Source organism: Canis lupus, chromosome X (genome assembly GCF_003254725.2).
Source record: "Canis lupus dingo isolate Sandy chromosome X, ASM325472v2, whole genome shotgun sequence".
NCBI classification, from domain to species: domain Eukaryota; kingdom Metazoa; phylum Chordata; class Mammalia; order Carnivora; family Canidae; genus Canis; species Canis lupus.
In genome coordinates, this window is record NC_064281.1 from 42,402,280 (window position 1) to 42,453,664 (window position 51,385).

At 42.9% G+C, this 51,385-nt stretch overlaps 1 protein-coding gene across 3 annotated transcripts; it reads left to right on the top strand.

Annotated features, from left to right (window-relative positions):
- Positions 1-2,725: 2,725 nt before the first annotated feature.
- LOC125754614 (putative G antigen family E member 3) lies at positions 2,726-18,187 on the top strand. 3 transcript variants are annotated; one of them, XM_049107329.1, is made up of 5 exons: positions 2,726-2,887; positions 12,315-12,406; positions 13,057-13,162; positions 16,350-16,475; positions 18,075-18,187. In XM_049107329.1, exons 2-5 carry the CDS (start codon positions 12,323-12,325, stop codon positions 18,095-18,097), a joined length of 339 nt encoding a protein of 112 aa, XP_048963286.1. In that variant the 5' UTR covers positions 2,726-2,887; positions 12,315-12,322; the 3' UTR covers positions 18,098-18,187. The 3 variants fall into 3 exon arrangements, with proteins under 3 accessions (XP_048963286.1, XP_048963287.1, XP_048963288.1); XM_049107330.1 differs by lacking the exon at positions 2,726-2,887 and adding an exon at positions 9,325-9,463; XM_049107331.1 differs by lacking the exon at positions 2,726-2,887 and adding an exon at positions 9,863-9,995.
- The last annotated feature ends 33,198 nt before the right edge of the window (positions 18,188-51,385 follow it).

Genomic DNA, 51,385 nt, shown 5'->3' on the forward strand with positions numbered 1-51,385 from the left:
TCAGAAGTCCTCCATAATGGCCACTTGTGTACTTTTGGCTAAGTTGTTCCATGTAGTTAGAAATGCACATGAGGGGGATCCCTGGGTGGCTCAGTGGTTTAGTGCCTGCCTTCGGCACAGGGCATGATCCTGGAGTCCCAGGATCGAGTCCCACATTGGACTCCCTGCATGGAGCCTGCTTCTCCCTCTGCCTGTGTCTCTGCCTGTCTCTCTGTCTCTCTTGAATAAATAAATAAAATCTTTTAAAAAAAGAAATGCACATGAGGAGGGAACTGCAGTTTTAAAACATTAAACCAGCCAGGGTCTCAGAAGGGGGGGAGGTGCTCTTATAGTATTTTGATGACTGGGGTCCCATTTCTTGGAGGTTTTTCAGGAACAGCCTGGTTCCAGAAGGAATCAGACCAAAGGCCAGCAGAATTCATACAGGAACAATCCAAGGGCTAACATAGTTCCAGTAGGCACAATTCCTACAGGAAAAGTCTAGTTCCAAATGGAACCCAATAAAAAACCAAACAATACTCTCAGAAAGGACAAAGCTTTAAAAACAGATCCCAAATAATGCCTGGAGAACTCAAAACACCAAGTGAGTAGAACTTGAATCCAGGAGAAAACTTACCCTTAAACTCTAGGGTTGGCAGGGCACCTGGGTGGTTCACTTGTTGAGCATCTGCCTTCAGCTCAGGTCATGATACTGGGGTCCCAGGATTGAGTCCCACATGGGGCTCCCTGCAGGGAGCCTGTTTTTCCCTCTGCCTATATCTCTGCCTCTCTCTCTGTGTCTCTCATGAATAAATGGATAAAATCTAAAAAACAAAAAACAAAAAAACAAAAAAACAAAAAACAAACTCTAGGGTTAGCAAGAAAGCAGTGAGCTCAACTGCTCTGTGGATACCAGCACAGGTTTTGCTCACCAGTCTTGGGGTTGTTGGGGGTCTTCTCTGGATCCCACTTCTGGTCACCAAATAATGTTAACCTTAAAAATAAAACTGTTCATTATTTTATCAGCAAAAATGAGTTTATTTAGGAATAAGAGAGAAGTGCAACTGGGGACATGCGAACTATGGCAAAACCATAGGCAAGTTGGGAGAACAAGGGGGAGCTGAGAGACACAAAGTCCATTGAAATAAACTAGGATTTCCAGATGTAGTGGTTTTTCATTGGCTGAGCTGTGCTGAGAGAGGAGAAAACCTCTCTCCCTCCTGCTGGGATAGTAAAGTAGTATGGACTTAAAGGTATCTTCCTGTTTGGGTCTGCAAATGAGAAATGAGAGGGTGAGAGTTCCCTCTCTGACCTCCTGTTTCCATCTTAGTGAGGTTTCCCTTTTTTATTTTTTTTTTTTGAGGTTTCCCTTTTTTTAAATGTGCACACAGCCTTTTCTGCATTGGTGTCCATTGATCATCTTCTCATGTGAGTTGAGAATTTTTCTTGGTTCTTCATATTCTGAGTAATTTGAACTATGTTCTGGACATTTTGAATATTATATTATGAGACTCTTGGTCTTATGTAAATCCTATGGAATACATTTTGATTTCTGTTTCATCAGGCATTCTCTCTACACAGGCAGGCACAATAGCCCTTGTCCTTGTGGCTGGGCCAGGACAAAGGAAGAAGTTGGGCCTCAGAGGGGAGGGGATCAGATGAAGATGGGGCAAGTCTCAGGAGCATGATTTGAGGTATCTGGGTCCTGGAGGCACCAGAAAATGCCAGCAAAAGGCAGATTTGGGAATCCTAATTAGGTTTCAGATAAAAGGGTGGGAAGCCCGTTCCCTCACAAGTGGACACATGCTCAGTGATGCAAGTCCTCCCATTGGTCATTGGTATGGGGCATGGGCATTGCAAATCTCATGGTGAGTTATGCTGATTCCACCTTACCCTGTGGATTCTTTCTTTCTGCCTGAAACTCAATCTGTATGTCCCCTGATAATCCTCCCAGCAGTTTAAGTGTGAGTGGGAGTGAGGAGGGAGCCAGTGAGTTTCAGACAGGTAGGTCTGTGTGTTTCCTGGACTTTGAGAAGAAATTTCCTCAAGGTTGTCATACTTCTCTTCACAGGTGCAGCAGCCACCGTGGCCTTTGATATAATTGCAGGCTGGGACAAAGGAGGATCATGGACTTCAAGGGGGTGGATACACAAAGATGGCACAAATATAGGGGCATTATTTGAGGTATCTCGGTCCTAGAGGGCAGAGGAACTGCTGACAGAGGGTAGATTCAAGAATCCTCAATGGGGCTTGGATGAAGGAGTGGGGAAGCCCCCATACACCTGGCACACAGGATGCACTGCACCTGCCCAGTGCCACAATCACTTTCCCATTGGCCATTGGTGTGGGATATGTGGACGTATTCTGGTGCAGAGCTGTGCAGCTTAGGTCTCACAAACTGGATTTTTTCCCTGGTGTCTGAGACTCAACTGGTAGGTCCCCAGATGAGTCCCCCTGGGAATTTAAATGTGAAGAAAAGGCCAACAGGCTTTGGGTGGGTAGGGGTGGTGTGGTTTCTGGCCTCCAAGGAGGAAGGTCCTCAAGGTTGTCGTCCTTTTGTCTGGGTGTGTCACCAAAATGGCGGTTGTCTGTCCTGGTGGGTTAGGGACAAGGGAGTATGGTGGGGTTGTGGGGGTAGGGGGTGAGATACAGATGGGGCATCTTGCGGGGGTGATTTGAGATATCTGGGTCCTGGAGGCCCCAGGAACTGCCGACCGAGGGCCGATTTAGAATGCCTGTGGGGGGGGGAGGAGCAAGATGGCGGAAGAGTAGGGTGTCCAAATCACCTGTCCCCACCAAACTACCTAGAAAACCTTCAAATTATCCTGAAAATCTATGAATTCGGCCTGAGATTTAAAGAGAGACCAGCTGGAATGCTACAGTGAGAAGAGTTCGCACATCTATCAAGGTAGGAAGACGGGGAAAAAGAAATAAAGGAACAAAGGCCTCCAAGGGGGAGGGGCCCCGCGAGGAGCCGGGCTGAGGCCGGGGCGAGTGTCCCCAGGACAGGAGAGCCCCGTCCCGGAGACGCAGGAGCTGCACCGACCTTCCCGGGCGGAAAGGGGCTCGCAGGGAGTTGGAGCAGGACCCAGGAGGGAGGGGATGCCCTCGGGCTCCCTGGGACAGTAACAGCAACTGCGCGCCCAGGAGAGTGCGCCGAGCTCCCTAAGGGCTGCAGCGCACACGGCGGGACCCGGAGCAGCTCGGAGGGGCTCGGGCGGGGGCTCCGCGGAGGGGGCTGCGGGGCGGGAGCAGCTCGGGGGGGCTCGGGGGCGGCTCCGCGGAGGGGGCTGCGCGGCCCCGGGAGCAGCTCGGAGGGGCTCGGGCAGAGGAAGAGGCTCCGTGCGGAGGGGGCTGCGCGGTTCCAGGAGCAGCTCGGAGGGGCTTGGGCGGCGGCTCCACGGAGGGGGCTGCGCGGCCCGGGAGCGCGAATCCAACAGCGCAGGCTCCGGAGCACAGGGCGCCGGGACACAGCCCAGGATCCCGCCTCCCCCGGGACAGGCAGAGGCCGGGAGGGCCCAGGACAGCAAGGACGCTCCTGCCCCAGCTGAGCAGATCAGCGGCCCCGCCCCCGGAGCCTCCAGGCCCTGCAGACGGAGTTCCTGCCGGAGCTGAATCCAGGTTTCCAGAGCTGCCCCGCCACTGGGGCTGTTCCTCCTGCGGCCTCACGGGGTAAACAACCCCCACCGAGCCCTGCAACAGGCAGGGGCACAGCAGCTCCCCCAACTGCTAACACCTGAAAATCAGCACAACAGGCCCCTCCCCCAGAACACCAGCTAGACTGACAACTTCCAGGAGAAGCCAAGGGACTTAAAGTACACAGAATCAGAAGATACTCCCCCGTGGTTCTCTTTTGTTTGTTTGTTTTGTTTTGTTTTGCTTTTTGATTTGTTTCCTTCCCCCACCCCCTTTTTTTCTCCTTTCTTTTTCTTTCTCTTTTTCTTCTTTTTTTTTTCGTTTTTTTTTCTTTTTCTTCCCTTTTTTTTTCTCTTTCTCTTTTCTTTCCTTCTTTCTCTCCTCTCTTTTTCTCTTTTTCCCAATACAACTTGCTTTTGGCCACTCTGCACTGAGCAAAATGACTAGAAGGAAAACCTCACCTCAAAAGAAAGAATCAGAAACAGTCCTCTCTCCCACAGAGTTACAAAATCTGGATTACAATTCAATGTCAGAAAGCCAATTCAGAAGCACTATTATACAGCTACTGGTGGCTCTAGAAAAAAGTATAAAGGACTCAAGAGACTTCATGACTGCAGAATTTAGAGCTAATCAGGCAGAAATTAAAAATCAATTGAATGAGATGCAATCCAAACTAGAAGTCCTAACGACGAGGGTTAACGAGGTGGAAGAACGAGTGAGTGACCTAGAAGACAAGTTGATAGCAAAGAGGGAAACTGAGGAAAAAAGAGACAAACAATTAAAAGACCATGAAGATAGATTAAGGGAAATAAACGACAGCCTGAGGAAGAAAAACCTACGTTTAATTGGGGTTCCCGAGGGCGCCGAAAGGGACAGAGGGCCAGAATATGTATTTGAACAAATTCTAGCTGAAAACTTTCCTAATCTGGGAAGGGAAACAGGCATTCAGATCCAGGAAATAGAGAGATCCCCCCCTAAAATCAATAAAAACCGTTCAACACCTCGACATTTAATTGTGAAGCTTGCAAATTCCAAAGATAAAGAGAAGATCCTTAAAGCAGCAAGAGACAAGAAATCCCTGACTTTTATGGGGAGGAGTATTAGGGTAACAGCAGACCTCTCCACAGAGACCTGGCAGGCCAGAAAGGGCTGGCAGGATATATTCAGGGTCCTAAATGAGAAGAACATGCAACCAAGAATACTTTATCCAGCAAGGCTCTCATTCAAAATGGAAGGAGAGATAAAGAGCTTCCAAGACAGGCAGCAACTAAAAGAATATGTGACCTCCAAACCAGCTCTGCAAGAAATTTTAAGGGGGCCTCTTAAAATTCCCCTTTAAGAAGTTGTTCAGTGGAACAGTCCACAAAAACAAAGACTGAATAGATATCATGATGACACTAAACTCATATCTCTCAATAGTAACTCTGAATGTGAACGGGCTTAATGACCCCATCAAAAGGCGCAGGGTTTCAGACTGGATAAAAAAGCAGGACCCATCTATTTGCTGTCTACAAGAGACTCATTTTAGACAGAAGGACACCTACAGCCTGAAAATAAAAGGTTGGAGAACCATTTACCATTCGAATGGTCCTCAAAAGAAAGCAGGGGTAGCCATCCTTATATCAGATAAACTAAAATTTACCCCAAAGACTGTAGTGAGAGATGAAGAGGGACACTATATCATACTTAAAGGATCTATTCAACAAGAGGACTTAACAATCCTCAATATATATGCTCCGAATGTGGGAGCTGCCAAATATATAAATCAATTATTAACCAAAGTGAAGAAATACTTAGATAATACACTTATACTTGGTGACTTCAATCTAGCTCTTTCTTTTTTTTTTTTTTTTTTTTTTTTATTTATTTATGATAGTCACACAGAGAGAGAGAGAGGCAGAGACACAGGCAGAGGGAGAAGCAGGCTCCATGCACCGAGAGCCCGATGTGGGATTCGATCCAGGGTCTCCAGGATCGCGCCCTGGGCCAAAGGCAGGCGCCAAACCGCTGCGCCACCCAGGGATCCCCCAATCTAGCTCTTTCTATACTCGATAGGTCTTCTAAGCAAAACATCTCCAAAGAAACGAGAGCTTTAAATGATACACTGGACCAGATGGATTTCACAGATATCTACAGAACTTTACATCCAAACTCAACTGAATACACATTCTTCTCAAGCGCACATGGAACTTTCTCCAGAATAGACCACATATTGGGTCACAAATCGGGTCTGAACCGATACCAAAAGATTGGGATTGTCCCCTGCATATTCTCGGACCATAATGCCTTGAAATTAGAACTAAATCACAACAAGAAGTTTGGAAGGACCTCAAACACATGGAGGTTAAGGACCATCCTGCTAAAAGATAAAAGGGTCAACCAGGAAATTAAGGAAGAATTAAAAAGATTCATGGAAACTAATGAGAATGAAGATACAACCGTTCAAAATCTTTGGGATGCAGCAAAAGCAGTCCTAAGGGGGAAATACATCGCAATACAAGCATCCATTCAAAAACTGGAAAGAACTCAAATACAAAAGCTAACCTTACACATAAAGGAGCTAGAGAAAAAACAGCAAATAGATCCTACACCCAAGAGAAGAAGGGAGTTAATAAAGATTCGAGCAGAACTCAACGAAATCGAGACCAGAAGAACTGTGGAACAGATCAACAGAACCAGGAGTTGGTTCTTTGAAAGAATTAATAAGATAGATAAACCATTAGCCAGCCTTATTAAAAAGAAGAGAGAGAAGACTCAAATTAATAAAATCATGAATGAGAAAGGAGAGATCACTACCAACACCAAGGAAATACAAACGATTTTAAAAACATATTATGAACAGCTATACGCCAATAAATTAGGCAATCTAGAAGAAATGGGCGCATTCCTGGAAAGCCACAAACTACCAAAACTGGAACAGGAAGAAATAGAAAACCTGAACAGGCCAATAACCAGGAAAGGGAGGAAATTGAAGCAGTCATCAAAAACCTCCCAAGACACAAGAGTCCAGGGCCAGATGGCTTCCCAGGAGAATTTTATCAAACGTTTAAAGAAGAAATCATACCTATTCTCCTAAAGCTGTTTGGAAAGATAGAAAGAGATGGAGTACTTCCAAATTCGTTCTATGAAGCCAGCATCACCTTAATTCCAAAGCCAGACAAAGACCCCGCCAAAAAGGAGAATTACAGACCAATATTCCTGATGAACATGGATGCAAAAATTCTCAACAAGATACTGGCCAATAGGATCCAACAGTACATTAAGAAAATTATTCACCATGACCAAGTAGGATTTATCCCTGGGACACAAGGCTGGTTCAACACCCGTAAAACAATCAATGTGATTCATCATATCAGCAAGAGAAAAACCAAGAGCCATATGATCCTCTCATTGGATGCAGAGAAAGCATTTGACAAAATACAGCATCCATTCCTGATCAAAACTCTTCAGAGTGTAGGGATAGAGGGAACATTCCTCGACATCTTTAAAGCCATCTATGAAAAGCCCACAGCAAATATCATTCTCAATGGGGAAGCACTGGGAGCCTTTCCCCTAAGATCAGGAACAAGACAAGGATGTCCACTCTCACCACTGCTATTCAACATAGTACTGGAAGTCCTAGCCTCAGCAATCAGACAACAAAAAGACATTAAAGGCATTCAAATTGGCAAAGAAGAAGTCAAACTCTCCCTCTTCGCCGATGACATGATACTCTACATAGAAAACCCAAAAGTCTCCACCCCAAGATTGCTAGAACTCATACAGCAATTCGGTAGCGTGGCAGGATACAAAATCAATGCCCAGAAGTCAGTGGCATTTCTATACACTAACAATGAGACTGAAGAAAGAGAAATTAAGGAGTCAATCCCATTTACAATTGCACCCAAAAGCATAAGATACCTAGGAATAAACCTCACCAAAGATGTAAAGGATCTATACCCTCAAAACTATAGAACACTTCTGAAAGAAATTGAGGAAGACACAAAGAGATGGAAAAATATTCCATGCTCATGGATTGGCAGAATTAATATTGTGAAAATGTCAATGTTACCCAGGGCAATATACACGTTTAATGCAATCCCTATCAAAATACCATGGACTTTCTTCAGAGAGTTAGAACAAATTATTTTAAGATTTGTGTGGATTCAGAAAAGACCCCGAATAGCCAGGGGAATTTTAAAAAAGAAAACCATATCTGGGGGCATCACAATGCCAGATTTCAGGTTGTACTACAAAGCTGTGGTCATCAAGACAGTGTGGTACTGGCACAAAAACAGACACATAGATCAGTGGAACAGAATAGAGAATCCAGAAGTGGACCCTGAACTTTATGGGCAACTAATATTCGATAAAGGAGGAAAGACTATCCATTGGAAGAAAGACAGTCTCTTCAATAAATGGTGCTGGGAAAATTGGACATCCACATGCAGAAGAATGAAACTAGACCACTCTCTTTCACCATACACAAAGATAAACTCAAAATGGATGAAAGATCTAAATGTGAGACAAGATTCCATCAAAATCCTAGAGAAGAACACAGGCAACACCCTTTTTGAACTCGGCCATAGTAACTTCTTGCAAGATACATCCACGAAGGCAAAAGAAACAAAAGCAAAAATGAACTATTGGGACTTCATCAAGATAAGAAGCTTTTGCACAGCAAAGGATACAGTCAACAAAACTCAAAGACAACCTACAGAATGGGAGAAGATATTTGCAAATGACATATCAGATAAAGGGCTAGTTTCCAAGATCTATAAAGAACTTATTAAACTCAACACCAAAGAAACAAACAATCCAATCATGAAATGGGCAAAAGACATGAACAGAAATCTCACAGAGGAAGACATAGACATGGCCAACATGCATATGAGAAAATGCTCTGCATCACTTGCCATCAGGGAAATACAAATCAAAACTACAATGAGATACCACCTCACACCAGTGAGAATGGGGAAAATTAACAAGGCAGGAAACAACAAATGTTGGAGAGGATGCGGAGAAAAGGGAACCCTCTTACACTGTTGGTGGGAATGTGAACTGGTGCAGCCACTGTGGAAAACTGTGTGGAGGTTCCTCAAAGAGTTAAAAATATACCTGCCCTACGACCCAGCAATTGCACTGTTGGGGATTTACCCCAAAGATACAAATGCAATGAAACGCCGGGACACCTGCACCCCGATGTTTCTAGCAGCAATGGCCACGATAGCCAAACTGTGGAAGGAGCCTCGGTGTCCAACGAAAGATGAATGGATAAAGAAGATGTGGTTTATGTATACAATGGAATATTACTCAGCTATTAGAAATGACAAATACCCACCATTTGCTTCGACGTGGATGGAACTGGAGGGTATTATGCTGAGTGAAGTAAGTCAGTCGGAGAAGGACAAACATTATATGTTCTCATTCATTTGGGGAATATAAATAATAGTGAAAGGGAATATAAGGGAAGAGAGAAGAAATGTGTGGGAAATATCAGAAAGGGAGACAGAACATAAAGACTCCTAACTCTGGGAAACGAACTAGGGGTGGTAGAAGGGGAGGAGGGCGGGGGGTGGGAGTGAATGGGTGACGGGCACTGGGTGTTATTCTGTATGTTAGTAAATTGAACACCAATAAAAAAAAATAAATAAAAAAAAATAAAATAAAATTGACAGGAGAAAAAAAAAAATAGAATGCCTGTGGGGCCCCGGATGAAGGGGGGGGGAAGCCCGCACCAGGCACACGTGGGGCGCAGTGCGCCTGCGCAGTAGCAGGGGCTTTCTAATCTGCCATTTGCGTGGGGTGTGGAGCTGTGCGGGTTACGTCTTTCCGTCTCGATTCTCCCTTGGAGTCTGAAAGTCAACTGGTAGGTCCCCAGATGAGTCCTCCCGGGAATTTAAATGTGAAGAAGAGGCCAACAGGCTTTGGGTGGGTAGGGGTGGTGTGGTTTCTGGCCTCCAAGGAGGAAGGTCTTCAAGGTTGTTGTCCTTTTGTCTGGGTGTGTCACCAAAATGGCGGTTGTCTGGCCTGGTGGGTTTGGGACAAGGGAGGATGGTGGGTTGTGGGGGCAGGGGGTGAGATACAGATGGGGCATCTTGCGGGGGTGATTTGAGATATCTGGGTCCTGGAGGCCCCAGGAACTGCCGACCGAGGGCCGATTTAGAATGCCTGTGGGGCCCCGGATGAAGGAGGGGGGGAAGCCCGCACCAGGCACACGCGGGGCACAGTGCGCCTGCGCAGTAGCAGGGGCTTTGTAATCTGCCATTTGTGTGGGGTGCGGAGGTGTGCGGGTTGCTCTTTCCGTCTCGATTCTCCCTTGGTGTCTGAAAGTCAACTGGAAGCCCCCAGATGAGTCCTCCCGGGAATTTAAATGTGAAGAAAAGGCCAACAGGCTTTGGGTGGGTAGGGGTGGTGTGGTTTCTGGCCTCCAAGGAGGAAGGTCCTCAAGGTTGTCGTCCTTTTGTCTGGGTGTGTCACCAAAATGGCGGTTGTCTGTCCTGGTGGGTTAGGGACAAGGGAGGATGGTGGGTTGTGGGGGTAGGAGGTGAGATACAGATGGGGCATCTTGCGGGGGTGATTTAAGATATCTGGGTCCTGGAGGCCCCAGGAACTGCCGACCGAGGGCCGATTTAGATTGCCTGGTTGGGCCCCGCTGGAGGAGGGGGGAAGCTCCACCCTCGTGGCACTGTGAGACTCAGTGGGCATGCCCACTGCTGAGCTCTTTACCACAGGCTACTTGCATGGGGTTGTGCAATGCGTTCTGGGTGTGAAGCTTTGTGGGTTGCATCCTGCTATTTTTATTCTTTCTCCCTGTTTGAGACTCAATTGATAGGTCCTCAGAATAGTCTTTCCAGGAATTTAAGCGTGAATGAATAATATGAGGGGGCAGCCAGCGGGCAAGTAAGGATGTTGTGCTCTTCTGGCCCCTGAAGAAGAAGGTCCCCACTATCATCTTTTTTACAATGGTGTTGGGGTTTTCATGGCCTTTGATGTCATGGCGGGGTGGGACAGGAGATGATGGTAAGCTTCAGAATGGAGGGGTTTAGATGAAGATAGGGCTAGTCCTGGGGCCATTATTTGAGGCATTCAGGTCCTGGAGGCATCAGGAACTGCTGACAGAAGGAAAATTTAGGAAACTTAAGTGAGGCCTGGGCAAAGGGGTGGGGGAAGCAGTGTGCATGCCCAGTGCTGCTGCATCTTCCCCCATAGGTATGGGGTATGTGCCACGAATTCTGGGTACTGAGCCTGTGTGTGGGTCTTGCCTTACTCTCTGGATTCTTTCTTTTTTTTTTTTTTTTTTTTTTTTTTTGCATTTAAAAAATAAACTTTATTTTATTTTATTTTATTTTTTTATTTATTTATTTATTTTTTTTATTCTTTTTTTTTTTTTAATTGGTGTTCAATTTACTAACATACAGAATAACACCCAGTGCCCGTCACCCATTCACTCCCACCCCCCGCCCTCCTCCCCTTCTACCACCCCTAGTTCGTTTCCCAGAGTTAGCAGTCTTTACGTTCTGTCTCCCTTTCTGATATTTCCCACACATTTCTTCTCCCTTCCCTTATTTTCCCTTTCACTATTATTTATATTCCCCAAATGAATGAGAACATATAATGTTTGTCCTTCTCCGACTGACTTACTTCACTCAGCATAATACCCTCCAGTTCCATCCACGTTGAAGCAAATGGTGGGTATTTGTCATTTCTAATAGCTGAGTAATATTCCATTGTATACATAAACCACATGAATGGATAAAGAAGATGTGGTTTATGGATTCTTTCTCACTGAGACTCAATTGGTAGGTCTACAGATCAGTTTTTCTAGCAGTGTAAGTGTGAGGAGGGAACCAGTAGATTTTTTTTTGTTGGGGAGGGGAGTCAGGGCAGTGTGGATCCTGGCCCCTGAGGAGGAAAGTCCTTGAGGTTGTCTTCTCACAGGCGTCACAGCTACCATGGCCCTTGATGTAGTGGCAGGGCAGGACAAGGGAGGAGGGTAAGCTGGGGACAGATAGGGATAGGGTGAAGATGAGGCTAGTCTTGGGGGCATTATTGGAGGTATTGGAGTCCTGGAGGCAGAAGAAACTGCCAACAGGGCACAGATTCCAGAGTCCTGCGAGTCTGAGGGGCACTGGGCAAGTTCAGTAGTGGTAAAGAAAAGCCCTAGAAATGGGGAATGTTGTGGGGTTGTAACTGCATCCCTGAAACTTGTAGTGAATCCAACAGAGGACCAAGAGAGAGCATGCCACATGGAGTCTTTATTGCAGGCACCAGACTCTGCAGTTCTAGTGGAAAAATAACTATAGACAACATGTAAATAATGAATGTGGTTAAGTATTCCAATAAAAGTTTATTGGAGGTATGGAAAGATAAGGCTTAGTAAATTAGAGTGTACCAGCAGTAGTAGTTACTCAAGTCTTAATTCTCTTGTGGTATTTTCTTAACTGGCTCCAAGATGGTGAGTCAAGTTGTGAAACCGTATTCCTTTAGAAATGTGTTCTTGTCTTTTCATGTGCCTTATTTAATTTTTCTGTCAGTTTGGCCATGACATAAATAGCTGCCTTTGCAAGCAGCCAGATTCGGTGTGATTGGAGAGCATGTACAATAAAATTACCTTTAGACTTACTTTAAAAATATTGAAAAAAAAAACACGTCACCATTTGGTCAAATATAACTATACTCTCAAGTGCATTTTCTAGATCTCAGTATTCTGTTTTCAGCTTGAAATATGAATTGGCAAGTAAGGTCAACATTCAGGCCTAGAGCAAGACGAGATGATGAAAAATATTTGAAGCCGTTTGGGCCTGTGGTTGTAAGTACTTGAACATTTGATGTTATTAGTACAGATTTATTTTTGTGAAAATGTTAAACTAGTATGGATACACTAATAAGGATTTTTCATGCTGATATGGAGCAATTATCCAGGAGCATTACATTCTGATGCTTTCTGGGTGGATGCTGTTATGTTCCTGGGAAATATATCCAATGACTTTCTATTCATGCTTATTAACAACAGATTGCACGCATCCATCCCAACATAGATTAAAATAATTTCTAAAGCTTTTGCAGGTAACTCTTTTCTTAGTAGCCTGTGGGAAGAGTAATTTTATTAAGAATAAGTATATTGAGTAGTATTGGGAAATGTCTTTAGATTGTTGTTATTGTCATTGAATCATTTTATGAATTCCTTTTTTAATGTGGCCTTTTCTCTACATTTAGATGTGGAGAGTCTGTCCTGCCAGCCCTTGGGTCTTTTTCCTGGGTTATTTATGCTTACATGGGTATTATCTAGGTATATATGGGAGATGAAATGCATGCAGAATCCTCCTCCTCTGCTATCTTCCCCAGAAGCGAAATGTCTTTAGATTTGTGATCAAATATATCTTAAGTGTTCTATATGTTTGTGTTATTGATGTGTGTTAACACAGCTTTTTATTTGCGTACACACACGCATACCCCTAGGCCCAACAGCCCAGTGCTGAGCAACAAGGAGAGGAGCCACCAACTGAGCGTCAAGATGTTATACCTGATCAAGAGAAAAGAGATGAAGGAGCACCTGTAGCTCAAGGTGAAGGAAAAGGGAAGAAGAATTACCCTCTTGGGAGTGTGTGTGTGTTCGTGTGTGTGCATCTGTGTACTTCATGTATCATGATAGCAGAAGGGAAGAAGACAGCAATAGAAAGGAATCTCAAACATTGCCTGGAAATTGGCTGGAAAAGTGAAGATAATAGAATGTGCAAACTAGGGCAGTTCCTCACTATAGTAAGTTTCCCCTATTTTACAAATAAAATTGAGGCTCAAGAATTGTGTTTATCAAAGAACATTTGTTTTTTTTTAATTTTTTAAAAATTTATTTATGATAGTCACACAGAGAGAGAGAAAGAGGCAGAGACACAGGCAGAGGGAGAAGCAGGCTCCATGCACCGGGGGCCCAATGCAGGACTCGATCCCAGGTCTCCAGGATCGTGCCCTGGGCCAAAGGCAGGCGCCAAACCACTGCGCCACCCAGGGATCCCTATCAAAGAACATTTGGCTATTGAAAACAAAATTTGTGTTTTTTTTAAATAGCAGTTTTTAAAAGATTTTATTCATTTATTCATGAGAGACACAGAGAGAGAGAGAGGCAGAGACACAGGCAGAGGGAGAAGCAGGCTCCATGCAGGGAGCCCAACCTGGGACTCGATCTGGGGACTCCAGGATCAGCCTAGGGTGAAGGCGGCGCCAAACCGCTGAGCCACTTGGGCCGCCCTTTGTGTTTGTTTTTAAAGTGGCTCTTAAAAGGGGGTTGCATTCTTTATGGTTAGAAAAACCAAAAGATTAATTATCCTGAGATTAGTATGAGACAAATTACTTTTCCCAAATATATTCTGTTCCCAGTACAGAATATTTTGAAGCAAGATATTTACATAGTCCACTGTTAAAGGTTTCTAGAAAATGACTGAGTCATGTCCATTCATTTCTTTCCACCCTACTGTCTTTATAATCACGGTAAGTTAGTATACATACTGTATTTCACAAATAATTTTGTTCTTTTGGTTCTTTTTTGTGTATAGGATTCACCTATGGAACATTACACATAGGACCTATGGGCTTAAATATAACTTTATTTTAACAAAATAAGTTTTTGGTTGCCCCAATAGGGGATGGGTGTCCCTTCTATAAGATTTGTCAGAAGTCTGCAAATGAACTCAGCTAATTCTTCAGAAAATTACATTTTAATTGTAATTTAAATCCTATCTGTGGTGTAGACCTCAGACTTCTTTTTTTTAAAAAGATTTTATTTATTTATTCATGAGAGAGAGAGAGAGAAGCAGAGACACAGGCAGGGGGAGAAGCAGGCCCCATGCAGGGAACCCAATGTGGGACTCGATCCCAGGTCTCCAGAATCACGCCCAGTGCTGAAGGTGGCACTAAACCACTGAGCCACCTGGGCTGCCTGGACCTCAGACTTCTTAAGAGTGTTTGCTCACTGCTCTTAGGACACTATGGCAAAATACAGGAATTCTATGTGTATTTTGATTTCTCCTTAGATTGTCATTTAAAATAAAAGTTTCATAATACAGGAAAACAAGTACAGAAAGTCCAATCCTAGTTGCTACTAACATTGCACAAAAGCCCTTCCTTACTGAACTGTATGCTTAAAAATGGCTAAGGTCGTGTATTTTATGCATTTTATTTTATTTTTTTTTTTATTTTTTATTTTATGCATTTTAAACCACAATTGAAAGTGAAGTAAAATGAAGTAACTACTGTCTTCTGAAATAGGAGGTCCTATATTCTTTGAATATCCAAACCACTACATTTACAGAAAAGTTGTAAGAGTAGTACAATTATATGTACAAATATACATTTATATTCCTATAAAATTTTCACTTGGATTCACTGATTGTTAATAGTTTTTACCACTTTGGTTTCATATCCTCTTCCTTTTTTTAAATATACACACACTTATTGATATGTTTATTAGTACTAATGTTCAGTCCTTTACATCAAGTTCAACTATTATGACCCTTTACTCTGAATACTTTAGTGTGAATATATTCTGAGAACAAAGAAAAAGTTATTCTCTGGGCTAACTGCTGTACAGAAATTTGACAGTGGGAAAATGCAATCATTTAATATACAGTGTATATTCAAATTTTCTCAGTTGTCCTGGTAATTTCCTTTATGTAATTTTCTTTGATCTAGAGTCTGATCCAGGGTCATGCATTTGCATTTAGTTGCTTTGAAAGATTTATTTAGGGCAGCCTGGGTGGCTCAGTGGTTTAGCGCCGCCTTCGGCCCAGGGTGTGATCCTGGAGACCTGGGATCGAGTCCCGAGTCAGGCTTCCTGCATGGAGCCTGCTTCTCCCTCTGCCTGTGTCTCTGCCTCTCTCTCTTTCTCTGTATGTCTCTCATGAATAAATAGAATCTTTTTTTAAAAAAAATAAAAGATTTATTTATTTGGGGGGGGAAGAAGGAGGGGCTGAAGGAAAGGATGTCAGGCAGACTCCCCACTGAGCCTGATGCCCGTGTACACATGGGGCTGATCTGCCCTCAGATCATGACCTGAGCTGAAATAAGAGTTGAATGTTTAACTGAGCCACTCGGTCACCCCACATTTAGTTTCTTTTAAATACAGAATGGTTCTGTACTTTTAAAAAGATTTTATTTATTCATTAGAAAAAGAGAGAGCATAAGCAGGGGGAGGAGCAGACTCCCCACTGAGCAGGGAGCCCTTTGTGGTCTCAATCTCAGGACCCTGGGATCATGACCTGAGCCGAAGACAGATGCTTAACTGACTGAGCCACCCAGGCACCCCAGTTCTGCACAGTTTTGATGAAGACAGTAGTTGGTTTGCAGAATGTTTATCAGTTTTGAGCCTTAAGACTTTTTTTCCCCTTCAATATTTATTGGTCTCTACTCATGCCAGGTAACATGCTGAGTATTGAGAGACATAATTTCGGTCTTAAACTCAAAATTTAGTCAGAGAGATTCAAGTCACTGGCAAGTATAATTACAAGTACAGTATAGATAAGTACAAAGGGGACACCTGAATTGTCTGAGGGCCATCTTGAAAAAGGAAGAGGGTAATAAACCCCTGTTTTACTAGTTTCTTAAAACAGACACCAGAAATAATGCTCTTGTGATTCTTACCCCTTTTATTAGCACACTAGCCTAAGGCTTTTATTTTCTAACACTGAGGGAATGAATATTATTTCCTTACTCCTATCTCATGTTTTACTTCTTAAATTGATTCCTTTTTTATTTTCAAGGGCCTGCCCTGGAACCAAATCAGGAGGAACTGACTCTTCCCAAGACTGAGCGTGAGCATGGAGATGGTCCTGATGTCAAAGGGAAGAGACTCGCAGACCTAGAGCCCCTTAAGATGCTGGAAGCAGGTATTTGATCCATTCAGCATGCAAATTGTAGGGTGTCTGTTTTCCACAATGTTGTATTTTTAATAATATAGAGGTAATAATATTGCCACTTCAGTAGCCGAGTTCACATATAAAAAATTATTTGAAATGTAGTTCAGACCCCAAATGGCTGATTTATAGACTAAATTACAAAATAGGAGAACATTTTACTTTTTTAAAGATTTTGTCAGCACAAGCGGGGGAGGGGTAGAGAGAGGGAGAAGCAGACTCCCTGTTGAGCAAGGAGCTGGCCGAGGGGCTTGATCCCAGGCCCCTGAGATCATAACCTGAGCTGAAGGCAGATGCTTTTAACCAACTGAGCCACCCAGGTGCCCCCCACCGCCAAGGAGAGATTCTTTTTTTTTTTAAGATTTTATTTAATCATGAGAGACAAGAGGGAGGCAGAGACACAGGCAGAGGGAGAAGCCAGCTCCACACAGGGAGCCCGATGTGGGACTCCATCCGAGGTCTCCAGGATCACGCCCGGTCAAAGGCGGCACCAAACCGCTAAGCCACTGGGGCTGCCCCCAAGGAGAGATTCTTAATAAAAGACTGGTATGAATCGTTAGGAAAAAGAAAAATAATCCAACTAACACATAAACAAAAGAGATTGCTCTTTTAGAAAATATTTATGGAGCATCCACTAGTTTACGTAATTTTGAAGAAAATAGACAAAAGCCAAGTATACACAATAAAGAATATGAACAAGACAATAACAGATATTGCATATATATTTGGCTTTCCAATTTCTTTTTTTTCTCCATCCTTTCGTCGTCCTACCTCCCCTTTTGCTTTGCCAAACTGAGAAATCGTACTGTATATTCCTCACAATTTGATATCTTGATGGTAATGACTTAAAACTGGTGTGATCCTAGATTGTGTGCAAACTGGCACACTTTTTAAGCATATAAAGAGGCACTACTCATAATTTTAGCAGGCGTTATGTATGGGTGAAAACAGGGACAGATGGTCACCCTATTTTTAAAACAACCACATAAGGGATAAACTAGCTTAAAGCACAGTTTTGCATTTTCCACAATACAGTCAAAACAAATATGATAGAAGGCATTTTATTTATTTCACTTAAGCAATTCCAAGCATGGCATTGCCATTTCAGATATCCTATATTCTGAATGTTTTCTTAAGTCAAACATTTAATTGATAACTTTTAAAAAGTATTCTATAAGTTTCTTTTGTTTCTTAGGTTTCTTGTTGGATTCTTAACTGCATAAGAAACTTTTGCTTTCTATTCAAAACTACCTGAGTTAATGCATCAGGTTTAATCTCTTCTGAAGCTGAACTGTCCCTTTTAAAAAAAAATTATTTTTTCATGAGAGACAGAGAGGCAGAGACACACGCAGAGGGAGAAGCAGGCTCCACGCAGGGAGCCTGATGTGGGACTCGATCCCAGGTCTCCAGGATCATGCCCTAGGCTGAAGGCGGCACTAAAGCACTGAGCCACCCAGGCTGCCCATGAACTGTCCCTTTCTTTGTGCCATTAGAAAATGTCACTTGTGTGCCTTTAGTGTTGTCTGAATAAAGTTCTAAGTGATGTTCCTAACTATTCTGTGTCTCTCATAGGCGAAGGGAAACCCCAGAATTGAACGAAGACAAGCTGAAACCATGTAGACTGTTCTTGTGTTCAAAATTTGTTAAAATTATCTCAATAAAGTTTTGCAGTTTTGTTCAAAGAAGTCTTGCACATCTTTTGTTAAAGTTATTCCTAGGAATTTGATGTTACTGAAAATTGTACTTTTTTGAAATTTTGTTTTTCTAAGTTTATTTTTAAAATTCCAGTATAGCTAACATATACAGTGTTCTATTAATTTCAGGTATATGATTTAGTGGTTCAACACTGTGGAACATAGTATGGAGGTTCCTAAAAAAATTAAAATTAGGATTACCTTATGATCCAGTAATTCTACTACTGGGTATTTGCCCAAAGAAAATGAGACAGATATTTTGTATATTGCTCTTTCTGTCCAGCACCTTTGCTAAATATGCTTATTAATGCCATAAGTTTATCTTTCAATCCTTTTGTTTTCAAAATACATAATCATAATCATCTTTGAATAATAAGTTTTGTTCTTGCCATTTTATTTTATTTTTTCTTCTGCTATTTTAAACATTACATCTTTTATTTCCTTCTCTAATTTTATGGCACTGGGCAGACCTCACCCAGTACAATGTTGAATAGAACTAGTGACCAGGGACATCCTTGTGTTCTCCATGATTTGAAATGGAAAATTAACATTTTACCACTGTACATTTTTTTGTGAATACCCTTTATCAGAGTAAAGCCCCTTCTATTCCTAATTTGCTGGTAGTGTTCATCTTGAATATATGTTGAATGACAGCAAACACATAGGGCTTTTATTGAGAAGATCATAAGATTTTTTTCCTGTTAATGTGGTGGACTACATTGGCAAGTTTCTGTGTTTAAGCCAACTTTGCATTCCTAGGGTAAGCAACTTGATCATGAGTGATCTATGTTCTAATGATTTGTTCAGGATTTTTATGTATGTCTTCATGAGTGATACTAGACTATTTTGAAATTTTTATGTACTTTTTGTTGGACTTTGGTATCAAGGCTATGCTAGCTTCATGAAATTCATCAGGATGTAAAGCGTATTTTTCGATTTTCTGCAACTCCAATGCTGTGTCATTTAGGGCTTGTCTTCTTATGTTCAGCTGTTTCTGGATTGCTCTTCAATTTTTAAAAAAATTTTATTTATTAGGGAGAGGGAGTGAGCACAAGTAGGGTGATGGGCAGAGGAAGAAGCAGACTTCTTTCTGAGCAGGGAACCCGATGTGAGGCTTGATCCCAGGACCCTGAGATCATGACCTGAACTGAAGTCAGATGCTTAGCGGGCTGAGTCACCCAGGTGCTCTTGCTCCTCTATTTTAAGGTCAGACCCTACATAAAGGGCAGTGACTGAAGGGGCTGCTCCAGGTTCCTATATCTTCAAACTTTGTAACATGCCCAGATTCCTTGCAGGAAAACCTGTAATGATGGCTCTCACTCTGAAAGCTACCTGCTTACGTTTTTATGCTGATCTTAATTTATATACAAAAAGTTAAAATTCTTGGCTTTTTAAAAAAGAGTTTATTTATTCATGACAGGCAGTGACATAAGTAGAGGGAGAAGCAGGCTCCCCGCAGGGAGCCTGATACAGAACTCAATCCCCGACTGGGATCACGCCCTGAGCCGAAAGCAGATGCTCAACCACTGAGCCACCTAGGCGTCCCAAAATTCGTGGCTTTTAACTTGCCTGCATAATTTTGGTCTGTGTGTAAATGGCTGACCAACGCAGGGTCATTATTGGAGGGGGCATTATTGGAGCTCGTACAGTTAGAACAACAGCTCCATTTACTGAGTTCTTTAGTAACAAGAATAACTCACATTTATAGGGTGTGTATTATCGGTTTGTCACTTCTCTGTACTAGATTCTGTACATTTATGATGTCATAAAATCCTTACAAGGAAGGTAAGCCATAGTTATCACAAAATTGACCATCTCTGACTTTTGTAAGAAGCAGATTTGGGGATTCTAAATTCAAAGCCCTTGATCTTTCCTCAGAGTAAAAGCTTCTGAAAGTGATTTGGAAGAACTGATGGAGTATATGGATAACTGTAGTTACAATCTTCTATTTATGTAAATATTTTATACATGCACACATAATTTGACTTAAAAGGCTTTGTTCTTTTCTTGAAGAGTTTCCTAATGTGTGCCAAACAGACCTCATGGGGTGTCCTGGATGAAATCATGAGTAAGAAACATTTAAAATAACATAATTATCTTGTGCTACAGAAAAATGTAACGAGCACTAAAGCCATTTGGGATAGTTGTTTATGGGGAGACAGAGAAAAGAACTTAACGCCACAGCCTCATGGTAAATTATTACATATCCTGCAAACATATCTGTTCTTTAAAACTGTTCATGGATTGGAGAGAGCAGGCACAAATCTCTTTCCAACAAAATCTCCCATTTGCCTAATCGATCTCACTCAGAATCCTCCTTCACTGCCTGATTTCAACCTTACACCCCTACAAATGATAGCAAGTTACATCTCTGAGGCCCCATTTGTATTGTCACACCTCGTAACACAGTTCTGAAAAGAAACCTAAAACAGTTCTGAGAACAATACCCTACCTTAGAATCTATACTGTTTAGGGAATGGCAAGGTAATACAGAAAACAATTAAGTCTCCCTCTTAAAGAAGTTTAAAAATGCTTCCTGATCCTAAAGGACTGAAAATCCAAGATTCAAATACAAAGAGACTAAATGTAGGGGATCCAAATTGGCTATAAAATATGTGATGGGGTCACCCAGTTGTAAAGTTGGCTGAAAAACCTAGGGCCTCAGTAGAAGAAAAGGAACCAGGGGAGCTGGCTGAGGCAAGATAACTTGGATCCTACCTATTCTGTCTCCTTATGGGCTATGCCATGAAATAGGCATGGGTTTCGGACCTGGCTCTGGTGCACACTGATGGTGCCAAAGGCATTTCTATCCTTTGAACATCCTTTAGGTCTGTTTTCTCATTTCTAAAATATGAATTGCAATGATTGCTGTGATGAATAAGAGAACATATAGATACATATGGTGCTTGCTCTGGGGGGCATCACACTGGTCGGCCAGACAAAAACAAAAGCAGTTGAAGTGCAAAGGGGAAACAGGGAAGGGGGACCCAGGAAACAATAGCGTGGGACGGCCAGGAAGCAGGAGGAAAACCAGTAGCAGAGACTCACTGTTGCAGTGAAAGTGGCCAACAGGATTCCCATGTCTGCTGGTCACTGGATTTGCATATGTGATCCTGATGATAGGCTGGGTGACATCTCACTTCAACACTGAACCCTCAAATAAGCAGATGGGTCTCACACTTAAAAAGATAATCAAGGATGCCTGGGTGGCTCAGTGGTTAAACGTCTGCCTTCGGCTCAGGGTGTGATCCTGGAGTCCTGGGATCAAGTCCCACATCAGGACCCTTGCATGGAGCCAGCTTCTCCCTCTGCCTGTGTCTCTCATGAATAAATAAAGTCTTTAAAAAAAAACAAAGATAATCAGACCACTGTTTTGTTTATCCAAAAGATATTTATGGAGAGCCTGGTCTGGTCATTTACCCTTTTGTGTATGGGAAGACTTTAGTGAATTCGCCAATGCAGCCACTGGATGAGGGTTGATCTGATAAAGTAGCAGTGACAAAAGACAGACTGTTGGGAGAAAAACATACAAATTTATTTAGTAAGTTTTACATGACCCGAGGAGGTAATTAAACCTGAGCATTTTTATACTAGGTTTGATGAAGAGTGGAAAGTCATGGGAAAATGTGATCGGACAAGAATAGGTATGAACCGAGTGTAGTGAGCCAGGAGAAACAGCAGGGCCTGTTCATTCAGATTCCTCCTAGTAGTTAGTGTTTTTGTGTCTTTGGAGAGAAGGATTCCCTTTTTCTCTGGGTGTAGAGAGGGCATCTTCTACATGAGGGTCTTATGACCTGTTTCAGGGAAAGGTCAAGAAAATCCTGCCTGCAGTTTCTCAAATTCCTACAGCTAAAATATTCAATAGGCCAAGGTGCCATATTTTGGGGTAGTGTGTTCTGAACCACATCATTGGCTATACTTAATTAGGTGAGAAGCATGTGTCATCATCATGACTCAAACCAAAACCCAAAAAAACTTTTGAGCACTTGGCTGGGAATCAGGCTCCTCACTCAGGGATAGGCAGGCTCTGAGGCATAGGAATGATTCATACGGGACAAGTTCGACCAACCATCCACAAGATAATGACAGAACAAATTTGATGACAGCCATGCAGGGGAAAGCCAGAAGGTGCTCAGAACACAGAGGAGAAAGAGTCCTGTAACCCAAGTGATCAGGAATGGCTTCTTCCAGGGGATCATGTGTATGCCCTAGGTGCTGCTTTACTATAAACACATTTCAATCTTTTATTATCCCTCTTTCGTTTTAATTTTATTTTTTCCTCTTTCATTTTTAAAAAAGATTTTATTTATTTTAGAGAAAGAGTGAGCAAGCAAGCAGGGGGAAGAGCAGAGGGAAGGGAGAGGGAGATAATGTCCAGCAGACTCCACGCTGAGCACAGAGCCTGATGTGGGGCTCAATCCCACAACCCTGAAATCATGACCTGAGCTGAAACCAAGAGTCAGATACTTAACCGACTGAACCACCCAGGCGCTCCTTAGCCCTCTTTCATTTATAAAAATTTTACTGCTCAATTATCCTCATTCTATAGATGAAGTGATTAAAGATAAGTGTCTTATTCAAGGTACAGTTTTCAACCCCAGTCTCTTTGAACCCCTGTGTACTTCTCATCTCTTTGCTTTTAGTATTGTCTTCTGTCTTAACTCACTCACCACCAATACTTTTCCTGGCTCTTCTTGTCCTATAAGTTTTTTTTCTTTAATTCATCTGGAGTTTATTTCATTTTATTTTACAGCATTAGCGCCAAACTGCCCAAATAGTTTTCAAAGTGACTGGGCAATTTTGCATTCCCACTGGCAGTGCTTGAGGGTTCTACTTGTTCCACATCCTTATGAACACTTGGGGTGGTCAATCTTTGTAATTTTAGCCATTCTAAAAGGTGTGTAGTGGGATCTTTTTGGAATTTTGATTTGCTCAACATGTTGAGTATATTTTCATGTGTTAATTTGCATCCATGCATATTCTTGACTGTTCAAATTTTCTGTACATGTTTTATTGGGTTGTTTGTGATCTTTTTTTTTTTTTAATTTTTATTTATTTGTGACAGTCACAGAGAGAGAGAGAGAATGAGGCAGAGACACAGGCAGAGGGAGAAGCAGGCTCCATGCACCGGGAGCCTGACGTGGGATTCGATCCCGGGTCTCCAGGATCGCGCCCTGGGCCAAAGGCAGGCGCCAAACCGCTGCGCCACCCAGGGATCCCTGTTTGTGATCTTTTTTGATGTAGGAAAAGACAGGATTGAAGCCAATGGCCAAGAAAGAATTCTTGAGACATCTTTGGTGCAAAAAGGTGATTTTATTAAAGCACGGGGACAGGACTCGTGGGCAGAGAGAGCTGTGCTGGGGTCATGAGGAGTGGCTCATTATAAACTTTCAAGTTGGAAGGGGGTTAGGGATAGTGTAAATCTCTAAGGAATTTCAGAAGCAAGGTTTCCAGGATGTTGAGGGGGCTAGCTATTGTTGGGAAAAGGTCATTTATTACCCTCTAATAAAACCTGAGTCATGAGACCCTTCAGATGTATATGGGTGGACCATATGCTTGGGATGATTGCCAACATGTATCTTGGGGTGTTTAAAGATAAAGGAAATTTCTAAAGGAATTTTTATATGTTTAAGTAGACTTATAGCATCCTGGAGGGTCTGGCTAAGATTGCCTTTTGCTCCTAGCAAAGAATTAACATTGAGGCAGTTGAATCCCTAGAGGAATGTCACTGTTTTAAGAACTTGTCAAAGGGCTGTAGGTAGTAAGGAAGTTTAATATTTTTTCTTCTGCCTTTGTTTCCTACATCATTTTTGTTTAGGGTTTCTTTCTTTTCTGAAGTTTTACAGTAATATGCTTTTGTCTATGTTTTTATTCATTTGTGTTGGATACCCATGCCCTTCATTTTTAAAGGATCATTGTTGCATTATTTTTTTAAATAATTTTTTTTTATTTTTTTAAATAATTTTCTCTGCTTTTTACTCTGTTCTCAGTATCTGGAAATTTTCTTAATCTTTTAAAAAATTTTTAAAGATTTTATTTATTTATTCATGAGAGACACACACACACACAGAGGCAGAGATACAGGCAGAGAGAGAAGCAGGCTCCATGTAGGGAGCCCGATGTGGGACTTGATCCTGGGACCCCAGGATCACGCCCTGAGCCGAAGGCAGGTGCTCAACCGCTGAGCCACCCAGGTGTCCCCTGGAAATTTTCTTAAGCTAATCCTAAATTATCTTTACTAAGACTTTATTTTTTAATTTTTTGTAAAGATTTTATTTTTTAGGAGATCTCTCTACCCAACACAGGCCTTGGACTTACAACCTCAAGATCAAGAGCCACATGCTCTACTGACTGAGCCAGCCAGGTGCCCCTAAGACTTTACTTTTTATTGTTTCAGATCTTTTATCTGTGCAAACTTTATGGAAGATTTGCTCAACTCTTTTTTTTTTTTTTTGTCTTCCATATTGAATGCTCTTAATTAGCTACTGGATTTCCAAGAGATACTTAAAAATCTACTTTTCTTCACTTCAATAACGATGTTTAAAAGGTAAAAAAGCAAAAAGAATCTACTTTTCTACTTTTTTAAAATTAGTGAATGTTTAAAATATAAACATAAGTTTATCTGATTCAGTTCCTCTTGTTGAGTTCTGATACCAATATTATAGGAACTTCCTACAAAATACTGGAAACTCACCTTTCCTTTCCCAGTGGAAGGGTTTGCAGAACACTGGCATTGTATGTTGCCCATAGCCTTACAAGCCCTGGCATTCCCAAGCCTTGACAATAACCTAAATGTTTTTGAAAAGGAAAAAAGATGGCTCATGGGGATCAGGAATTCTTAGGTGGTAGTACAGGAGCATTTTCTTCGAGGTGAGCTAAGCTAAACATGGGGCAAGCTGAAAGACAGGAAAAACTGGATGATATCTAATCTGTTTCCCCGAGTCTCCTGATGACTGTTTTGATTCAGAAATTTGGGGGAAGGAGGCACTCAAAGGGAAAACGGAAAGTGTGGGCAAGGAGACAGGTGGGGAGATTTTTTTCTTAGAGTAAGATTAATCCCTGATATCTGGTCTGTTTAGACAGCAGTCTATCCATTAAAGGTGGGAAATCTTTTTTTTTAATTGCTCAGGTTTTGGATCACAGCCTTTTACCAGGAGCTGTGTGCCTGGGTCAGAAGTCATAATGAAGATTGGTCAACTCCCTCCACCTGGGCACCTTGTAGAAGAGATATTTACCTAGGCTGCTGGGATCATAGTCTCAGGCAAGGTAAGTAATTGCACAAATTGCTCTGTGTCACAGGGACAAAGACCTCAGGAGGACCAGAGACTACTAGATGTGTCTGCTGAGCATCAAGAGACTGAGAAGCCTGTGATGAATTCCAAAAAGAGGTATCTTCCCCTCCAGGTTGCTTGGCTCAGGCCTGTTAGGGTCATGGGCACCTGCAATTCCAGGACAGGCAGGATGAATATTTGCAGCAGTTGTGTGTAAAGGGCCCCCTCCTTCACTGAAACAGGCCACCAGTTAGTTTTAATTTTTTTAATTTTTCAGATATTATTTATTTATTTGAGTGTGAGTGAGAGAGAGAGCAGGAGCAGGGGGAGGGGGAGGGACAGAGGCAGAGAGAGAAGCAGACTCCCCTCTGAGCAGGGAGCCTGATGTGGGGCTCAATGTGGGGCTCGATCCCAGGACTCTGGGATCATGAGCTGAAGGCAGATGCCTAACCCATTGAGCCATCCAGGTGCCCCACTGCTTAGTTTCTTAAATTAGCTTATTTATTTTAAAATTGTGGCATAATACATATATAGCATAAATTTTACCACTTTAGTGATTTTTAGGCATACAGTTCTGGGGCATTGAGTACATTTATATTGTACAGTACAGTACATTTACACTGTCCATTTCCAGAACTCTCTTTAGTTTGTAAAACCAAAACCCTATACCCATCAAACACTAACTCCCCTATTTCCCCCTCTATGTCTCTTTCATTTGTGATATTGGCAATTTGTCTTCTCTTTGTGTTTTGCTTGTTTGTATCTTTGGTCAGTCTGGCTAGAGTTTTGTCAACTTTATTGATCTTTCCAAGGAACTAGCTTTTGGTTTCACTGATTTTTTTCTATTGTTATTCTGTTTTTTCTTTTTCTTAAGATTTTATTTATTTATTAGAGAGAGAGAGAGACAGACAGACAGAGGAGAAGCAGGCTCCATGCAGGGAGCCTGATGTGGGACTTGATCCCAGGACTCCAGGATCATGCCCTGGGCCAAAGGCAGGCGCCAAACCGCTGAGCCACCCAGGGATGCCCTGTTTTTTTTATTTTTCTTGATTTAATTTCTTGTTTTTACTATTTCCTTCCCTCAGCTTGCTTTAGGTTAGTCTGCCTTTCTCTGATTTCATAACGTAGAAGCTTAGATCATTAATAGGAGGCCTTGATGGGGCTCAGGACATGCTACTCCAAAATATGGCACCTTGGCACGCTGAATATTTTAAGGTGAAGGTGTTTGAGAAAACAGCAGAAGCAGGAAGGTCACTCTGACCTTTCCCCCCTTGAAACAGGTCATAAGACTCTCATGTGAGAGGTGCCCTCCCTATACCTAGAGGAAAGGAGAATCCTTATCCTTTTTTTTTAAGATTTTATTTATTTATTCAGAGAGATACATAGAGAGAGAGGCAGAGACACAGGCAGAGGGAGAAGCAGGCTCCATGCAGGAGCCTGACGTGGGACTCAATCCAGGGTCTCCAGGATCATGCCCTGGGCTGCAGGCAGCGCTAAACCACTGCGCCACCGGGGTTGCCCAGAATCCTTATCTTTGAAGACAAAGGGATCCTGAGAAGAATCTGAAAGAACAGGCCTTGTTAAATTTCCCCCAGTTTCCTACACTTACCCATATTCCTTGACCTACCATATTCCTCCACGGCTGTCTACTCTTCAAACCTAGCACAAAAAACTCAGGTCTGTTTCTTGGGTCTTCATTTCCTTATGAAGTCTTCCATGTCATGTAAAACCTATATTAAATAAATTTGTATGCTTTTGTCCTATTAATCTGTCTTTGTCCGATTAATTTCCAGATCCATCTAGGGTCCCTAAGAGGGTCAAAGAAAACTTTTTCCTCTACTACAACTTTCCTTTTTGAATGTAAGTATTCAATGCCCCAAGTTTTCCTCTAAGCACTGCTTTAACCGCATAGCACAAATTCTGTTATGTTATCAGTTTCATTTAATTAAAAATATTTTATTTTGGGAGGGGTGCCTGGGTGGCTCAGTTGGCTAAGTGGCTGCCTTCGGCTCAGGTCATGATCTTGGGGTCCTAAGATCGAGCCCCTCATGGAGCTTCCTGCTAAGCAAGGAGTCTGCTCCCCTTTCCCTTTGCTCTTCCCTACCCCTCCCTGCTTGTGGTCTCTGCTTTCTGTCTCAAAGATAGATAGATAGATAGATAGATAGATAGATAGATAGATAGATAGATAGATAAAATCTTACCGTTTAAAAAAAGATGTTATTTATTTGAGAGATAGAGAGAGAGAGAGAGAGCGAGCATGGGGCAAGGGGCAGAGGGAGAGGGACCCTGGGATCATGACCTAAACCGAAGGCAGACACTTAACTGACTGAGCCACCCAGGCACCCCAAAAATATTTTCTAATTTGCTTGGTGACTTACTCTTTGATGCACCCATAGGTTATATATATGCGTGTTTACTTTTCAAACATTTGGGGAATATGCTATGTATTTTTCTGTCACTGATTTCTAGTTTAGCTCCATTATGGCCAGAGAACATACAGTGCATTATTTGTTCTTTTAAATTTGTTAAAATTTTGTTGTGACCCAGATTATGGTCATATGGAGACAGAATCTCTTGCTTCCTCCTTTCACTTATCAAGGTTCTTGGGATTGCACTGGGGACACCCAAATAATTTCTCCATTTGGCTGCTTAATTTAATCACACCTGCAAGTGCCTTTGGCCATGGAAGGTGACATATTCACAGGTTCTGGGGATTAGGATGTGAGCATCTCTGGCGCGGTGGGGGAGGGGTGGTGGTGTCATTATTCTGTGTACCATACCTCCTTTCCCTCCTCTAAACCCTTGTGATGACTGCTATTGTCCCCACATTGGTCCACAGAGGTGAACATATTTGGTCTATCTCAGAGCAGCAAGGTCCATCTCACAAAGGAGGAAAGTACAACAGTCAATGACCACTGGGAATAATAATAACAATACTGACAGTGTTGATGATAATAGTTACCATTTACCCTAGGCTTGCCATGCACCACTCTGCGTGGATTATAGGTGCCACCACCCTCATCTTACAAGTGAAACTCTGAGGCCTACATAGGTTATATGATTTGCCCAATGTCATGCAGATGGGAAGTAGTGGAAGAGTCAGGGTTATAAACCAGGATTTCTCCATTATTCATGTGTTTAAATCACTGTATCAAGTTACGACCATGACTCCTGGAGAGTCAGGGGAAGCTTCCTTAAAGTGGATTCTTTATGAATCTAGAACTGTTAGGATGGGTTTTAGGCTCTGTTAGTGGCCAAACCACTATGATGACTGAACCAACAGAGAAGCGATTTGACTCCACTTCTCTTTTTGTGTCTCTGACTCTCTCTCTCTTTCTTTCCCTTCCTTCTCTCCCTCCTTTTTCATCCCTTTCCCATTCATGTGGGTGTTGCTCATACACACACACACACACACACACACACAGATACCCACAGACACACACACAGAATGTGTGATGTCTTATATTCGTGGTTTAATCTATATAACTCAGGGCTTATGTATCCACATTATTTAGGAGATTATGACCCTTCAACACACATGGGAGATGCCTCACACAAAGCTCCACAGCTAGTGTAGAAATGTCCACAGCCTTGTCCATCCCACCCCCATTAAAGTGGCCTCAGTTGTTGAGGGTAAGTAGGAGACAGCCAGGGAGTGTGATGGTTTCCTGTGGACATCTGGGGTGGGGCATGAGCAGTACAGTGTGCATAGTGGAGATTCTGGACCAGGACTTCTGGACCCCTTAACATATCTGTTCCCAGATCACCACATGTCAGCCACCAGGTGTCCCCTTCTCCCCTATGAGTCTCTTTAGCCCACTCCCCCAGCCATAGTCACAGGGCCTTGGTTGGGTACACTACGTCTCTCCCATTTTCACTCTGTCAACCAGCACCCCAACCCTGCCTCAGAGCAGGCTTTTCCTGCTTCCTGCAAGTGCACCAGGTCTGATGTATAAATTAAAGCTTTTTCCTGCCACCACACAGGGGTCTGTCATAATGTCCCTGTTGGGGAGGAACTGAATATTCTCCAGGATACAGGTGAAACTCCAGCCCCAGACTGGGAGTCCAGAGCAATTCCCCAGGACTGAGGTAAACTGAAGGTTTTCTGAGAGAAGGAGCTGTGGTGAGTGTCCCATCAGAATGTGGGATGACACTGTGCAGGGCTGGGTCTGTGAGCACGGAGAAGGGACCCTGGGAGGCCCTGGGGCAGCATGACCAGAGGAGTGCCCCAGTGGCTGTTCTTATGTTAGCCTCTGGCCAGCTGTGCCCCAAGGTAGCTGGACACCCCAAGTCTACTACCTGCTTTGTTTGGGACTGAGTGTCCTCACTGGTAACAGGGGTGACAGAGTTTTTTTTTCAAGGGGCCTAGTGAAGATTGAGTGAGATGGCACCTAAGAAGTACTTGGGATCAGCCATAAAAAGAGGGAAACCCTGCCAATTGCAACAACGTGGGTGGCCCCTGAGGACTTTATGGTAAGTGAAATAAGTCTGAAAGAGAAAGACCAATACTATATGATCTCACTTATATGTGGATTCTTGTTTTTTTTAAGATTTTATTTATTTATTCATGAGAGACACAGAGAGAGGCAGAGACATAGGCAGAGGGAGAAGCAGGCTCCACATGGGGAGCCTGATGCAGGACTTGATCCCAGGACCCCAGGATCATGACCTGAGCTGAAGGCAGATGCTCAACCAGAGGCACCCAGGTGCCCATTTATATGTGGATTCTTAAAAAAAAAAACAGCAAATTCATAGAAACAGAGAACAAACTGGTGGTTGCCAGAGGTGAGGGGCTGGGGAATGGGTGAAGGGGTCAAAAGTACAGATTTCCAGTTATAGGATAAATATGTTCTGGGGGGATCTAATGTACAGCATAATGTACATACTAGTTAACACTACTGTACTGTGTATTTGAAAGTTGTTAAGAGATGAGATCTTAAAAGTTCTCATCTCATCACAAGAAAAAAAATTGTTACTACGTGATGTTAACAAAATGTATTATGGTGATCATTTAGCAATATATACATATATCAAATTGTTATGTTGGAGACACCTTAAACTTCTATGATATTATATGCCAAATATATCTCAGTAAAGCTGGGGAAAAAAGAAGTGCTTAGGATACTGCCAATCAAATAGGTCTAGGATTACCTAAAACAAAGTTATTTTTTAAAGTATACATTTAAAGTTTTCATAATTTTTAAAAAGATTTTACTTATTTATCTGAGAGTGAAAGAGAACAGGGTGGTGGGGGGGGGTGGTAGGGGCAGAGGGAAAGGGAGAAGCAGATTCCCCACTGAGCAGGAAGCTGGACATGGGGTTTGACCCATCCCAGGACCCTGGGATCATGACCTGAGCTGAAGGCAGATGCTTAACCGAATGAGCCACCCAGGAGCCCCATATTTTTTTTTAAGTAGGCTCCATGCCTAACATGGGGCTTGAACTCACAACCCTGAGATTGAGAGTCACATGCTGTACCAACTGAGCCAGCCAAGTGCCCCTTCAAGGTGTGTGTGTGTGTGTTTGTTTATCATATCTCATCGAATCTCAGATGCTATAGATTGTTTGTTACACTATTATTTCAGGTAACACTTAAGAAAGAAAAGGTGCTGCTCATTAAACTATGACCCAATGCCTTCTCATCTCAGTTACTGTAAGATGCAGCCCTGATTTTTGGTACCCTGAAATGTGAAAAAGGGCATTTTAGACTTGATAAAATATGGTATTTTCCATATTCAAAAAAGAACAAAAGTGATTTGAAACTTATAGAAAATTTGAGAGGACTGTATTAGTCTGAATGGGGTCCTGGCCCTTCAGCCTCTCCCAGCTGCCAAGAAGGATCTTCCTGGGGTCAGGTACACAGAGGCTCTCTCCCCATGGTGCCCACACTGAGGGCACTCTGGATGCCTGCTTCAAGATGGAAGCAGGAAGGGGTTAGCCACCAATTGAGAATCTGCTCAGGGATACCCACACAATATCAGGTGCATCCTGACTGCTGGAAATCTGGCAGTCCCAAAGGCATCATGCAAACCCTCAGATGTCACACAGTCTAATGCAGGAGGCTGACACATCTGTACAAGCACAACAAAAAGAACTGGAAAGGCACCACAATATGTGGTTATGAGAATGGAACTCTGGATCCAGATGGCTGTAGATTGAATCCTGGGCTCCATGATTTCCCAGCTGTGTGACCTCTGGCAGGTTGCTAAACCTCTCTGTTTCTCAGGGACCTCATTTGTAAAACAGAGAAAACACTATCTATCTCATTAGGTTGTTGTAAGGAGTATCACATGAGTTAATATTTATAAGGAATTTAGAACAAGTCCTGACATATAATAAATGCTCAATAAATGCTTGCTAGGGGCAGCCCCGGTGGCCCAGCGGTTTAGCGCCACCTTCAGCCCAGCGCTTGATCCTGGAGACCTGGGATAGAGTCCCACGTCAGGCTCCCTGCATGGAGCCTGCTTCGCCCTCTGCCTGTGTCTCTGCCTCTCTCTCTCTCTCTCTCTCATGAATAAATAAATAAATAAAATATTAAAAAAATAAAAATAAATGCTTGCTAGTGAAAAAACCCCAAAGCATTGGATTACAAATACAGCCCATGGAAATTCAAGAAGCAAAATGGGAAGAAGACATAATGGCCTCCTCACATGTAAAGCGAAGCTGATAATAGCACTACCCTCCAAAATTATTGTACTTATTTCTTTACATCTTTCTTAAAGTGTGGTCCTATGGCTAGGTCCTCATCCTTTAGGAGGAAACCTGTCCCCTCCTCCATTCTGGATGGAACTCCTGTTAATGTGGTCCCCAGCTTCAAGATTTCCCTGTGGCTTCCAAGGGTCCCTTCTCAAACTGGCATGGAACCCAGTTCCGTGCCATGCAAAGGCCAGCTGAATATCAGAAATGCACCCAGGGTCCTGTGAAGGTGGCCCCAAGGAGGCTTGACTACGGGTCGTATGCATACTAAATCATGTCCAGGTCTGGTGTAACATGAACCCCAGTCATTAATTTTATTTACTCCACAAATAATTTGCTATAAATGGCCATTTAGAGTTTTTTTTTCCTCCCAGTAGTTTGTTCATACCAACCTTGTGCATTTGCGTGTTTCTTTAGCACACGATCTTACAAGTAGAATTGCTGAGTCAAAGGAGTTACTCATTCAACAAACACCTAAAGAGTGCCTAGTAAGTGATGGACACTGCTCTAGGTGCTGGGAGCCATCAAAGACCTAAAAAAATAACACGTTCCTGCTTTGGTGGAGCTGACATTCCAGTGGAGAGTTTTCAGTTTTTATCTCGACAGGTGTTGCCACAATGCAGTCCAATTACCAACATCCTCAGCCCACTTCAGGAGTGGGAGCTTTGAGGCAGGTGTATGGATTCCTTGGCCTTTGCTTTCCGCAAGACCTTCAAGGCCTGGGACGGTCCATTTGGGGACGTCCGAGTGCAGTGTGCGTGTGTGTAGGGAGACGGGGATGGAAGGGTCCATTTGGGACTGGGGGGAGGAGGAGGAAGAGAAATGGTTCACAGGGTATTTGCATAGAGGCTTCCTTGATCAGACCACTAGGGGGACTACAAGAGGTAGGGATGAATAGTCCAAGCTAGAACCGTTCTCCCAGGCTATAGCTTTTTTTTTTTTTTTCAGATGAATAGTTTATTTATTTAAAAAAATTTTTTTATTGGAGTTCAATTTGCCAAAATATAGCATAACACCCAGTGCTCATCTCATTAAGTGTCCCCCTCAGTGCCCGTCACCCAGTCATATACCCTTTCAGGAGGTAGAGATGAACAGTCAGCTCTGGGAGGTACCACTGAGGTAGGGAGCGTCTATTCTGGAACAAACCACTGTGTGGGCTGGGAAGGCTCTAAGGGCTGCTACCACTCCCGTGCAAGAGGATTGCGCACAAACTCCCGATGGAGGCAGGAGTGGCACCACCGTGACCATCCGCAGCCCCCATTCATTCTCCCGGTTCCCGTCAGAGTCCCAGGTAAGCGCACCCATTACAGGACTGAGAACTCGGCTTTTCCCAGATTTCCGTCGCAGCTTGTGGGGCTCTGCCCTTCTTGGTTCTTTGTCTTGCGCATGCGGGGCCAAGCAATTGGATCCAAGGAGAAGGGGGCGGGCCCCCAGGCTAATCTTGGGATCTGATTGGTCAATGCGAGCGCTCACCAATCCCGAGTTTAGCTTGAGACCAGAAGGAGCCCCGCCCCGGTCGCGCACCGAGCTCCGATTGGCCACTGGCTGGGCAGGCGCGGTGGTTGCTTGGCTAGAGGGGCTGTGGCGCGGTGGAGGCGGGCGTGGGGGGGGCGTGGCTTTCGTGATGGCGGGCAAGTTTGAATCCTGTCTCCGTACATCCTTATGTTAACTTGTCAAAAGGGCTGAAGATGGTACTCCTGTAGCGAAATTCAGAAATCACTGGCTCGTAGCCATGCTCTGCCTCTTAGTGCATCGGTGTTGGGGGCTGACCTCGTGAGTTCCCCATTCATCCTAAACTCCGTCACAAGCCCAGCAGGTGCCCGTCTCCTCGCAGTCATTCTTGCAGCGCATCCATTCATTCATTCTTTCCACCGCTAAAATCGCATCATCGGATTTGGGATTTAGGGAAATTTCATAGAAGTCACTTTATGAAGTAGAAATCCTGCCTGGTGGACTTCCCCTGACCCAGGATCACAGAGCAGGGCTCCTCAGATGAGCCCAGTCTCCCTGCAGTTGGTGCTTTTGCGATTAGATATTTTCCCATGTGGGTTTTCTTTTTGCTGTTAATTCCAGAAATGCGTTAAGGACCTGGAACCAGATTTATCTTGAAACCATACTGCAAACTAGTTTTAAAACGCAACATTGATCTTTATCTAAAGGCGACAACAAACACATGTGTTCACAACATTACATTTCCAACATTTCCTCTTGTGATGCATAATAAAGTGGGGGAAGCTACATAGTCAAAAAGTAAAAGTAAACGTGAAAGTATGGGAAAAAAGCAAAACTCTAAAAGTGAACGCAACCATACACAAATGAACCACTCCTGATTAGATTGGTATCTCACGCAGAGTATTTTTCCTGATAACTTTCCCTGGCTGTGTGTGTGTTAAAAGATTTTATTTATTTGTTCGTGAGAGACACAGAGAGAGAGGTAGAAATATAAGCAGAGGGAGAAGCAGGCTCCCTGCGGGTAGCCTGATGCAGGACTCGATCCCAGGACCCCGGGATCATGCCCTGAGCCACAGGCAGTAGCTCAACCACTGAGTCACCCAGGTGTCCCCCTGGCTGTGTTAATATGGGTCATCTCACAGAGGAAGGGCTCCATCTGCCCAGCCTTTGGTATTTAATTTTGTTTTCTTTCTGTCAAGATTTCTGAATGCTTCTTGTTTGTTTTGATCAGGATGCTGTCGTTTTGCTTGAAGCCAATTTCTCTAGGACAAGGACAGACTGAAAAAATAGTCTGTTGACATTAGTAACTTGTCTGAAATTGCCTTGGAGTACAAGAGTCATAACTCGAAGAACTTGGTAAGAAGGTAGCTGGAGCAGACTCACTCTCCTCTGAGGTCCCCTCACCATTCCAGCTCCTGCAGTAGCTCAGGTCACTGCAGCTGCTGAGGGCCATAACCCTCGTGTGGTGCTTGTTAGTAGCTCTTTCTTGGAATTCCACCCTTAGAATTTCTATATCAGAATGACTGCTGAAAAGCCATTATTTGTGTAACTGCCTCTATTTATGACTGTTGGCCCTATTGGCTCTAACATTATACTCCTCTTCTGGAGAATGCATAGGAGCAGGACTGTTTACATTGCTATTAGCAGCTGTTAATAGCTGCTTAGACAAACCCAGAAGCCAAAAACCAACATATCCTGCTGGGATTTTGACTGGATTGTGGTGAATTTATAGACCAGTCTGAGTAGAATTGATATCTTATCTTCTGATCTATAAACAAGGTATACCTGGCCATTTTATGCCTTTAATTTTTCTCAGCAATGTTTTGTAGTTGTCTGTGTATAGGTCTTACACATCTTTTGTCAGTTATTCCTAAGTGTTTCATATTTTTTATGCTACTCTGTGTGGAATTGTTTTCTTTTTCTTTTTTTTATTTTTTTTTATTTTTTTTTTTTATTGGTGTTCAATTTACTAACATACAGAATAACACCCAGTGCCCGTCACCCATTCACTCCCACCCCCCGCCCTCCTCCCCTTCTACCACCCCTAGTTCGTTTCCCAGAGTTAGCAGTCTTTATGTTCTGTCTCCCTTTCTGATATTTCCCACACATTTCTTCTCCCTTCCCTTATTTTCCCTTTCACTATTATTTATATTCCCCAAATGAATGAGAACATATAATGTTTGTCCTTCTCCGACTGACTTACTTCACTCAGCATAATACCCTCCAGTTCCATCCACGTTGAAGCAAATGGTGGGTATTTGTCATTTCTAATAGCTGAGTAATATTCCATTGTATACATAAACCACATCTTCTTTATCCATTCATCTTTCGTTGGACACCGAGGCTCCTTCCACAGTTTGGCTATCGTGGCCATTGCTGCTAGAAACATCGGGGTGCAGGTGTCCCAGCGTTTCATTGCATTTGTATCTTTGGGGTAAATCCCCAACAGTGCAATTGCTGGGTCGTAGGGCAGGTATATTTTTAACTGTTTGAGGAACCTCCACACAGTTTTCCACAGTGGCTGCACCAGTTCACATTCCCACCAACAGTGTAAGAGGGTTCCCTTTTCTCCACATCCTCTCCAACATTTGTTGTTTCCTGCCTTGTTAATTTTTCCCATTCTCACTGGTGTGAGGTGGTATCTCATTGTGGTTTTGATTTGTATTTCCCTGATGGCAAGTGATGCAGAGCATTTTCTCATGTGCATGTTGGCCATGTCTATGTCTTCTTCTGTGAGATTTCTGTTCATGTCTTTTGCCCATTTCATGATTGGATTGTTTGTTTCTTTGGTGTTGAGTTTAATAAGTTCTTTATAGATCTTGGAAACTAGCCCTTTATCTGATATGTCATTTGCAAATATCTTCTCCCATTCTGTAGGTTGTCTTTGAGTTTTGTTGACTGTATCCTTTGCTGTGCAAAAGCTTCTTATCTTGATGAAGTCCCAATAGTTCATTTTTGCTTTTGTTTCTTTTGCCTTCGTGGATGTATCTTGCAAGAAGTTACTATGGCCGAGTTCAAAAAGGGTGTTGCCTGTGTTCTTCTCTAGGATTTTGATGGAATCTTGTCTCACATTTAGATCTTTCATCCATTTTGAGTTTATCTTTGTGTATGGTGAAAGAGAGTGGTCTAGTTTCATTCTTCTGCATGTGGATGTCCAATTTTCCCAGCACCATTTATTGAAGAGACTGTCTTTCTTCCAATGGATAGTCTTCCCTCCTTTATCGAATATTAGTTGCCCATAAAGTTCAGGGTCCACTTCTGGATTCTCTATTCTGTTCCACTGATCTATGCGTCTGTTTTTGTGCCAGTACCACACTGTCTTGATGACCACAGCTTTGTAGTACAACCTGAAATCTGGCATTGTGATGCCCCCAGATATGGTTTTCTTTTTTAAAATTCCCCTGGCTATTCGGGGTCTTTTCTGATTCCACACAAATCTTAAAATAATTTGTTCTAACTCTCTGAAGAAAGTCCATGGTATTTTGATAGGGATTGCATTAAACGTGTATATTGCCCTGGGTAACATTGACATTTTCACAATATTAATTCTGCCAATCCATGAGCATGGAATATTTTTCCATCTCTTTGTGTCTTCCTCAATTTCTTTCAGAAGTGTTCTATAGTTTTGAGGGTATAGATCCTTTACATCTTTGGTGAGGTTTATTCCTAGGTATCTTATGCTTTTGGGTGCAATTGTAAATGGGATTGACTCCTTAATTTCTCTTTCTTCAGTCTCATTGTTAGTGTATAGAAATGCCACTGACTTCTGGGCATTGATTTTGTATCCTGCCACGCTACCGAATTGCTGTATGAGTTCTAGCAATCTTGGGGTGGAGACTTTTGGGTTTTCTATGTAGAGTATCATGTCATCGGCGAAGAGGGAGAGTTTGACTTCTTCTTTGCCAATTTGAATGCCTTTAATGTCTTTTTGTTGTCTGATTGCTGAGGCTAGGACTTCCAGTACTATGTTGAATAGCAGTGGTGAGAGTGGACATCCCTGTCTTGTTCCTGATCTTAGGGGAAAGGCTCCCAGTGCTTCCCCATTGAGAATGATATTTGCTGTGGGCTTTTCATAGATGGCTTTTAAGATGTCGAGGAATGTTCCCTCTATCCCTACACTCTGAAGAGTTTTGATCAGGAATGGATGCTGTATTTTGTCAAATGCTTTCTCTGCATCCAATGAGAGGATCATATGGTTCTTGGTTTTTCTCTTGCTGATATGATGAATCACATTGATTGTTTTACGGGTGTTGAACCAGCCTTGTGTCCCAGGGATAAATCCTACTTGGTCATGGTGAATAATTTTCTTAATGTACTGTTGGATCCTATTGGCCAGTATCTTGTTGAGAATTTTTGCATCCATGTTCATCAGGGATATTGGTCTGTAATTCTCCTTTTTGGCGGGGTCTTTGTCTGGCTTTGGAATTAAGGTGATGCTGGCTTCATAGAACGAATTTGGAAGTACTCCATCTCTTTCTATCTTTCCAAACAGCTTTAGGAGAATAGGTATGATTTCTTCTTTAAACGTTTGATAAAATTCTCCTGGGAAGCCATCTGGCCCTGGACTCTTGTGTCTTGGGAGGTTTTTGATGACTGCTTCAATTTCCTCCCTGGTTATTGGCCTGTTCAGGTTTTCTATTTCTTCCTGTTCCAGTTTTGGTAGTTTGTGGCTTTCCAGGAATGCGTCCATTTCTTCTAGATTGCCTAATTTATTGGCGTATAGCTGTTCATAATATGTTTTTAAAATCGTTTGTATTTCCTTGGTGTTGGTAGTGATCTCTCCTTTCTCATTCATGATTTTATTAATTTGAGTCTTCTCTCTCTTCTTTTTAATAAGGCTGGCTAATGGTTTATCTATCTTATTAATTCTTTCAAAGAACCAACTCCTGGTTCTGTTGATCTGTTCCACAGTTCTTCTGGTCTCGATTTCGTTGAGTTCTGCTCGAATCTTTATTAGCTCCCTTCTTCTCTTGGGTGTAGGATCTATTTGCTGTTTTTTCTCTAGCTCCTTTATGTGTAAGGTTAGCTTTTGTATTTGAGTTCTTTCCAGTTTTTGAATGGATGCTTGTATTGCGATGTATTTCCCCCTTAGGACTGCTTTTGCTGCATCCCAAAGATTTTGAACGGTTGTATCTTCATTCTCATTAGTTTCCATGAATCTTTTTAATTCTTCCTTAATTTCCTGGTTGACCCTTTTATCTTTTAGCAGGATGGTCCTTAACCTCCATGTGTTTGAGGTCCTTCCAAACTTCTTGTTGTGATTTAGTTCTAATTTCAAGGCATTATGGTCCGAGAATATGCAGGGGACAATCCCAATCTTTTGGTATCGGTTCAGACCCGATTTGTGACCCAATATGTGGTCTATTCTGGAGAAAGTTCCATGTGCGCTTGAGAAGAATGTGTATTCAGTTGAGTTTGGATGTAAAGTTCTGTAGATATCTGTGAAATCCATCTGGTCCAGTGTATCATTTAAAGCTCTCGTTTCTTTGGAGATGTTTTGCTTAGAAGACCTATCAAGTATAGAAAGAGCTAGATTGAAGTCACCAAGTATAAGTGTATTATTATCTAAGTATTTCTTCACTTTGGTTAATAATTGATTTATATATTTGGCAGCTCCCACATTCGGAGCATATATATTGAGGATTGTTAAGTCCTCTTGTTGAATAGATCCTTTAAGTATGATATAGTGTCCCTCTTCATCTCTCACTACAGTCTTTGGGGTAAATTTTAGTTTATCTGATATAAGGATGGCTACCCCTGCTTTCTTTTGAGGACCATTCGAATGGTAAATGGTTCTCCAACCTTTTATTTTCAGGCTGTAGGTGTCCTTCTGTCTAAAATGAGTCTCTTGTAGACAGCAAATAGATGGGTCCTGCTTTTTTATCCAGTCTGAAACCCTGCGCCTTTTGATGGGGTCATTAAGCCCGTTCACATTCAGAGTTACTATTGAGAGATATGAGTTTAGTGTCATCATGATATCTATTCAGTCTTTGTTTTTGTGGACTGTTCCACTGAACTTCTTCTTAAAGGGGAATTTTAAGAGGCCCCCTTAAAATTTCTTGCAGAGCTGGTTTGGAGGTCACATATTCTTTTAGTTGCTGCCTGTCTTGGAAGCTCTTTATCTCTCCTTCCATTTTGAATGAGAGCCTTGCTGGATAAAGTATTCTTGGTTGCATGTTCTTTTCATTTAGGACCCTGAATATATCCTGCCAGCCCTTTCTGGCCTGCCAGGTCTCTGTGGAGAGGTCTGCTGTTACCCTAATACTCCTCCCCATAAAAGTCAGGGATTTCTTGTCTCTTGCTGCTTTAAGGATCTTCTCCTTATCTTTGGAATTTGCAAGCTTCACAATTAAATGTCGAGGTGTTGAACGGTTTTTATTGATTTTAGGGGGGGATCTCTCTATTTCCTGGATCTGAATGCCTGTTTCCCTTCCCAGATTAGGAAAGTTTTCAGCTAGAATTTGTTCAAATACATATTCTGGCCCTCTGTCCCTTTCGGCGCCCTCGGGAACCCCAATTAAACGTAGGTTTTTCTTCCTCAGGCTGTCGTTTATTTCCCTTAATCTATCTTCATGGTCTTTTAATTGTTTGTCTCTTTTTTCCTCAGTTTCCCTCTTTGCTGTCAACTTGTCTTCTAGGTCACTCACTCGTTCTTCCACCTCGTTAACCCTCGTCGTTAGGACTTCTAGTTTGGATTGCATCTCATTCAATTGGTTTTTAATTTCTGCCTGATTAGCTCTAAATTCTGCAGTCATGAAGTCTCTTGAGTCCTTTATACTTTTTTCTAGAGCCACCAGTAGCTGTATAATAGTGCTTCTGAATTGGCTTTCTGACATTGAATTGTAATCCAGATTTTGTAACTCTGTGGGAGAGAGGACTGTTTCTGATTCTTTCTTTTGAGGTGAGGTTTTCCTTCTAGTCATTTTGCTCAGTGCAGAGTGGCCAAAAGCAAGTTGTATTGGGAAAAAGAGAAAAAGAGAGGAGAGAAAGAAGGAAAGAAAAGAGAAAGAGAAAAAAAAAGGGAAGAAAAAGAAAAAAAAACGAAAAAAAAAGAAAAAAAAAAAAAAGAAGAAAAAGAGAAAGAAAAAGAAAGGAGAAAAAAAGGGGGTGGGGGAAGGAAACAAATCAAAAAGCAAAACAAAACAAAAACAAAAACAAAAACAAAAACAAAAACAAACAAACAAAAAAAAGAACCACCGGGGAGTATCTTCTGATTCTGTGTTCTTTAAGTCCCTTGGCTTCTCCTGGAAGTTGTCAGTCTAGCTGGTGTTCTGGGGGAGGGGCCTGTTGTGCTGATTTTCAGGTGTTAGCAGTTGGGGGAGCTGCTGTGCCCCTGCCTGGTGCAGGGCTCGGTGGGGGTTGTTTACCCCGTGAGGCCGCAGGAGGAACAGCCCCAGTGGCGGGGCAGCTCTGGAAACCTGGAGTCAGCTCCGGCAGGAACTCCGTCTGCAGGGCCTGGAGGCTCCGGGCGGGGCCGCTGCTCTGCTCAGCTCGGGGCAGGAGCGTCCTTGCTGTCCTGGGCCCTCCCGGCCTCTGCCTGTCCCGGGGGAGGCTGGATCCTGGGCTGTGTCCCGGCGCCCTGTGCTCCGGAGCCTGCGCTGGTGGATTCGCGCTCCCGGGCCGCGCAACCCCCTCCGCGGAGCCGCCCCCGAGCCCCTCCGAGCTGCTCCTGGAACCGCGCAGCCCCCACCGCACGGAGCCTCTTCTTCTGCCCGAGCCCCTCCGAGCTGCTCCCGGGGCCCCGCAGCCCCCTCCGCGGAGCCGCCGCCCGAGCCCCTTCAGCTGCTCCGGGTCCCGCCGGGTCCCGCCGTGCGCGCTGCAGCCCTTAGGGAGCTCGGCGCACTCTCCTGGGCGCGCAGTTGCTGTTACTGTCCCAGGGAGCCCGAGGGCATCCCCGCCCTCCTGGGTCCTGCTCCAACTCCCCGCGAGCCCCTTTCCGCCCGGGAAGGTCGGTGCAGCTCCTGCGTCTCCGGGACGGGGCTCTCCTGTCCTGGGGACACTCGCCCCGGCCTCAGCCCGGCTCCTCGCGGGGCCCCTCCCCCTTGGAGGCCTTTGTTCCTTTATTTCTTTTTCCCCGTCTTCCTACCTTGATAGATGCGCGAACTCTTCTCACTGTAGCATTCCAGCTGGTCTCTCTTTGAATCTCAGGCCGAATTCATAGATTTTCAGGATAATTTGAAGGTTTTCTAGGTAGTTTGGTGGAGACAGGTGATTTGGAGACCCTACTCCTCCGCCATCTTGCTCCTCCCTTTTTCTTTTTTTTTAAATTTTTATTTATTTATGATAGTCACACACACAGAGAGAGAGGCAGAGACACAGGCAGAGGGAGAAGCAGGCTCCATGCGCCAGGAGCCCAACGTGGGATTCGATCCCGGGTCTCCAGGATCCCGCCCTGGGCCAAAGGCAGGCGCTAAACCGCTGCACCACCCAGGGATCCCTTCTTTTTCTTTTTTTTCAATGATTTTATTTATTTATCCATGAGAGACACACAGAGAGAGAGAGAGGTAGAGACACAGGCAAAGGGAGAAGCAGGCTCCAATGCAGGGAGCCCAAAGTCAGACTCGATCCTGGTCTCCAGGATCACGCCCTGGGCCGAAGGCGGCGCTAAACCACTGAGCCACCCGGGCTGCCCTGGAATTGTTTTCTTAATTTCATTTTCAGATTTGCTAAAATTTTGTTTAGAATTTTTCTTTTCATTAGCTTTTTAAATAGCTTCCATTGTATTTTCTACATGGATGATCATATAGGTGATAGTAATAACTTTTTACATGTTATTTTACAATGTGAGTGCCTTTTCTTTCTTTTTCTTACCTGACTTCAGTGGCTATGACTTCCAGTACAGTATTAAGTGGCGAAAGTGGAAATCTCTGTCTTGTTTCTGATGTCAGGGAGAAAGCATTCAGTCTTTCACCAGTATGATGGTAGCTGTGATTTTCCATAGATGCCTATTATCAGGTTGAGGAATTTTTGTTCTATACTTTGTTTGCTGAGAGTTTTTATCATGAATCAGTGTTGAAGTTTTTAAAATGCTTTTTTCTACCTCTGCTGAAATTATCATTTTTTAAATTTGTTAACATGGTGAAATAACATTGGTTTTCAAATGTTAAACCAGTCCTGTATCCCTGAAATAAACCTTAGCTTTTATGATGTAGTATCTTTGTAATATATAGTTGTATTTGATGTGATAACATTTCATTTAAAATTTTGTGTCTGTTGGGGATCCCTGGGTGGCTCAGCGGTTTAGCGCCACCTTCGGCCCAGGGCGTGATCCTGGAGACCCAGGAGAGAGTCCCATGTCGGGCTCCCTGCATGGAGCCTGCTTCGCCCTCTGCCTGTGTCTCTGCCTCTCTCTCTCTCTCTCTCTCTTTCTCTCTCTCTCTCTCGCTCTCACTCTCTCTCTGTGTCTCTCATGAATAAATAAATACATCTTAAAAAAGATAGAACATTAGGTGTCCTTAAAAAATTTGTGTCTATGATCACAAAAACATTGATCTGTAGTTTTCAAATGTCTTTGACTTTTGTATCAGGGTATAATGCCATACTCATAGGATGAGTTGGGAACTATTTTCTCCTCTTCAGTTTTATATGGAAGAATTTGTGTACAATTGGTATTTTCCCCCTTAAGCATTTGGTAGAATTTGCCAGTGAAGCCATCCAGTTATCTGTTCTTTTTTAAAAGATTGTATTATTTTTAATTCATCCCTACATCCAGCGTGCGGCTTGAACTCATGACCCAGGGATCAAGAGTCATACACTCTTCTGACTGAGCCAGCCAGGCACCCCTCCCCTTAAGCGCTTGGTGGAATTCACCAGTGAAGCTATTTAGCTATCTATTTCTTTTTGAGTGAGCTTGGGTGATTTTTCTTTCCATGAAGTTCTCCATTTCATCTAAAGTGTCAGATTTACTGGTGTAAAGTTGTTAATGTTTCCTTAATTATCCTTCCAGTATCTGTAGAACCAGTAGTGATATGACCTCTCTCACTTCTGATACCGGTCATTTGTGCTGCTCTATCTGGCAATTCATTGTTGACTCTTGCCTCATGCCTGACTTGCCCCAAAGAAGGGGGTCCATGGCCAGTCCTGTAAACGTGCCTGTGGATTAGCTCTAGAGTCACCCTGATCATCTGTTTCTCCCTGATCGTCTTGGCACTTGGGAATATGAATGTAACAACCTACTCTTCTTATGCTTCCTAAAACTCTTTTTTTTTTTTTTTTTTTTTTTTGCTTCCTAAAACTCTAAACTCCATCTTTTCATCCCAGCTAGAGTATGGGCTTTCTTAGAGCAGGAAAAAGGATTGACATCTCCTCTTTTTTTTTCCACCCCTCTTGGTACAGTGTGATCCAGACCTGGGTACACAGTAAGTACACGATGCATAAGTGAGGATTGATCGTTCCCTCCTATAATAAACATTTGTTTTTTAAAAAAATACATTTTATTTATTTATTTGCCAGAGAAAGAGCACAAACAAGGGGAGCAGGAGAGGGAGAAGCAGACTCCCCGCTGGGCAGGGAGCTGATGTGGGCCCAATCCCAGGACCCTGGGATCATGACCGGAGCCGAAGGCAGATTCTTAGCCAGCTGAGCCACCGAGGCGCCCCAAACATTTGTTTGTTTGTTTTTTGACATGACTCTATTAATGTCCAAGTTGCAGCTTTTCCCCTCAATAAAAAGCCCCCTGTTTCAGAGCAGTTGCAATTATTCATGAACACTATTATGAAGTGTGACTTGATTTAACTGAAGTCATCCTGGTTGCTGAGTGAGAATCACAGAGTTAAAGAGAATTTCAGAGATGACAATATTTCCCCTGAGGTGGGTTGGATACATGGTACAGGGCACAGAACCAGACTTTACAAGCTTTATGTAAGTCCAGGTTGAGGAACTTAAAAATTCAGCTTCCTTCCTGAATATTTGAACTGGGCATTAGATTTTGTTCTAGCCTTCACAGATAGTCTCTGAGAAAATGAGTTTTTCTGAGGAAATGAGAAGAGACCTATGTGAAATCTGCTCTTGGCTGTTAGGGACCCTCTGATGAATCCTCAGGCTGGGGGCTGGGCTGCTATCATGGAACCTACAGTAAAGCAAGAACTACTGGTTCCAATGGCTTCTTACCAAAGCCTGCCTTAAGACATTTGAAGGAGGTGGGGTGCTGGCACGTGAAAGAAAAAAGCTTTTGTGCAGGTTAGAGCAAATCTTGTCTGTGTCCTGAAGCCACAGTCCCTCATTAATAATAGTAAGAACTAGCTCTTAATGAGCACCTGGGCTCCGTTACATTAGCTAATTCATTTCATCATCACAGCAACATTTTTAGGCATGTACCATTATTTTCCCATTTTACAGAAAGAAAAACTGAGGCAAGAAAGGCTAGGTTACTGGCCCCCAAAGTTACACAGCTCATAAATGGCTTGGAACCCAAGTTCCTAAGCCCCACCCTGTGATACCTCTCAAGGGTCACATTACATGAAATATTTGCCTGGTATCACCTGCCCACTCTGTAGCATAGCCTGAGTGTTAAAACCTTAACAGAAGGTTAAGGTCTAAAACCTTAGCAGAAGTGACCATGGGATTCCAACTCTGATGTGTTCTGCTGCAAATCACATTACTGGTTCATTTGCAGAGTCAGGACTATAACGCCGCCTTTCTGACTGGGGGTGGGGTGGGGATAGCATGTAGAGAATAACACAAAGGCCCTATAAAAGGCCCCAGCTGTTCAAAAACCTCTCTTTTCTATCTCCAATGAATTACTCTTTGTATGAAAACCTTTCTCCCTAAAGATCATAATTGAAGAAGAAATGTGGTGCCAGATTGATTCCCCAGCTGTCTGTGGTCAGCTTGTTGAACAGTGTGGGACACAGAACAGGGCAGGTTGGATAGGGTAAGGGTAATGGGGAGGTTTTGGAAGGAAAGACAGGAGGCAGTGAGCAGGGCACTGGGTATGGAGCAGGACTAGTGAAGAGGGAGAGGAAATCTGATAAAAGAGGAGAGTCCCCAAAGGAGGACAGATAAGAGGCCCCCAATACTTGTTTCCTCCATCATCTGAGCCTGATCTTAGGAAGCCCAGGAGTGCCCAGGACTCCAGTAAACAGCTGGGGAGTAGTGCCATATGGCATCAAACCCAGCTGTGGAATGAAACAACAAAACCATCCTGTTCCTTTGTGAAGGAATTTCAGGCATCATCAGCTGGTGGCTTGGGGTTTTGGCAAAGAGCATGACAAGTTGGAGCTGGTCTCTGGAGTTTCCTTGGGATCTCACAAACTCCATAGTCAGAAAAGCTCATTCTGCTGGATGCCCGAAAGTCTCACTATTCTCAACACCAGAAGTAGCAACAACATGGACTGTATTCTGATTTTATTTGCTGCTGTTTGCAGCTGCAGCTGCATTTCATACTGTTGTGAGTATGAACTGGGTAATGTGCATTTCAGTGACATTTGTTAGCAACAGCAACATTAGGACATCAGCTCTGGCAATGTTGTAGGTCCTCTTCCACTTCATGAGTTGCTTGGGGAGGAGGGTTTTTGTCCTCAGACTGAGGGATCACAGACCAACATGCCATTTACAGGCATTCATGTCCAGATGCAGAGGGAAAGGCACCATCCTACCTGACCTCATCTGTATGGGGCTGCCCTTGAGACCCTGTGCCTGGGCCCCAGCCTGAGTTCTGGCTGAACCCCACACAAATATAGAGACCACAGCTGGGAGTAGGGCCCCTCAAACTCTCCATCTTCACATGGAACCCTCTGTAGCAGAGTTGAGAACTATATATTTGCCAGAACTTCAGTGGCTTTGGTACTGTCATCATCTGAGACCACTTGTTCCCGCTGTTTCTCAACCTCCTGAATGAAATCTGTGGAATATCTGTGGAAGTTCAATTTTAAGACACCTGGTCTGTTATCTAGGTGATGTAAGTGAGAGATGACCTTGCAGGTGTGCCTTGGATACTGTGGTTTCAGTGATAACCTTTGTTCTGTTCAGTTACCCATTGCATCCGGTTCTTCACAACCCTCTTGTAGTGCCTTGATTACTGGGGATCTGAGGGCAGGGTACAAAGTAGACTGGAGGGGAAGGAGCTTGGAAACAGATTTGGGCTTCAGACGAGAACAATGTGAACCTATTGAACCAGCAGAAAGGGAAGTTATCCCAAGCCTCAACACAAGGTTTTCTTCAGTTTTATTAATTTCTTCAGTTTTATTAATGTCTACTAGATTTCACTCTTGCCATGTAAATACAGATTAGATGTTTTTTTCAGTTATGATAAAGTTTAGAACAATGTATTTTTAGGACATTATCTTGCTTTACCATTCCTATAACTTGCAAGTTTAACTTCCATTTGGAAACTGTATAATGCTCTTTGAAAATATATATTGTGAGCTTAAATTTTCTTCTACCACTTGACATTCCATAAATGGCATATATTTAAAGTATAGGTGATTTGATGAGTTTTGGCATATGTGAACACGTGAAACCATCTCCACGATCAAGATAGTGAGCATATGCATCACCCCCAACAGTTTACTCATGTTCCTTTGGAATTCCTCCCTCCCATCCTTTCCTCTTACCATCCCCTCCCCATGCAACCCCTGTCTGCTTTCTGTTTGTATTTCCTAGAATTTTATATAAATGGAATCATATGGTATATATTCTTTCTCATCTGGCTTCATTCACTCAGTATAATTATTTTTAGATTTATCCATGCTGTTGCTGTGATGTGCTAATTCCATAGCTCTACTGGCAAGTCTCAAGTTTCCAATTTTACACTCTCGTTCCTTTGGCTAAGGACTCTGATAACATTTATAATACACACATCCTCGGAAAAGGTAAAATTTAGACATTATCAACCATCCAGGTGAAGATCTTGTCAGAAGTGTTTTTTGGAGAATTGGTTTTGTTAGAAGTGTGATGGGGTAAAGTGAAAAGAGTAAGACTTCTAGGCATATGAGAAGTGTTCCTGAGAGAAACCAATAAAGCAGGGAAAGGAGGCTCTGACTCTTGAAAAGAAATGTTTCCACCCTCTCAACATTGTATGTATCTGTGAAGCACAATAGAGTGAAGTGCAATAAATAAAACAAGGTGTGCCCTGGGGCACCTGGGTGACTCAGTCAGTTAGGCATCTGCCTTCAGCTCTGGTCATGATATCAGGGTCCTGGAATTGAGCCCCACATCAGGCTCCCTGATTAGCGGGGAGTCTGCTTCTACCTCTGCCCCTCCCCCTGCTCATGCTCTCTCTCTTTCTCTCAAATAAATAAAATCTTTAAAAAGCCAACAAACATGGGATCCCTGGGTGGCTCAGCGGTTTGGCGCCTGCCTTTGGCCCAGGGCGTGATCCTGGAGTCCTGGGATCAAGTCCCACGTCGGGCTCCTGGCATGGAGTCTGCTTCTCCCTCCTCCTATGTCTCTGCCTCTTTCTCTCTCTCTCTCTGTGTCTATCATAAAAATAAATAAATAAATAAATCTTTAAAAAAAAAGCCGACAAACAAAGGAAAAAGCAAGGTGTACCTGTAGAGCGCTGGCTCTGTTTTTCATGAAAACTTGGTGCAAATTCAGATCTCTTCTTTAAATTTTAAATAAGGTCTAATTTTCAAAATGCAGTAGTTTCAAAATGTGATCTAAGGTAATGGAATCAAATGTGATCTAGTGTAATGAAAGATCTTTGAGAACCTGGGTGTATTAGCTTTCTGTGTATAGTGTAAATACCCCCACTCTGCTGTTGGAGGCCAACAGTTCCACTAGGACTTGTTGGCAAAGAGTGCTACACCGTTTCAATGAAACAATGTATGTTTGTTTTAACTGAACTAAAATAAATCACAAGATCCCCTAGGTTTATAATGCATCTTTTGTATAAATATATATTTTCTAGACTATAAAATAGGGATGTTTCTTTACATTCTAAATTAGGTACTTTAGTTAGAATGTTAAGATATTAAGATTTTGTATAACCATCACTATCTTGAAAAACTGTTGCATAGCTATTTTCAAGAGCTCTGACTGTAATCCTGAAGTGGTTTCTAACCATTAGGAGAGGGAGGAGCTGATCACTGCTATAAACATGAATTAATGCATCCTAGTGGCCACTTTACCTCTGAGAGGCCAGTTACAAAAGGTGTGAACCAACTCCTGAGTTGTATGGAGGTGAAGGTGGGTAACAAATGCCACAAAAGAGCAACAACAACAAAGCTCAATGCGAGTATTGGAAACAATAATTTTTATTTTATTTTGTTTTAAATATCTTATTTATTCATTAGAGACACACAGAGAAAGGCAGTGACATAGGCAGAAGGCGAAGCAGGCTCCTTGTGGGGAGCCTGATGCAGGACTTGATCCCAGGACCCCAGGATCACGACCCGAGCCAAAGGCAGACGCTCAACCACTGAGCCACCCAGGTATTACAGTCATTTTTTGTTTTAAAGCACTTATACCCTTGATCAGTGTGTCTCAGCCAAGGCTCTATTGACATTTTGGGCATAATTTTTCTTTGATCTGGGGCTTGTCCTGTGCCTTGTAGGATGTTCAGTAGCATCCTTGATCTCTATCCACTAGATGCCAGTAGCACCTCCCTTGGTTGTGACAACCAAAAATGTTGCTGAATATCGCCTGGGGGACCAAATCATCCATTTGCTCTCCACTGAGAACCACTGCCCTAGAGTAAAAGGTTCTAAAATTTTAAATTTGAAAATAAAAAAGCTTTATTGAGATGTAATTCACATACCACACAATTCACCTTTTGAGAAGTGGTTTTTAAGTGTATTTACAAGGTCATGCAACCATTACCGCAATCTAATTTTAGACCAATTTTGTACTCCCTAAAAGAAACCTTATGCCCATTCGAAGTCAGCCCTTATTCCCCACCACCCTAAGCAACCACTAATCTACTTTCTGTCTCTCTGGATTTGCTGGTTCTGGAGATTTCATAGAAATGGAATCATACAATTTGTGATTTTTGTGACTGGTTTCTCTCATGTAGCATAATGCTTTCAAAGTTCACCCACTTTTTAGCATGTATTAGTACTTCATTCCTTTTTCAGGCTGAATAATTCTCCATTGCATGGATAAACCACATTTTGTTTATCCATTCATCAGTTGCTGGACATTTGATGTGCATTTACTTTTTGGCTATTGTTATTTTTTTACTATATTTTATTTATATTCAAGTTAGTTAACATATAGTGTATTATTAGTTTCAGGAGTAGAATTTAGTGATTCATCAGTTATATATAGCACCCAGTGCTTATTACATCAAATGCCCTCCTTAATGCTCATCACCTAGTTATCCCATCCCCCCACCCACCTCCCCTCCAGCAACCCTCAGTTTGTCTCCTATAGTTAAGAGTCTCTTATGGTTTGCCTCCCCCTGTTTTTTTTTAAGATTTTATTTATTTGTTCATGAGAGACACACAGAGAGAGGCAGAGACATAGGCAGAGGGAGAAGCAGGCTTCCTGTGGGGAGCCTGATGCAGGACTCAATCCCAGGACCCCAGGATCATGACCTGAGGCAAAGGCAGATAGATGCTCAACCACTGAGCCACCTAAGTGCCCCCCCCTCTGTTTTTTTTAAGATTTTATTTATTTATTCATGAGAGACACACAGAGAGAGGCAGAGACACAAGCAGAGGGAGAAGCAGGCTCCCTGCAGGGAGACTGATGCAGGACTCAATCCCAGGACCCTGGGATTATGACCTGAGCCAAAGGCAGACACTCAACCCCTGAGCCACCCAGGCGCCCCTGCCTCTCTGTTTTTATTTTATTTTTTCCTTCCCTTCCCCTATGATCATCATGTTTGCTTCTTAAATTACACATATGAATGAAATCATATGGTATTTATCTTCCTCTAACTTAACTTCCCTTAGCATAATACATTCTAGTTCTATCCACATCATTGCAAATGGTAAGATTTCATTCTTTTTGATGAGTAATATTCCAGTGTGTGTGTGTGTGTGTGTATTCCATTATATATAGATATATAATGGTAGTATATGTAATGATATATATATTATATATATATTATATGTATATATTATATGTAATGACATATAATGGATCTTCTTTATCCATTCATCAGTCAGTGGACATCTGGGCTCCTTCCATATTTTAGCTATTGTGGACATTGCTGCTATAAATATTGGGGTGCATGTGCCCCTTTAAATCACTATTTTTGTATCCTTAGGATAAATACCTAGTAGTGTAATTGCTGGGTCATAGGGTAGTTCTATTTTTCACTTTTTGAGGAAACTCCATATTGTTTTGCAGAGTGGCTGCATCAGTTTGCATTCCCATCAACAGTGTAAGAGGGTTCCCCTTTCTCTGCATCCTTGCCAACATCTGTTGTTTCTTGACTTGTTAATTTTAGCCATTCTGACTGGTGTGAGGTGGTATGTCATTGTGGTTTTGATTTGTATTTCCTTGATGATGAGTGATGTTGAGCAGTTTTTCTTTTTTTTAATTAATTAATTTATTTATTTATGATAGTCACACACAGAGAGGGAGAGAGAGGCAGAGACACAGGCAGAGGGAGAAGCAGGCTCTATGCACCGGGAGCCCGACGTGGGATTCGATCCCGGGTCTCCAGGATCGCGCCCTGGGCCCAAGGCAGGCGCTAAACCGCTGCGCCACCCAGGTATCCCTTGAGCAGTTTTTCATGTGTGTTAGCCATCTGGATGTCTTCTTTGGAAAAGTGTCAATTCATGTCTTCTGCCCATTTCTTGACTAGATTTTTTGTTTTTTGGGGTGAGTTTGTCAAATTATTTATAGATTTTGGATACTAGTCCTTTAGCTGATATGT

Coding starts and splice junctions, on each gene's coding strand:
- LOC125754614 (XM_049107329.1), top strand. CDS start 12,323: ATGAATTGGCAAGTAAGGTCAACATTCAGGCCTAGAGCAAGACGAGAT. Junction 13,163..16,349: donor AGGAGCACCTGTAGCTCAAG/GTGAAGGAAAAG, acceptor TTTATTTTCAAG/GGCCTGCCCTGGAACCAAAT. Junction 16,476..18,074: donor CCTTAAGATGCTGGAAGCAG/GTATTTGATCCA, acceptor TGTCTCTCATAG/GCGAAGGGAAACCCCAGAAT.